Below are 72089 nucleotides of genomic sequence, written 5' to 3'. Positions count from 1 at the left end.
ATTAGAAGTGAGGAAACAGATGTAACAGAGCTAACAGAAATATAACAGCAAACAGGACAGAATTGGCAGTTAAATACTGCAAGCTATAATGTATTTAGAAATGATAGGGAAAGAAGAAGGGTTGATGGGTTAGTTGTGTTAATCAGAAATAACATAATAGCAGTAACAAGAAAGGACATGACTAACAAAGACATAGAAACAGAATCATATGGATTGGGATAAAGGTTAGGAAGGGATCGGTCACACTATTAGGGGTATACTGCCGACCATCAAGTAGTGGAGGGAGAAGTATGTAGACAAATATATGAAATGAGTAAAAAACAGAATCATAATCATGGAGATTTCAAGTATCCCAAAATAAACTGGCAGAGGGGCTGGAAAGGAAGAAGGGGGTAGAATTTTTACAGTGTGTAGAAGACTCCTCTCTAATCTAATCTACGAGGAGCCCAAAAGGGAGGAAGCACTAGTAATGGGAAATAAACCGTAGCAGATAACAGAAGTAAACTTGGGAGAACATCTACGGAGTAGTGATCACAATATAATAAGGTTTAAGATACAAAGACCAGGAATAGATTGGAAAAAAACTATGAGGGAATGAGGATGGAGCTAAAGGTGGTAAAGAGGTATAACAACAGTAGGCAATATTTAATGGAGAGAGCGATAGAGTTCAGGAGAAATATATTGTAGGATAACTTTACCCCTCTTGCCAATGATCTTCACAACATCAATATGGTACAGTGGAGTTTTATTAAGTTTCACACAAGGGTCAGAACTATGTGCACTTAAGCAGTAGTCAACAGTGCAGAACAAGAGTTATATCACCCGTCCCGCTGCAGGTAGAGGTCGTGCCCACTTTGTACAGGAGTCTTGACAGTCACCTCGCCTGGGGTCTCTTCCGTCAATACCGTTGTAGACTCGTGGCCTTACCCCGCCTGGGGTTTCCTCATACCCAGCCTGGGGTTTCCACTCGTCCTGCCCCTTCGGGACAAGATTCCCCTTTAGTTCTCTGACTCATAGGCCTCTGACCTTTTTGGATCTGGATTCGCTTCACCTCAGGGATGCATGGTTTTGCTCCAGGGCCAACCCTTACTCCCGTCCGTGTTCTCGACAACCTGAATCTCGTATGGGATCTCTCTTTTATGCCACTTTTGAGGATGGTTACAGGGGCTGTTATTGACACAGGTGATGGACCCTATGGAGATCTTGCCAAAAGGCCTGGTGGCTAATTGGTTGTCGAGTATCTTTCAGACAGAGTCGGCCTACTCCTTATCTCTTTGTTTGATGGGCAAGGGGTGATGGAATAGCCTCCCCAATGCCTTACCCCTTTGATTGACCAATCACCAGTTGCTACTATTCCCACGGGACTGGCCCCTTATCTTATCCGTTGTTTCTCTCAAGGCCAATTTTTGCAACTTCTATGTCTATTATCTTATACTCCTGTCTGGGTCCCAGGCTGGTAACTCCAAGACTTCATTATCTCATTTGGACAGTTAGGTTCTTATCTCGTGGGTATGACTGAGTGACTTGTTAATGTAGCTATGGTTACAGCTTGTGTGCTGTGCTGGCAATTTCATATTTTCATTAGTTTTACTAAGGGATTTTTTAAGGGTTTTTGTAAAGCCCGACAGATTCTAAATTATGTGGTTGATTACTATATACTTGCTTAATCAGTACCAAAGAGAGAAAGGCGCTCGTATAAGGATAGCAAAAGGTACGTAACACAAATACATGTAGTACACTGAGACAGGCTTTTTTACTGACTAAGAGTTACGTAACACATCTTCCATAGCTCCTTAGTGATGTAGCTCCTGCCCACAATGTGTAGATGTGGGACTTTGCATATGTACAACTGCATTTTTCTAGTCTTGAAAAATCTAAAGCTTTTTCAGGAGAACAGCTGCATTTGTATGGAATCGCATTTGTGTACAGTTATGGTTTTATTGCATGTTTTTAAAAAGGGTCAAACCAGAGCTAAACTGGCATAATCTAGAACTAGTTGTTTGATTACTGCCTTATCCCCAAAATTCAGATGAACATCAGAATCGCATTTACCTCAATTTTTAATGTGTTTTTTTTTATTTTCTACTAGTATTGTATGAACCCTTCAAGCGCTTTTAGAAACTATTTCTTGTTTTTACTGGATGGTCTTACTCCATAAGTATACTTGTATCTTTGTGGGTGCCCACTATATTTGGGCCTGTAGAAACAGAAAAGCCGCAAACACTGGAAATCTGAAATAAAAACTGATGAAGGTTTCCACAAAATATGGCTGCCTATCTTCTCTTTCTAGATACTAATAAACCTGCTATTCCATATTGAAGTCACTGTTTACTAATTTAGTGAAAAATAACCTGGTTTCTCTCTAGGTCTGAATGCAAAAATCTATCTCCTCAGTTTGACTTTTCTTTGATGTGGATATGCCGGTGATGGACTGGGGTTGACAAATGTAAGGAATCTTACAACACCAGGTTATAGTCCAACTGTTTTATTTGAAAATCACAAGCTTTCAGAGGCTTTCTCCTTCGTCAGGTGAGCGATGTAGTACACTGAGTACGCTCACCTGACGAAGGAGAAAGCCTCCGAAAGCTTGTGATTTTCAAATAAAACAGTTGGACTATAACCTGGTGTTGTAAGATTCCTTACATTTAACTTTTCTTTCACTCACCTCTTGTGACAATATAAATTTGACGTCTCCTGTTACCAGCGCTCCGAATTTTTTTTCCCTCCCGCCTCCTCGGCGCGCTGATTGGTCGGAATGGAGCCGCGTCCGACACACCTCCACTACTCGCCTTTAAACAGCCACCATCGTTCACAGCAAATTACCCAGCTTTCAGGAGAACAGCGTCCACGACACCACACAACCCTGCCACGGCAACCTCTGCAAGACATGCCAGATCATCGACACAGATACCACCATCACACGAGAGGACACCACCCACCAGGTACATGGTCCATACTCCTGTGACTCGGCCAATGTTGTCTACCTCATACGTTGCAGGAAAGGATGCCCTGGAGCATGGTACATTGGCGAGACCATGCAGACACTGCGACAACGGATGAACGGACACCGTGCAACAATCGCCAGACAGGAGGGTTCCCTCCCAGTCGGGGAACACTTCAGCAGTCAAGGACATTCAGCCACCGATCTTCGGGTAAGCATACTCCAAGGCGGCCTTCGAGACACACGACAACGCAAAATCGTCGAGCAGAAATTGATAGCCAAGTTCCGCACCCATGAGGACGGCCTCAACCGGGATCTTGGGTTCATGTCGCGCTACACGTAACCCCACCAGCGAATAAAAATTATCTGTTTTTAATTCAACGGGTCATTTTCAGTCTTTCTCTTCCTTTCGGATGTTTCTCCCTCTCTCTCTCTGTTTTGTGTTCTGGCCGTTTGTATGTTCGGTGGTCCTGTAGGTAACACCTCTCTGTCTGAACACTTTGATTGCCTTGACAACGGGCAGTTGGAATGATTATCTGTAATCACCAGGTATTGTTCTCTGAATATAAATGCGAAAGGTTCAAGGATTTCCTGACATTCACCTGACGAAGGAGGAAGCCTCCGAAAGCTTGTGATTTTCAAATAAAATTGTTGGACTATAACTTGGTGTTGTAAGACTGTTTACAAATATAAATTGGAAGCATAATCACAAAATGTTATAAACATAAGGAAATTTTGGGGCTGAAATTCCACAACGGGCACAATTGAAGTTTCTGTGCCACACTGCTGGTGTAAACCAGGCCTGTAGAGACGTTCATTGACTGCCTTGAAATTTCTGCTTCAGCTCATTTGAATAATTACACGGCACTGCCTATGCAATTTTGCCTGTGTGCAGGGAACAAGCCCAAAGGGCCAAGCAGAATTTCTGATCATTCGGTCCCTCTGGGCTGCCCAGATGGTAAACCCTGGGCAGCGCATCAGCAGCACTTTTGCAACACATATCCTCTGCCCTGAGTTGCCGCTCCGGCTGTGCCCAGTTTGTGCCTGCACTGCCAGTGCGCATGAGAGGAATTTCAGCCTCTTAAACTTCATTTGAATTTTAGTTGGATTATAATAATGTGGTTTCTGAATTGATTACATAGGTAAATGTTCCTTTATTAGAGAGGGATGTTTATCGCTACCTTTATGTCTGGTCTCAACGTAACCCAACAAGTGACCTGCTAAACGACATAACTCTTTGTTTCCTTTTTTTTGACACGGAGCTTTCTTTTTGCATGAGAAACCTGGGTGAAAGGAAAAAGTGTGGGTGAGCACCAAGATTGAAAAGAATAGGAAAAAATATGAGGCAAATTAAGAAGTAGTGATTAGGTGATGCCAAGCTTGGGTTTTAAAAGTCTGTGGATTGTAAACGGAAGGCAAAACTAAGGGAGGTACAGTGTTCCATAGAACTACATGTATTTATCATAGAATGTAGGTCTGTTTTCTGTCAAGACTGGGAACTTTGTAAAAAGAAAACTTTGCTCTGACTATTTCCAGCAGTTAACTTATTGGGATCCCACTTGTCCATATTCTGTCTGCATGGTGAACTGTCTGGTAGTTTGCCAGCAGAACATGTATAACTAATGTGTGTTTATTTCAACTGTCTGTCCTTGGAGCCCTTTAGCTTAGCTTACATTTAATAATTATGTTATTGGTTGCTTACAAAAGCTTGGATTTGATGAATACATCACTGACTCTAAGCACAAACCCAAGGGTTCCATCTCTAAGTTATTGTTATAAAACTTACAGAGGAATTTAACATGTGCATTCATGAAGCATTTAGTCATAAAATATACACAACTGTTCCACACAAATGCAGTCCCATTCACTCTACAATGTAAAGATAGAGTATGGATTGTGTAGACAGGGGCTGTTGAAGATATACAGAATGCACAACACTCTGGCAAATGTTCATGTGCTTTTCGAAAGCATATGGATGTCCAGGTCACCCTGTATTAGGGAATTAGGGGTTACGGGGAGCGGGCAGGAAATTGGACATGAATTTAGATTTGAGGTTAGGATCAGATCAGCCATGATCTTATTGAATGGCGGAGCAGGCTCGAGGGGCCGATTGGCCTACTCCTGCTCCTATTTCTTATGTTCTTATGTTCTTATGCTGCCATGGCGGTTTATTTGCCCCATGGCCCATTGGATGTGGCAAGCAACAAACACCAAGAGCACTGTTAATACAAGGTACATTCTGTATGTTCACAGACTCACATGACTCACATAAGGTGACTGCTGGGTTGACATAAATCTTCTCTCATACTCCTTGTTCCAACATATATCCCTATTCCATCTCCTTGCAGGAGAAGGCCACACATAACAGGCAGCAGCACATGCAAACCAGAGGAACGTGACCTCATCTAAGGTCTTTTACACTTTACAAGGAGAGGCTCCTGGAGATTCTAGGTCTGAAGGAAATAGAGCGAGTGGGAAAGCCTCCCCCAAGCTCATGTTTAGTATAATTCTTTGTTTTTCATTCTTTATCTCCTTACTCATTTGCTCACATACACACAGGTAAATACTGCAGAGCTGTAGCAGATCATACTATAATGTCTTGACATGTGAGCTGTTTCCAGGGCTGCCATACAGCCAGTATTCTAAAATATGCTTTTCTTATGTTACCCTAACAGAAGGTGACAAGGCCCAATGTCCGGCCTAATCCAAACGCTTCACAGAACACAATATCACCCAGTCCTACAGTGGCAAGCATCATACCCAGATGTTTCTTCACTAGGAGGGTCATTGAGTTGCAGGAGGGAGCATTTGGTGAAATACAAGCAGGAGCAGGTGGAATTGGAAGAGTCGTAATCTCCTGAAGAAGAACTAACTTAAGGGCTCCTTCAGTTGCTGAGCTTTGGGATTCAGACTTCACAGGATTGCCTAGAAAAGCAGTTTGCTAACTCAGCATTAGCACTTCATGCAGTCACACGAAAGTCCATCATGTAGCCTGCAAAGTATGAGGGCACATAACCTGCATCTGTGCATTGCTTCATAATCTGACCAAGCTGCAAACCATATGGACAGCATAACGATTCAAGGCCTCTCTACAGTGGAGCATCTTCGGCTGAGATCTTAAGCTTAGGCAAAGCTTCCCTAGAACGAATGATCTGACAGGGGTCAAGTGACTTTGGGCTCCAATCGACAGCATTGTCCTACATGGATTCAGAGTTGGCGAAGCAGATTGAGACAGTATCATGCAATGCTTCAACAACCTCACTGCTACCCACTGATCTACTCCCCACTTATCTGTGGCATGCCAAGGGAAAGCCCAGCAGTGGGGAATGACAGGAGCTGGCATAGATAATGAAGATTTCTCTGAGGACAAAGCCACATCTGTATTACCCAGCTTCCCACTCAAATAACTGCAGATATTGCAGGCAGTATACAAGCCCAGGCAGCTACCACATCACCACGTGGTGCATGTAGTGTAGGGCCATTTACTGTGCCAACACAAGGATGCATATGACTGCTTCCATTCACCTCAGTTTCTCCTCCCACTGGAGTAACATGCAAAAGGAGCACTCCATTAGGAAGCAGAATACACAGTATATTAGATCCAATTCCATAGAAATTACAACATGGAAATAGGCTGATCAGCTCAACCAGTTCATGTTGGTGTTTATCCTGCAGACAAGCAGTAATCCTAATCCCATACTTTCCATAGGGAAAATTAATGAAATGAGTTGTCCAGGTAAACAAGGTATCCAGCAGGTTCGAGGGGCCGGATGGCCTCTTCCTGCTCCTATTTCCTATATTCTTATGTCACCTATATGATGCCACTGTGGACTGCAAGTTGTGAGATTTGACAGCAATTACCTTGACCTGTACATATGGGTGACAGCATAAAAGCATCTCTCGCTTCAGCACCTAATGTGCAACTAAGCAGTCTTGCTTGCCTCCTCTGTTCCTCCTCTTCCTTCTTCAAAACTGCAGGTAGAGCAGAATGTCCAGGCAAATAACCATAGGAACTGTTTAGGCTGTGCACAATTCCCTTGACTGAAAACAAAAGAATTTGGCAAATAAGCAGTCCAATCACTGGGTAAGTGTACAGCTATTTGTCACAACTACCAAACAGAGACCCTTTTAAGAAAAATAACCCGACATTGCTGACAATGTGCAGCACCCATTTTATATAAAGCATCAAGAGTCTGCAGTGCCTTTCAGATGCTGTGAAGGGATTATACAACCATCAGGTCATTTATATAATTTTAGAGCCTCTAATGAGCCTAGTGTGTGCCTGGTACATGGGCCTTCGGCACCTCAGACCCACCCACTTTTCCTGTATTTGCTGCACCCAGGTGATCCAATATGCTCAGATACAGGATCAAGAAAATCCAGCTCACTTTTTTTTGCCTTTGAGCAATGTAATGGCAGATCAACAAGTGTGTCTAAAATATTCAGGTGATTTTAAAAGAAACTTCTTTTCCATGTAAAATTATCATTAACATGTATGAACTGTTTATCAAATTAATTTATACGTGACTTCCAATATTATTTATGGTTCACAGTTTTGAACCTTACCGTTGAAAGTTTCCGCTGGTTCCTATGTAAGATTTTGCTCAAAACAACATTCAGAGGAAATCTTCCCACTTTATTTACTTACGTATATCGATCAGTAAAAATCTTTCACCTGTAAAGAATCATCTGTAAAGAGTAATACTGAACAGTAACTACTTCCTCATTTGCTGACGATATTCGCTGTCACCATATTAACTTGGAAGTAATGTGATACAATTTTGCAATGCAGTGTGGACAATGAGTCATATAATGTTTCTGAGGGAAGTTAATTTGCTAACTGTAAAGCATTACTGTGAGAACAGAAAGAATAGCTTGTGCTGTTAAGTGGGATTCAATATGACATATTATTTGTCCAACGTTTTGGAACTTTCTGAAAGAGCTACATATCTATAAATCATGTGAGGGATTAAGAGGTTCTGTTGAAAGTAGTTCAGTCGGTTGTCCGAGCCGGCCTGCTGAGAGAGCAGATCTGTGCAGAATAGAGTTAGAGACAGGGGCCTGAAAATCCACAAGTCTTTGATCCTGGCATAAGTGCCAGGATATACCTGCCATTGACCCCACTGGAATATCCAGGGTGAGCGAGAGACTCCCTTATTTTAATTTCACTGGTGAGCACCTGTGCAACTATAGGCGCGTCCTGGGCACCCACCAGAACGGGGTGGGGAGGGGTGGAAGAAGTGGCACTGGCTAGCCACTCATGTTTACACCAGCAGCCCCCGCCAAATGAGAACATTTTAAAGTACCTATTGGCCTCCTTGTGAAAGGAGAAAATCAGACCAGAAACCTGCCAGAGTTCTTCAGGGGTCCAGGCCAAGGCCCAGGCCTGGAGCTCATGTGGGCTTCACTTCCTCCTTTTACCCAACCATTTTGGGCACAAGTCAAATTTCTCCCCCCATTACTCAATATAAAGAGAAGAAAATATAACTTTTAAAAATTATATATGCATAGCAGCTTAACTCCAATTTATAAAACTATTTTAGCTTTTTATATCAAGTTATGGAGGTAAAATCTCATTTTAGTTTCTTGACTCACTGCTCCAATATACATCAAGAGCAACATGTGAATTAATTCATCATTTCCCCTGAGAATGTTTTCGATGTGATGACATTCATTTCTGGAGTGGCGAGAGGCAATTCGCACAACTTAATGTGGTATAAAAATGCTTTAGATGCTTACAATGGGTATGAGTTTAGCTGCTATACATATATATTAGGCATTTGTCTTTACCAAGGAAGAAGATGCGGCCAGAATCTCAATAAAGTAAGATATAGTTGAGATACTGGATGGGCTAAAAATTGATGAAGAGGAGGTAATAGAATGGCTAGCTGTACTTAAAGTAGATGAGTCACCCGGTCCAGATGGGATGCATCCTAGGTTGCTGAAGGAAATAAGGGTGGAAATTGCGGAGGTACTGGCCATAATCTTCCAAACATCCATAGATACAGAGGTGTTGCCAGAGGACTGGAGAATTGCAAATGTTACACCCTTGTTCAAAAAAGGGTGTAAGGATAAACCCAGCAACTATAGGCCAGTCAGTTTAACCTCAGTGGTGGGGAAACTTATAGAAACGATAATCCGGGACAGAATTAACAATCACTTGGATGAGGGTGGATTAATTAGGGAAAGCCAGCACGGATTTGTTAAAGGCAAATTGTGTTTAACTAACTTGATAGAGTTTTTTGATGAGGTAACAGAGAGGATAGATGAGGGCAATGGAGTTGATATGGTGTATATGGACTTTCAAAAGGCGTTTGATAAAGTGACGCAAGGTTGCGGCCCATGGAATAAAGGGGGCAGTAGCAACATGGATACAGAATTGGCTAAGGGACAGGGAACAGAGAGTAATGGTGAATGGTTGTTTTTTAGACTGGAGGGAGGTGTACAGTGGTGTTCCCCAGGGGTCGGCGCTGGGACCACTGCTTTTCTTGATATATATTAATGACATGGGGCTCGATTTTGCCAGGCCTGCGGGTTTCCGGCGGGTTGGGTTTCAGGAGCGTGGTCAACACGCTCGGCGAAATGAGTGGGTTGCCCGCGCGATCGTAGCAGGCAACACACTAATAGGCATCAATTACCTGATCCTCCGGGGTCCGCGGCGCTGGCCTGCGCGTCGGGCGGGCTGCGCATGCGCAGTACGATCTGTTAGCTGGAGGCTCTCTAGTTAAAGGGGCAGTCCTCCACTGACAGATGCTGCAACCAAAGGAACAAATTGCAGCATGGAGCAGCCCAGGGGGAAGGCTGCTCCCAGTTTAATGATGCCTCACCCCAGGTATCATCAGATGGGGTGAGGAGGTGGGGGGAGGACACAGATCTTCCCCCCGGCGGGCGGGAGGAAGCGGCCTGCCTCTGCCACCAAGAAGGCCTGGCTCGAGGTGGCAGAGGGGGTCACCTGCGCCACCAACATATGGCCCACCTGCATACAGTGCAGGAGGCGCTGCAATGACCGCAATAGGTCAGCCACAGTGAGAACACGAAGTCTTTCCCCTACACTCCGTCTGCCACAACACTGCCCCCACCCCACATCTCCTTCGGCACCGCCAACACTACTGTGTCACATCACCCTTCATACCCACTCAAACCCCATCCTCATCTTATCTCCACCTACTCACCTCGCCAGTACTCATCCTGCCACTAACACGCAACCCAATCCTCATACAATCTCATTGCTCCATCCCATACTCACCCTCTCGTGCATCTCCCTCACGGCCAGCCTCACTCAACCTGCCACCACCTGTGCTGCAGCCACAGGGCATGCATCACATATGTGCGGTAGGCAGCGTAAGGCAAACGTGTCGTGAGCATGAAGGGGGTGCACAAGGGTGTTTGAGGGTTTGTCATGGGTGTTACCTCTATTGAATTTCAGAGCAACAAACAGCACACATTATATATATTTTTTTTTATTCGTTCACGGGATGTGGGCGTCGCTGGCGAGGCCAGCATTTATTGCCCATCCCTAATTGCCCTTGAGAAGGTGGTGGTGAGCCGCCTTCTTGAACCGCTGCAGTCCGTGTGGTGACGGTTCTCCCACACCACCACTGCCATGTCTCCGCGAATCCTGTCCGTTGTGTCCAATAATGCCCGCTCCTCGGTATCACTATGAGGACCCACCACTGATGCCACCCATCGTGTTACTGCAGAGTAGGTGCAGGTGTATTTGCAGGGCTCTTCCGCGCCGACGACTGAGAGACATCGGCGGTGTAGCCGGCTGCACCCTAGAAGGATGCGGAGGAGAAGTTGTGGAGGGCAGTGGTGACTTTGACAGCGACAGGTAAGCAGTTGGTGCTGGGGCCAGCCAGGAGCAGCTCGGCATGAAAGAGCCTGCAGATCTCCACGACTACATGTCAAGCGAATCTGCGCCTCCCTGTGCACTGCTGCTCGGAGAGGTCCGGGGAGCTGCGCCTCGGTCTGTGGACCCTGTGGCGAGGGTAGTGCCCTCTGCGATGCGTCTCTCTCTGCGGTAGCCCTCCCTCCTGCTGTGCAGGTGGGCGTGCAACAACACCGTGTTGGGGGGCTCCACGTCTCTGCGGCGGACGGCGTGGACTGCGAGGCTGCTGGGGTTGGTCATGCTGTTCGTCCTCCGAGGGTGTACACGCACCACCCATCTGGCAGGTGTTGGTCTGAGGGGTTGTGCAGGGTAGGTGGGTGGTTCCTCGGACTGGGGCAGCGGTTTCGTGTCGGTCTGTCCTCTGGCTTGGCGGGGGGTGGTGGGGGGCAGGGGTTGCCCTATGTGACGCGGTGGCCTCCTGCGTGGGTGAGGGCTCTCCCCCGTGGAGTGCACCTTGGCACCTGCCACAGGCTGCTGGCTGCAACACGCCTGGTTGGAGAGAGACTGTTTCCCCCAGTGTGTGAAACTCACTGCCTTGAACCTAAAATCCCACACTTCCTCTTTTGACAGCTGCTTCAGCTCATTAACTGACCTCAACAAGCAAGATAAGTACTCTCAAGTGGAACCCCGCTGGCTTTAATTGCCTGCGGGATTCCCACCAGCGGGGCTTGCGCACGCAGCCCCGCACGTCAGCGCGGTACCCGGAAGTGGCCGGGATTTCGTCGCGATCCGGTCACGTGACCGGATATCGGGATTTTCGGGGCCCCCCCGCTGGAAACCCGACGCGAAAATCGAGCCCATGGACTTTGGTGTCAGGGCACAATTTCAAAATTTGCAGATGACACAAAACGTAGAAGGGTAGTAAACAGTGAGGAGTTCTAAGGTTTGTATATATTTTATATTATATCAAATCTCCTCGCAACCGACTTCAAGAGAATATAGACAGGCTGGTGCCATGGGCGGACACGTGGCAGATGAAATTTAACCCAGAAAAATCTGAAGTGATACATTTCGGTAGGAAGAACGAGGCGAGCCAATATAAACTAGAGGGCACAACTCTAAAAGGGGTACAGGAACATAGAGATCTGGAGGTATATGCGTACAAATTGTTGAAGGTGGCAGGGCAGGTTGAGAAAGTGGTTTAAAAACCATACGGGATCCTGGGCTTTATAAATAGAGCCATAGAGTACAAAAGTATGGAAGTCACGATGAACCTTTATAAAACACTGGTTTGGCCACAACTGGAGTATTGTGTCCGATTCTGGGCACCTCACTTTAGGAAAGATATGAAGGCCTTAGAGAGGGTGCAGAAGGGATTTACTAGAATGATTCCAGGGATGAGGGACTTCAGTTATGTGGATAGACTGGAGAAGCTGGGGTTGTTCTTCTTGGAACGGAGACTGTTGCAAGGAGATTTGATAGTGGTATTCAAAATCATGAGTGGACTAGACAGAGTAGACAGAGAGATACTGTTCCCATTGGCAGAAGGGTCAAGAACCAGAGGACATCGATTTAAGGTGATTGGCAAAAGAACCAAAGGTGACATGAGGAAAAACTTCTTTACACATCGAGTGGTTAGGATCTGGAATGCACTGCCAGAGCGGGTGGTGGAAGCAGATTCAATCATGACTTTCAAAAGGGAACTGGATAAGTACTTGAAAGGAAAAAATTTACAGGGCTACAGGGATAGGGCGGGGGAGTGGGACTAGCTGGATTGCTCTTGCATAGAGCCGACGCAGACTCGATGGGCCAAATGGCCTCCTTCCGTGCTGTAACCTTTCTATAATTCTATGATTCTGTGAGTAATGTTCTCAGAATTAAAATATTGTGCGTGGTGTTCACCAGTCACAGAAGACATCCATGAGTCAGTATAGACTGCATGTTTGTACTCAAGGGTTACCTAAGCTCAAAACAAGCAGAGGAATTCATCCCAGCAATCTTACCCATCCTGGACCAATAAAAATCATAAGCTAAGAATTATTGGGACTGAAATTACTTAGACACATTCTACCATCATAAATGTGGCGCATTGGGAATCAGAAGGGAACTGCGGAAAGCAGACATTTTGCACCTGTGGAAAAATAGCTGCATTCTACATTGAGTATCATCGACCATCATCAGAAACAAAGAACAAGAGAATTTCCGCAACATCTTTGCTGACTCTTCCACCATCCCAACTTCCAGCTGTCTTTCTCTGGTACCTACTGTGCAAATGCAGGAGATGCCACACCTGCTCCTTCACCTCTAAGGGTCCCACACATTCCTGCCACGTTTCTGACAGTAACTTAATTGTACATCTTCCAAACTAGCCTACTGGCCAGAAGAGATCCAGGTACCTTTTGCAACTTTGCCTATTTTTAAGCTCCCTGTGGGCCAGGAGGAGCAGGAGTGCACTCCCCAGGTCTCACAAGGAAGCCTTTGGCCTCCGAAGGCCCGATCGTGGACCCATTCTTGCTGGCTCACCCAGCTGCTGATTGCGGCCCCGATCTTGCTGGCTCTTCCACTCAGTAAACACTCAGCCCGTCAGGCAGTGTCTGTGGAGAAGGGTCATCGACCTGAAAGCTTAGATTGCTCTAATACTGCCCATCACTGGATGTAGTTAATCTCCATGTTTTTAGCAACACGCTCTGTACCAATACTTTTAGTTTTAAATCTAAAAATACAACACCAAATCTAGTTTCATCCAATCTTCCAACATTTACCACACGGAATTAAGGAAACATAAAAATTCTCTCTGCTTTACTTTCAATGCCTTATAACAAAGTTATGGAAAGCAGACATCTGTGAGGATGATATAAGGCTACAACTCAATCTCGGGGTTCTGATGACATGGGACCAAAACTTAAAATAGTTTAAATTGTCAGATCTGACACTGAGTTAGAGTTTCATGCTCCTTTAAAGAATTTACCATATGTAATGTAAGGGATTACAGCGGATCTTTATTTACTCTGGAGTTTGCTTTCTATCTAACTCAGTGCTTTTCAAACTTTCCTCGTGGTGATTCTGTTCTGAAAGACTGGCTTGGATTTTAACTGCGAGAAACCACGCTGGAGAGTTAATTTTCCGCCTGTCCGTGGTGGAATGAGACTGGGCTGATTTTAACAGCCGTGCATCATTTAATTCCTACCGGCCGATTTACCACACACACTGGGAAATCGGTGAGTAATGGTGAAAAATCGCGTGGCCCACCGCTGACAGCAGGTAACTGACGGGCTCAGCGTTCGGTGAGATTGCAAGGGAGATCTATTCCTTCCTTGTGTGGCCCAGAGGAGCACGTCTGCACCTCCTGGCCCCACAAGAAAAGCTTTAAAAATTGTTGAACCTACCTTTTTGCACCTCTTCCGGCCCGGATCCTCTTCGCCGCTGGGTTGGTCTGACGGCAAACTTGTCGCTTCCTCCTGCTCAGGCTGCCTCGTTGAACTAGCAGTTGGTTCCTGATGACATCATCTGGACCCAACATGCATATTTTAAAAGAAGGCCTCGCTTTGGTGGGCATGTTTGCCACTTGCTGCACTGAACAGGTTAAAATTGCGATCGGTTGGTTCTCAGCGGCTTCAGGGCGGATAAGTAACTTGAGCGATTTTAACTGCCCACATGCCCAATTTCCGCCAGCTATATAGGGTTAAAATTGCCCTCACAGTGTCAGATAGCTAAAAGAAAACATTTTTATTAGAATGTAACAACAGACTAGTAAAAAAAAAATACAGAAAACTGATGACAAACAAATAGAAATTTGATGACCTCAGGGACTTGCCAGGATCCATGGACTCCAGGTTGAAACACATGTAGAACTCCACAGTATCTTATCTTTCACCTGGGTACTCTGCAGCCCGTTGGTCAGAAAGGTGACTTCATTAGCTCATGACATTAGCTATGTCATCCATTCCTTTACAGCAGGGGTAGCTAGTAATGTGGGGGTGGGTCTGTTAGTGTTTGGGGGGTGGGGGGTTGGGGGGGGGAATGGATTGGTGATTTGGGTTGGAAGAGACCCTTTGGCGGAGTGGGGTGGTGGGTGGACACTGTGCCCTGTTTACTTGGTCTTTCACTCTTCAGAGCATTTTCTGTTTAAATTTCAAACCTGTTTAAATTTCATACTTGATCCCCATGTTTTCTATCTCTCGCATTTTCCTGTATTTTCCTTAGGACTCCCACTATCATAGCTGTTCACAAGTCCTTTGTTTCTTTAATATCTTTTATTTCTTCAATGTTTCTTTCCATTACTTGACTGGGATGATCTGTTACATTACAAAATCATTCCTCTGATATTTCCTCTCTGTATTTGTTTGCCCTCCCTTCCCCCCTTTTCTGATTCGATTAATATGTCTGTCAACCTCTTATTTTTCAATTCTGAAGAAGGTTACAAATCCAGAATGTCCACTGTCTATTTTCTCCACAGTTGCTGATTGACCTGCTGGATGTATCCAGCTTTTTCTGTTTTGATTTTAGATCGCTAGTATTTGCTTTTTATTTCTGTCTCTAACTTCATTATGGCAAGACTATGGCGTTACACTTTAAAACTTTCACAATCCTGTGGCTGGGACGTATGATGAGGGCAGACTTCCTATTCTACATGTTTGAATATGTTTGTCACTCACAGAAGCAAGGAGTTTCTTGACACTGAAACAGAAAATGACTCCTGAACAATTAGCAAAGATGGGTGTTATTCAGCTCAATTGTAGATTGATAATCATCCCTAATAATGTTATCCTTGACACATGACATTATGCAGGTTGTGCAAAACATAATACAACATGAAGTTAATTCTGTTTGTATGCTAAATATATTTGCCTTTCTTTTATAGCAATAGGCATTTTCATTGCACAGTAGAAAGTTATTTCACATCACCAGAAATACATATAAGTGGCTACAATCTGTTTTGAATTACTATATTTATTTTGGAGGATTGGGTGGTGCAGGCTTAAACACAGGCTTTTATTTGGAATGTCTGGATGAACGTCTTCTACGTCTGCTGGCTATAAGATTCCAGTTCCCAGTTGGCATAGGCTGGTTTAGAAATGGAAAAATATTATACTGGTGGAATAGGGTAGGTACTTCTGATGTTAGCATTGAGGTTTTTGTTGAGGCGGTGTAAAGGCAACTTTACTCTGCATCTAACTGTTTTATATCTTATGTAGGAGTGCGTGATACTGACACTGGGTGCCCAATGAGGAAAGTGTTCCATTCCTCAGTACAAACATCCCTACATCCCTCAGCTTGACAAGGGCATAAATTACATAGGTCCCGATTTTAATGGAACTTAAGAGGTCGAGGCCCGGCCGATTTTCGGGCCTCATTTCCATACATTTTCTCCAGCTCCCGCCTGAACCCAGCCAGATCTATAACCTGGCTGGCGGACGGGACGGGAACGGACTCTGGCTGTCACGTAAGTGCTGAGGGGGGATCTAGATGCGATCAGAGGGAGCCCAGGTCAAGGGAGGCCCAAGGCTTCCTTCTGTGGCATGTAGGGGCAATGTTACTCCTCCTGGCCCACAGGGAAAACTAAAGTAAAATTTAAAAGCATACCTGCCTGGGCTTCTTTTGGCCCACGATCTACCTCCCAGCAGGCTTGGCCCAACGGGGATGCCGGCAATGCTTCCCCGCTCAGGCCTCCAACTAAAATGGCAGATCGGATTCCATTGCATTCCTGTGGGTGTCCTGCTCGACTGCTCAAAAGAGCATGTTAACATCGGGACTTGAAGGGAAGGCAGTGACATCAGATAATGTAACTATAAAAATAATTATCTGTATATTAAATAACCACTGCACCATTTTTGTCCAATCAGTAAGTCGCTACCCTCATTTTAACTGCCCCCTCCTGGTTTCTGCCAAGCGGCTGGATTTAAAATCAGGGCCATAAATTATTCTCTTCTGAGGTGTTTATTGTGAGTTAAGTGAGTCATGTACAAAGTTTGGCTCTTTTACAGGTTGTCCTATCGCATAATAAGGACAGACTTTCCACTTGGGCGCAGTGCGCCTGAAAATAGTGTAAGTGCATCGTGTGTCGTGGCTGCAGAAATCACTGTCTAAAGTTTCCAGACTCTTCCAGCTCACAAACTCCGTCCTTCCGGCTTGATCAGATGACCCTGGCAGCTGCTGCGCCTCATTTATCTCAGTCTAACATACCCAGAATGCAATAGCAGTGCGAACCCAGGAAACTTGGAGCTGTTAGACCACTAGCTCTCACTCTGACATATGCAAGTGAGAGTAGGGGCGAGCTCAAAAAGTGTGAAGAAACTTGGGGGAATCATTTTAAAGGTGCAGAAACAGCAGAAACAGTTTCCATCCAAATTTCCTCACTAAAAAAGTCTCCTGTGCTGTACCTGAACAGTAAGTATACTGATAACAGCAAGGAAATTCACCCCCCCCCCCCCCACCGCCCTCAATATCTGTAAGTCTGTCCTGTCTAGATTTACCATGCTGGGGAATTGTCTTGACAGTAACCTGAGGCGAGCAACTTATTGCAATCCTATGGTCTGCTCCCATGCAGATCACAGGACATGCTGAGGGAGTGCCCAGCAGCACAGATAGCAGTGGTAGACATGGAAGAGGGAGCTGTCCCTCAAAGTGAATCTACAACAACAACGTGCATTTATATAGCGCCTTTAACGTAGTAAAACATCCCGAGGCTTCACAGGAGCGTTATACATAAATTCAACCACTGCCCCACTAAAATGACCCATGCTGAAGCAGAAAGAGGGCAGGCCCAAACTCCACTTTCCCACCTATCCCCATATCCCTTGATTCCCCTGGAGTCCAAAAATCTATCTCAGCCTTGAATATACTCAATGACTGAACATCCACAGCACTCTGGGGTAGAGAATTCCAAAGATTCACAACCCTCTGAGTGAAGAGATTTTTCCTCATCTCGGTGCTAAATGGCCGACCCCTTATCCCGAGACTATGTCCCTAGCTCTAGACTCTCCAGCCAAAGGAAACAGCCTCTCAGCATCTACCCTGTCAAGCCCTCTAAGAACTTTATATGTTTCAATGAGATCACCTCTCATTCTTCTAAACTCCAGAGAGTATAGGCCTATTCTATTCAATCTCTCATCATAAGACAACCCTCTCATCCCAGGAATCAATCCAGTGAACCTTCATTGCACCCCACTCCACTCCACTCACCCCACGAACTTCAACACAGACAATGCTGGAGGGTATCAGCAGGCATGATTTCCATGTAACAGCTGGGATGGCAGACAACGGATTTTCAGGGTCAACATTTTTAGGGACCTATGATAGTTATAGGGACCATATTTCCTTGTCCCCTGTGCCCGGGTGCTGGACAGGCATATTGTGCCTGAACTGTGCTGTGCCTGTCCAGGCTTCAGTGCATGCAGATTTGGTGCGTCATTTCCATGGTCTAGTTGCAGCCCTTTGCTCTGTATTTATTAAATATAGCAAAAACTCAACGGATATTGGAAAAAAAATTCCAGTCAGTTGATGAATAGACTGAGTCAGTGTTTGCTGAATGACACAGAGGATATACTGGACTCTATGGAGAAGCTTTTGAAATGAAACTCATTTGAAACTCATTTCAAAAGGCCTGAGGGAACGGTCCCTGGCACTAAGATAAGTTGTTGGGAAGATGGATCAGGAGGCTATCGCCGTCTGGTGAGGGGAAAAATCCTAGCCAGGGAAGGCCCAAGGTTTTCTTGTGGATCCTGGAAGGACATTCTTGCACCTCCTGGCTCACAAAGAAATCCTACCCTGCTCTTCTGGCTCTGGATTCATTTAGCGACAGCTTTCCGCGGTGCATTTGACAGTGTGTGTGTGTGTGGCATTGGGGTTAAAATCGCATTGGGGTCGGAATAACATTATCGGACCCCAACTTTTGAATATTCCTTCCTTAGGTAAGGAGACCAAAACTGTACACAGTACTCCAGGTGTGGTCTCACCAGAGCCCTGTATAATTGCAGCAAGACCTCCTTCCTCTTATACTCCCTTGCAATAAAGACTAACATACCATTTGCCTTCCTAATTGCTTGCTGTACCTGCATGTTAACTTTCTGTGATTTGTGCAGAAAGACACCCAAATCCCTCTGAATACCAACATTTCTTAGTCCCTCACCTTTTAAAAAATATTCTGTTTTTCTGTTCTTCCTACCAAAGTGGATAATTTCACATTTCCCCACATAATACTCCATCTGCCACCTTCCCACCCACTCACTTAACCTGTCTATATCCCTTTGCAGCCACTTTGCATCCTCCTCACAGCTTATTTTCCCCACCTAGCTTTGTATCGTCAGCAAGTTTGGATACATTACACTCGGTCCCCTCCTCTAAGTCATTGATATATATTGTAAGCAGCTGAGGCCCGAGCACTGATCTTTGCGGCACCCCACCTGCCAACCCAAAATTGGCCCATTTATTCCTACTCTCTGTTTTCTGTCCGTTAACCAATCCTCAATCCACGCTAATGTATTACCCCAAACCTATAATCCCAAATCTTTTGTAACAACCTCTTGCATGGCACTTTATTGAATGCCTTTTGAAAATCCAAATATACTACATCGATTGGATGCCCTTTATCTACCCTACTTCATCACTTTTCTCATGGAGTTTTTATTCCTCAAGGGAATGTATATTTGTTGAGAATCATGAATTATTTCTTTAAATGTTCGCTGTGGCTTATCTATCTTCATATCTTTTAATCTAATTTCCCAACCTACCTTAGCCAACTTGCCCCTCATGCCTATATAATTGGTTTTATTTAAATGTAAGACCCTAGTTTCAGACATCACTCTCAAACTCAATATGAAAGTCTATCATATTATGATCACTCTGCCCCAGAGGATCCTTAACTGTAAGATTACTAATTAACCCTGTCTCATTACACAATACTAGATCTAAAATAGCCTGTTCTCTAGTTGGTTCCTCCACATATTGTTCTAGAAAACTGTCTCGAATGCATTCCATGAACTCATCCTCCAAACTACTTTTGTCAATTTGGTTTGCCCAGTCTATATGAAGATTAAAGTCCCCCACAATTATTGCATTACCCTTGTTACATGCTCCTCTAATTTCCTGATTTATACTCTGTCCAACACTATAACTACTGTTAGGGGCCTATAAACTACTCCCACCAGTGTTTTCTGCCCCTTGTTATTTCTTAGCTCCGCCATACTGATTCTACTTTCTGTTTCCTGAGCTAAGATCCTTTCTCACCACTGCCTTTATCTCATCCTTTATTATCAGGGCTACACCCCTCCTTTTCCATTTTGTCGGTCTTTTCTAAAAGTCAAGTACCCTGGAATATTTAGTTCCCAACCTTGGTTACCCTGCAACCACGTCTCAGTAATGGCATCTAGATCAAACCCACTTATCTCTATTTGTGCCATTAATTCACTTATCTTGTTATGAATGCTTTGTGTATTCAGATACAGCGCCTTTAATTTTAACTTTATACTATTTTTTCCTGCTGTGACCCTATTAGTTTTGTTAAATGCTTTGTCCCTTCCTGACAAACTCTGCTTGTTTTTACCCAAATTGCTATTCTGCTCTACAGCCTTGACTTTTCTCTTTAAACTTATAAATTCACCCTTATCTGAAACATCCCCCCCTCTTATTAGTTTAAAGCCCGATCTACCGCCCTAGTTATTCAACTCGCCAGGATACTGGTCTCAGCCCGGTTTAGGTGGAGCCCGTCCCAAAGTAACAGCTCCCCATTTTCCCAGTACTGGTGCCAGTGTCCCATGAATTGAAATCCCTGCTTCCCACACCACTCCTTCAGCCACGCATTTAACCATGTAATATGTTTGTCTGACTCCCCAAAGCCTTTCCACCATCTACAAGGCACAAGTCAGGAGTGTGTTGGAATACTCTCCACTTGCCTGGATGAGTGCAGCTGCAACAACACTCAAGAAGCTCAACACCATCCAGGACAAAGCAGCCCGCTTGATTGGCACTCCATCCACCACCTTAAACATTCACTCCCTTCACCACCGGCTCACCGTGGCTGCAGCATGTACCAGCTACAAGATGCACTGCAGCAACTCGCCAAGGCTTCTTCGACAGCACCTCCCAAACCCGCGACCTCTACTACCTAGAAGGACAAGGGCAGCAGGTGCATGGGAACACCACCACCTGCATGTCACACCTATCGTGACTTTGAAATATATCGCCATTCCTTCATCGTCGCTGGGTCAAAATCCTGGAACTTGCTACCTAATAGCACTGTGGGAGAACCTTCACCACATGGACTGCAGAGGTTCAAGAAGATGGCTCACCACCACCTTCTCAAGGGCAATTAGGGATGGGCAATAAATGCTGGCCTTGCCAACAACTCCCACATCCCGTGAATGAATAAAAAAATGAGAAAAACATGATTTTGATTAATGTCCCTTTGACTTTTCTCCTGGGTTGCTTGCAGCAGTGGCCTGGAGATTAATCTTCAATTCCTGGAAAATCCAGGGCAATCCTGGAGGATTGGCAACCCTACTTATGTAACTGGATTTAATTGGCTCTTTCCTGTAACTTTTAGTTTTTTTTAATCCTAAAATAAATACTTTCATCTGTGAAAACATGAGAATAGGCTGCTTTTGCAATATTGAGTGAGTCAGCTTCTTGGGAAAAATAATTGCTTTTCCAGCATGCTCATTTTATTTGGAATTTTGAAATGAAACATTCTGGACCAGTGCCAGTCTAATGATGTGTGACTGTTTTTTTTACAGCTTTCCCTGCTTTGCACAGTGTAAGCAAATATGCCATTGTGCCTGAAATTCCACAGGGGTTCCATAACTCCAGCAAAGTTTCCCAGGGAAACAGCAGAGATCCAGTTACACCAAGTCTCTGTCATTTTCAGGAGTTTCCTCATTGACTTGTAAGGGATGAAACTTCCATCCACACTTTTCAAGGCGAATGATTAGCTGGGGAGGGTCCAGGGCCAGGGAATCCATAAGCCAGGAGTTCCAATTCCTGCTGCACAAGTAGGACCTTGTATTTGTGTGGTGGCTGGTACATCACGTGAGTGAAGGCATACCAGCCTCCACAAGGACATGGGAGGGTCCCATCCATGGGTCCCAGGCCAAGTAAGTGGCTTGGACCCCCCATTTTTTTGTTGTTTTAAATGTTTGGAAGATCAGCCATCTGAATAAGGAGGCCAAATATATAAAGGCCAGGGTTGGGCATCACTGGAATTTCTGTGGGAATGGGGAAGATGCGTGCCATGGATGCTTGCCATGGATGCTTGCACCTGCCTGCCCCATGCTAATAAGGTGCTCTCCCACTGATCTTGCAAATCCTGATGGGATCAGTATTGGAGGGCACCATCAAGTGCAATCCCAGTGTATCCTCCGCGATGGAGCCCCGTGGAATTTCAGGGCCATTGTGATTTTTTTTAATCACAATGAATCAACCAAATAGGACAAAAATAAGTTACAAATCACAGTTCAAAAATTATGAAATCCTCAGACATTAACAGCATTAGCTGCCAGTGTTAGATTGTGGTTTAGAACAGCTGAGCCCAATTATGGAGCAATCAGTTAGTTTGTCAACCAACAGCAAAGAAAGATCTGACAAGAATCCATCCGATTATCAAGCACTGGAAGTTGGCTGTTGGTATTTTGAAGTAGTGCTGTCCCATACTGTAACCTGCAAAATGTGCCCAGAGGCATAACTTTGTATCACTTTTGTAATGGTTTGTGTCTGGGAATAAGATTTGTAGAATGCTGTTGATCAAACTAACCCGGTATTCATTTTTTTAAGTGAAAAAAAATAAACCTACGCAACAGTCTCACTTCAATAAAGGGCATAATGATGGAACTGATTATCAGGAGTAAACTTTAGGATTACCAATATAATAATAACCTAATAAATAGCAGGTTCAGAAGGGAAAATCCTGACTTGCTAACCTTTTCAACTTTTTTGTGGGAATGGCTTCTTGGGAAAAGTCTTATCCCTTCTTCCTGCGCAGTCATTCTGCTTGGAAAATTCTACGATGCACTTAGACTTCCAAAAGATTTTTGACGACACTCCACATGAAAGGCTGTACCGATGCTAAAGTTGTGGGGATTCAAGGTAAAACCTGGGAATGGACAAGGAATTGGCTGATGGGTAGATAGCAATAGGTACTTGATAGGAGAGTGATATCAAGATACAAGGAAATGCTGATTGGAGTGCTCCAGGGATTTCTGTTGGGATTTCTACTATTATTAATTTACATTAACAATGAAAACTAGTCAAACTCACAGACAATACCAAACCAGGAGAAGTGGTTACATGCAAGGAGGTGGCCAAAGACCCACAAAATGAATTGGATAAAATATGTAAGTGGACAGAACATTGGCAGATCAAATTCACAGACTAGGGCTAAGTATTGCACCTAGGAAGAAAACATAGGCAATATAAAGGGGTTACTTTACAATACTAGTGTTCACCCAAAGGTCAATTTCTATACTTAAGGCCACACTTTTTTATTTGTTTTCAGGACTTTACCAGATATCTCTCTCATGCTCAGAATCAAGGGCCATGCCTGGAAATCGGATCGCGACTGTCAATGGCCACCCAGGATGAGGGCATGCATTGCTCGTGTCAGTTAATGTCAATGCAGGCAACACATAATATTCATGCTGCCTGCTAATTATAATTATTCGTGCATGCAATCAACACTACCTGCACTATTCATTGACTACACACCTATAGGGGAGTCCATGATGCTACTTAAAGGCAGCCAGCGCCTCTTAAAGGGGAGGTACATTCTGGCTGCACAGAACAAGGAACAATTTGAGGAACAAATGGCTGAAGGAGGGAGCGAGTGGGCAACAAGGTTCTCCGATGTTGAGGCCTTAGTGGAGGGACACCCTTTTTCCTCCAGAGGGCAGGAAGCCCTCCATGAATCTACTCAGGAGGCAGGGTGAAGAGATTGCTGTGAGGAGCACTGCACCAAGAACATGGCTGCAATGCCAGAAACCTTAGAGCTGTCACGGAAATTAACTTTTTGACTTACAAATTAACCATATGTAAGGTTTTAAATATATTGGGCCGGAAATTGCTTTAAAAAGAACAGTGAGCTCAACAGCGCTCACCGTTGTTAGTGGCCAAATGAAAGAGCAAGTTCCGGCATTCGCACATACGTAGACAAACGCAGAAATCTGGAACTTGCTCTTCCTGGTTCACCGGCAATCCGTCAGCTTCGCCTTAAAGGGATATCACTGGCTGCAATCAATAGAATAAACGGACCAGCGCCAACTTGCTTTTCTGCCCAGCTGGAAAGTAACTAATATCACCACAAAACAGATATGCTTAAAAACACCAGGTCTAAGCTAAGTTTTAATAGTGCGGCCAAACAACGAAAAATTAACTTTTAAAAATGTGGAGTCTCATTACTCCTTATTTTAATAGTTTTTGGTCATTAATAACTTTTTTTTTAAATTAAAACTTTTATTAACTTTTTCCTTCTATCTCTTTTATTTAATCTGATTATTTCTTACCCTCTCTTTTTCTCGCTGTCTATAACTGTTTTTACAAAGATTTTATTGTTGTAGTTTTCACTTCCTGATTCTTTACGTTGCAGCTTGTACTTCAAGGTTTTGAGTCTTCGCGGCTTGTCAAGTTTGCTGCAATCTGATTGGTCGAGGGGAGAGAGTGATCCACTCGCTTCTCCCATGGGTCCTATCTTCGCTGGAGCCAATGCTGAGCTCGTCTCCGCTTCCTATAAGAGGAAGTGCACCTAGTAAAGACTGCGGTAAGTTAGTTGGTTAGTATAAATCTATGGAGCGGCGAGCGCCATTCGTTTGCTGCTCAGTGCAATTTCTGGGCCATTGAGTTACATAGAATCTACAGCACAGAAAAAGGCCATTTGGCCCAACTGGTCTATGCCAGCGTTTATGCTCCACACGAGCCTCCTCCCACCCCTCTTCATCTAACCCTATTAGTCTATCCTTCTATTCCTTTCTCCCTCATATGCTTATGTGGCATCCCCTTAAGTGCATCTATGCTATTCGACTCAACTACTCCTTGTTGTGGTAACGAGTTCCACATTCTAATCACTCTCTGGGTAAAGAGGTTTCTCCTGAATTCCCTATTGGATTTATTAGTGACTATCTTGTATTTATGACCTCTAGTTTTGGACTCCCCCACAAGTGGAAACATTTTCTCTACATCCAACCTATCAAACCCTTTCATAATCTTAAAGACCTCTATCAGGTCACCCCTCAGCCTTCTCTTTTCTAGAGAAAAGAGCCCCAGCCTGTTCAGCCTTTCAGTATATCCTCTTAGTTCTGGTATCGTCATTGTGAATCTTTTTTGCAACTTGTGAACAACAATAGTCCCAGCACCAATCCCTGTGGAACACCACTTCCCACCATATTTTTTTGATTTATATTAATGACTTGGACTTGGGAGTACAGGACACAATTTCCAAATTTGAGATGACGTAAAACTTGGAAGTGTAGTTAAGTGAGGAGGATAGTAATAGACTTCAAGAGGACGTAGACAGGCTGATGGAATGGGAGATGAAATTTAACGCAGAGAAGTGCAAAGTGATACATTTTGGCAGGAAGAATGAGGAGAGGCAATATAAATTAAATGTGATAATTCTAAATGAACAGAGTGACCTGGGGGTATATGTGCATAAATCTTTGAAGGTGGCAAGACAGGTTGAGAAAGCGGTTAAAAAAGCATACAGGATCCTGGGCTTTATAAATAGACGCATAGAGTACAAAAGCAAGGAAGTTATGTTGAGGTCTTTATAAAACACTGGTTTGGCCACAGCTGGAGTATTGTGTCCAATTCTGGACACTGCACTTTAGGAAGGATGTGAAGAACTTAGAGAGGGTGCAGAAAAGATTTACTAGAATGATTTCAGGGATGATGGACTCCAGTTACGTGGATAGACTGGAGAAGCTGGGGTTGTTCTCTTTAGAGCAGAGAAGTTTAAGAGGAGATATGATAGAAGTGTTCAAAATCATGAAGGGTTTAGATAAAGTAAATAAAGAGAACCTGTTCCCATTGGCGGAAGAGCCGGGAACCAGAGGACACAGATTTAAGGTGATTGGCAAAAGAACCAAAGGCGACATGTGGAAAAACTTTTTTATGCAGCGAGTGGTTATGATCTGGAATGCGCTGCCTGAAAGGGTGGTGGAAGTAGATTCAATCGTGGCTTTCAAAAAGGATTGGATAAATACTTGAAGGGAAATAATTTGCAGGGCTTTGAGGAAAGGGTGGGGTAATGGGACTAACTGGATTGTTCTTACAAAGAGCTGGCATGGGCACAATGGGTTGAATGGCCTCTTTTTTGCTGTAACCATTCTATGATTCTGTGATTCTTTTGCCAGTCTGATTAACTACCTTTAACCCCTACTCTCTGTTTTCTGTTTTATAACCAGCTTGCTATCCATTCTGCTGCTTGTCCGCTAACTCCACATGTTCAGACCTTAGTCATGAGTCTGCTATGTGGTACCTATCGAAAGCTTTTTGAAATCCAAATATATTACATCTACTACATTACCCTTGTCTATTTTTTCTGTTACTTCTTCAAAGAATCCAATAAAGTTGGTCAAGCATGACTTTCCCTTCTGAAATCCATGCTGACTATTCTTTATTGTATTTTTGGTTTCTAGATCTTTTTCAATTACATCTTTGCGTAAAGATTCCTTTATCTTTCCTACCACCCACATTAAGCTAACTGGTCTATAGTTCCCTGGACTTGTTCTATCTCCCTTTTTAAATGTAGGAATAACATTAGCTGTCTGCCAGTCCTCTGGCACTATTCCCTTTTCTGATGAATTTTTATATATATGTAATAGTGCCTCTTCCCTAACTTCTTTTAATACACGCAGATGTAATCCATCTGGACCAGAGGTTTTATCCTCTCTAAGTTTGATTAGTTTATCAATTATCTCCCCCCTTTCTATCTTAAATGTCTTCATATCTTTTTTGATCTCTTCTTCTAATGTCATGCCCACCACGTTAGTCTCCCTGGTAAATACTGAGGCAAAATAATTATTTAATATTTCTGCCATTTCACTGTCATTACCTGTGAGGTTAATGTTCTATTTTGTTTCGGAGTGTTTTTTTTTAAGGAAGTCAGATGTCAAAAACTAACTAAACTATCAGAATGGCCAGAGGGCTACTATTCCCACCTTATCTACTTGAGTGTAGGTTTAATTAATAACATGTTTGTCTGCTCTTGGGAAATGACTTCTTTAATTTTGTGTGTTGAAATCTTCCAGAGGAAGTATGGATTTCCCACTGTATCTCCAGTTCCCTGCCTGACTTCCTGTTCCCATGTCGAGGCGGAACATAAGAGGGCTCCGTGCCCTCCAGCTATGAACACATGCTACCAATGGGGAGCAGCTTGCGATTTCCCCATATTTGTAATACTGAAACAGAATGCAAGGTTACTACTTCAAATGTGCCTGTGGCACCTGTTTAGCATCCCCTAAAACCACAAAAATACCAGTCTGGCATATTCTAAAGAAAGGTGCTGCCAATAATTTGCTAATTTGCTTCTTAGCAGCTGTACAATAATCCATCCGAAAACACTCAGGTTCCACATGCAAGCTGACGACACCCAGCTCTACCTCACCACCACCTCTCTCGACCGCTCCACTGTCTCTGATTTGTCACAATGCTTGTCCGACATCCAGTATTGAACAAGCAGAAATTTCCTCCAATGAAATATTGGGAATACCAAAGCCATTGTCTTTGGTCCCCACCACAAACTCCGTTCCCTAGCCACCGACTTAATCCATTTCCCTGGGCACTGCCTGAGGCTGAACCAGACCATTCACAACCTTGCTGTCCTTTTTGACCCTGAGCTGAGCTTCCGACCCCATATCCTCTCCATCATCAAGACCGCCTACTTCCATCTCCATAACAGCGCCTGTCTCTGCCCCTACCTCAACTCATCCGCTGCTGAAACCCTCATCCATGCCTTTGTTACCTCTAGACTTGACTATTCCAATGCTCTCCTGGCCGGCCTCCCACCTTGCATCCTCCGTAAACTTGAGCTCATCCAAAACTATGCTGCCCATATCCTAACTCACACCAAGTTCCGTTCACCCATAACCCCTGTGCTCGCTGACCTACATTGGCTCCCGGTCTGGCGATGACTCGATTTTAAAATTTTCATTGTTGTTTTCAAATCCCTCCGTGGCCTCGCCCCTGCCTATCTCTGTAACCTCCTCCAGCCCTACAACCCTCCGAGATTTCTGCGCTCCTCCAACTCTGGCCTCTTGCGCATCCTTGATTTTCATCGCTCCACCATTGGTGGCTGTGCCTTCAGCTGCCTAGGCATAAAGCGCTGGAATTCCCTCCCTAAACCTCTCCGACTCTCTACCTCTTTCTCCTCCTTTAAAATGCTCTGTAAAACCTACCTCTTTGACCAAGCTTTTGGTCACCCATCCTAATATTTCCATATGTGGCTCAGTGTCAAATTTTGTTTGATAACACTCCTGTGAAGCGCCTTGAGATGTTTTACTATGTTAAAGGTGCTATATAAATGCAAGTTGTTGTTATAAAGTTAACTATGTGGAAAATGCATATTGCAAAAATTACCAAAATCGTTGCATTACTGTCAGTAATATGTGTGTATAAACATTACCACACATTGGGTGTGTTAGCGTTTCCAGAAGAGAGAAAAACAACCGTAAGTTGTCTGCGGAAGACTGAAAAAATATACTTAGAAAGACAAACTTAGGACTGATGTCAGGAAGTTTTCTTCACAGTGAGTGGAACAGACTTCTGAATAGATTAATGGAGGCTAAAACTCTGAATAATTTAAGAAAAAAAATAGATTCTGCAATTCGGTGAGCGTAGGGTCTGCCTGGATGGAAAAACTAAACTTTGTGAATATCCTTCCTCATTTGGATTTATCTTGTGATATGAAAGGTTTCCTCATTCTGTGCAGAACAAACACCCAACGAAATAAGGTGCAATTGGGTTAATCAAAAATTATATATGAGAAGAGAAACACCAGGAAACCAGTTATAAAGGAACAGAACTAAAGCTGACCTGTAATTAGAAACATAGAAACATAAACTTAGAACATTTACGGCACAGGAGGAGGCCATTCAGCCCATCATGTCTGTGCCAGATGAAATAGAGCTACCCAGCCTAATCCCACTTTCCAGCACTTAGTCCGTAGCCTTACAGGTAATGACACTTCAAGTGCATATCCAAGTACCTTTTAAATGCTATGAGGGTTTTTGCCTCTACCACCCTTTCAGGCAGTGAGTTCCAGACCCCACCACCCACTGGGTGAAAATTTTTTCCTCAGCTCCCCTCTAATCCTTCTACCAATTACTTTAAATCTATGCCCCTGGTTATTGACCTCTCTGCTAAGGGAAATAGGTCCTTTCTGACCACTCTATCTAGGCCCCTCATAATTTTATACACCTCAATTAAATCACCCCTCAGTCTCCTCTATTCCAAAGAAAACAACCCCAGCCTATCCAATCTTTCCTCATAGCTAAAATTCTCCAGTCCTGGCAACATCCTCGTAAATCTCCTCTGTACCCTCTCATGTGCAATCACATCTTTCCTGTAATGTGTGACCAGAACTGTACGCAGTACTCAAGCTGTGGCCTAACCAATGTTTTATACAGTTCTAGCATAAACTCCCTGCTCTTGTATTCTATGCCTTGGCTAATAAAGGAAAGTATCCCGCATGCCTTTTTAACCACCTTATCTACCTGTCCTGCTTTCTTCGGGGGGGGGGGGGGGGGGAGATTTGTGGACATGCACTCCACGTTCCCTCTGTTCCTCTACACCTCTCAGTATCCTCCCATTTATTGTGTACTCCCTTGCCTTGTTTGCCCTCCCCAAATGCATTACCTCACACTTCTCCAGATTGAATTCTATTTGCCAATTTCTGCCCACCTGACCAGTCCATTGATATCTTCCTGCAGTCTACAGCTTTCCTCCTCACTTTCAACCACACGGCCAATTTTTGTATCATCTGCAAACTTCTTTATCATGCCCCCTACATTTAGGTCTAAATCATTAATATATATCACAAGAAGCAAGGGACCTAATACTGAGCCCTGCGGAACCCCACTGGAAACAGCCTTCCAGTCACAAAAACACCCGTTGACCATTACCCTTTGCTTCCTGCCTCTGAGGCAATTTTGGATCCAATTTGCCACTTTCCCTTGGATCCCACAGGCTTGTACTTTTTTGACTAGTCTGCCATATGGGACCTTGTCAACAGCCTTGTTAAAATCCATGTAGACTACATCAAACACACTCCCCTCATCGACCCTCCTTGTTACCTCCTCAAAAAATTCAATCAAGTTAATCAGACACCACCTTCCCTTAACAAATCCATGTTGACTGTCCTTGATTAATTCGTGCCTTTCTAAATGACAGTTTATACTGTCCCTCAGAATTGATTCCAATAATTTGCCCAACACTGATCCTTTTCTATCCTTTTCTCCCTTTTTGTACAAGGTTAGCAGTCCTCCAAGCCTTCGGCACCACACCTGTAGCCAGGGAGGATCGGAAAATGATGGTCAGAGCCTCCGCCATTTCCTCCCTTGCTTCTTTTAACAGCCTGGGATACATTTCATCCGGGCCTGGCGATTTACCTACTTTCAAAGATGCTAAACCCCTTAATACTTCCTCTCTCACCATGTTTATTCCATCTATTATTTCACACCTCTCCTCCTTAACTACAGTCTCTGCATTGTCCCCCTCTTTTGTGAAGACAGATGCAAAGTTTTCGTTAAGAACCATACCACATCTTCTGCCTCCACACATAGTTTACCTTTTTGGTTTCTAATAGGCCCTACTCTTTCCTTAGTTATCCTCTTGCGTTATATGTATTTGTAAAACATTTTGGGGTTTTCCTTGATTTTACTTGGCAATATTTTTTCATGCCCTCCATTTCCTTTCCTAATTTCCTTTTTAATTTCACTCCTGCACTTTCTGTACTCCTCTAGGCTTTCTGCAGTATTGAGCTCTCGGTGTCTAACATAAGCTTCCCTTTTTGCCTTATCTTACTCTGTATGTTCCTTGACATCCAGGGGGCTCTAGATTTGGCAGTCCCAATCTTTTTTTTGTAGAAACATGTTTACTCTGAACCCCTTGAATCTCCCCCTTAAATGCCTCCCACTGCTCTGACACTAATTTACTTTCAAGTAGCTGTTTCCAGTCCACTTTTGCTAAATCACTTCTCAGTTTAGTAAAATTGGCTTTTCCCCAATTTAGAACTTTTATTCCTGGTCTATCTTTGTCCTTTTCCATAACTATGCTAAGACTAACTGAATTATGATCACTACCACCAAAATGCTCTCCCACTGATATTCCTTCCACTGGCACAGCTTCATTTCTTAAAACTAAATCCAGAACTGCCCCCTCTCTTGTTGCACTTGCTACATACTGGCTAAAAAAGTTCTCCTGAATGCAAATTTAAGAATTCTGCACCCTCTATACCTTTTACACTGATTGTATCCCAATTAACATTAGGGTAGTTGAAATCCCCTACTATTACTGCTCTATTGTTTTTGCACTTCTCAGAAAATTGCCTACATATTTGCTCTTCTATCTCCCTCTGACTGTTTGGGGTTCTATAGTACAGTTCCAGCAGTGTGATTGCCCCTTTTTTGTTCTTTAGCTCAACCCATATGGCCTCATTTCTAACATATCATCCCTCCTCACAGCTGTAATTGTTTTTTTAACCAATATTGCCACCCCCCTCCTTTTTTATCCCCCTCTCTATCTCAACTGAAACCCCTGTAACCAGGAATGTTGAGCTGCCATTCCGGCCCCTCATAAGCTATGTTTCAGTAATAGCTGAGATATCATACTTCCATGTGTCTATCTGTGTCCTCAGCTCATTTGCCTTATTCACTAGATTTCTTGCATTGATGTATATACCATTAAGCACTGCCAAGCTGCTTTGTTGCTTAGTTTCCAACCTTTGCTTCCTCTGCCTTCCAAACTCACTTACTAATTTTCTGCCTTCCATTTCCAGCTCTGCTTCTCTCCCTTCCGAATCTACACTCAGGTTCCCATCTCCCTGCCAATCTAGTTTAAACCCCCCCACAACACTAGTAAACCTCCCCGCGAGAACATTGGTCCCAGCTCCATTGAGGTGCAACCCATCCGGCTTGTACAGGTCCCACCTAGAACCATAGAACCATAGAAAAGATACAGCACAGAAGGGGACCATTCGGCCCATCGTGTCCGCGCCGGCTTAAAGAACAACCAGGTGCCCATTCTAATCCCACCTTCCAGGACTCGGTCCGTAGCCCTGCAGCTTACAGCACTTTAGGTGCAGGTACAGGTACTTTTTAAAAGAGTTCAGGGTCCCTGCCTCTACCACCAATTCAGGCAGCAAATTCCATACACCCACCACCCTCTGGGTAAAAACGTTTTTCCTCATGTCCCCTCTAATCCTTCCGCCAATCAGCTTAAATCTATGTCCTCTAGTTCTTGAACTCTCCGCTAGGGTAAACAGGTACTTCCTGTCTACTCTATCTAGGCCCCTCATAATTTTGTACACCTCAATCAAGTCTCCCCTCAGCCTCCTCTGCTCCAAGGAAAACAACCCCAGCCTATCCAATCTCTCCTCGTAGCTGCAATTTTCAGCTCAGAACCGGTCCCAATGCCCCAGGAATCTAAAGCTCTCCCTCCTGCACCATCTCTCCAGCCACACATATTTCATAACACTCAGCAAAGATACAATCCAGTGAAAAAGAAAGACTCTAGGGGAAGGACGTACCATCTGTGGCTAACTAAGGAAATTAAAGATAGTATCAAATTGAAAGAAAAAGCATACAATTCTGTGAAGATTAGTGGCAGGTCAGAAGATTGGACAGAATATAAAAAACAGCAAAGAAAGACTAAAAGAATAATAAGGAGGGAGAAATTAGAGTACGAGAGAAAGCTATCGAGAAATATAAACACATAGTAAGAGTTTCTACAGGTATTTAAAAAGGAAAAGAGCAAGTAAAGTGAGCTTTGGTCCTCTAGAGAATGAGTCTGGGGAATTAATAATGGAGAATAAAGAAATGGCGGATGAATTGAACAGATATTTTGCATCCATCTTCACAGTAGAGAATACAAATAACATGTCAGAAATAATTGTGAATCAAGAGGTGAAAGTGAGGGAGAAACTTAAAACATTTACAATCACCAGGGAAAGGGTTCTGAAAAAAATATTAGAACTAAAAGCTGACAAGTCCCCAGGTCCTGACAGACTTCATCCTAGGGTCTTAAAATAAGTGGCTGCAGAGATAATAGATGCATTGGTATTAATTTTCCAAAATTCCCTAGATTCTGGAAGGGTCCCATCAGATTGGAAAATAGCAAATGTAATTCCTTTATTCAAGAAAGGAGGGAGACTGAAAGCAGGAAACTACAGGCCAGTTAGCTTAACATCTGTCATAGGGAAAATGCTAGAATCTATTATTAAGGTGGTTATAGCAGGGCACTTAGAAAATCTCAATGCAATCAGGCAGAGTCAACACAGCTTTGTGAAAGGGAAATCGTGTTTGACTAATTTATTAGAGTTCTTTGAAGAAGTAACAAGCAATATGGATAAAGGGGATCCTGTGGATGTGGTGTACTTAGATTTCCAAAAGGCCTTTGACAAGGTGCCACATCAAAGGCTACTACACAAAATAAGAGCTCATGGTGTAGGGGGTAACATATTAGCATGGATAAAGGATTGGTTAGCTAACAGGAAACAGAGAGTAAGCATAAATGGGCCATTTTTAGGTTGGCAAAATGTAACGAGTGGAGTGCCACAGAGATCAGTGCTTGGGCCTCAACTATTTACAATCTGTATCAATGACTTGGGTGAAGGGACCAAATGTATGGTTGCTAAATTGACACAAAGGTAGGTAGGAAAGTAAGTTGTGAAGAGGATGTAAGGAGTCTGCAAAGGGATATAGATAGGTTAAGTGAGTGGGCAAAAATTTGGCAGATGGAGTATAATGTGGGAAAATGTGAACTTGTCCACTTTGGCAAGAGGAATAGAAAAGCATTATATTATTTAAATGGAGAGAGATTGCAGAATTCTGAGGTACAGAGGGATCTGGGTGTCCTAGTACATGAATCACAAAAAGTTAGTATGCAGGTACAACATGTGATCAGGAAGGCAAATGGAATGTTGTCATTTATTGCAAGGGGAATGGAATATAAAAGTAGAGATGTTTTGCTACAGTTGTACAGGACATTGGTGAGACCACATCTAGAATACTGTGTGCAGTTTTGGTCTCCTTATTTAAGAAAAGACATAATTGCTTTAGAGGCGGTTCAGAGAAGGTTCACTCGACTGATTCCTGAGATGAGGGGGGTTATCTTATGAGGAAAGGTTGAACAAGTTCGGCCTGTATACACTGGCGTTTAGAAGAATGAGAGGTGATCTTATTGAAACATACAAGATCCTGAGGGGACTAGAAGGGATAGATGCTGAGAGATTGTTTCCCCTTGTGGGAAAGACTAGAACTAGGGGCCACAGTTTTTAAATAAGAGGTTTCACATTTAAGACGGAGATGAGGAGAAATGTTTTCTCTGAGGGTCATGAGTCTGTGGAACTCCCTTCCCCAGAGAGCAGTGGAGGCAGGGTTATTGAATATTTTTAAGGCTGAGTTAGATAGATTCCTGATTAACAAGGGAGTCAGACAGTAGGTGGACGGGAAAGTAGGGTTGAGGTCACAATCAGATCAGCCATGATCTTATCAAATTGCAGAGCAGGCTCGAGGGGCCGAATGGCCTATTCCTGCTCTTAATTTGTATGTTCGTATGTACTCTCTTTCCTATCTCCTTAAAATCTGCCTGCAGGACCTCATCCCTCTTTCTGCCTATGTCATTGGTACCAATATGGACCACAACCTCTGGCTGTTTACCCTCCCCCTCCAGAATGTTCTGCAGCCGCTCGGTGACATCCTTGACCCTGGCACCAGGAAGGCAACATAGCATCCTGGAATCTCATCTGCCCGCGCAGAAATGCTTGTCTGTTCCCCTAACTATAGAATCCCCTATCGCTATCACTCTACTGACCTTTCTCCTCCCCCCTGTGCAACTGAGCCACCCATGGTGCTGTGGACTTGGATCTGACTGCACTCCTCAGAGGAACCCTCTGGTTAGAGAGCAAGGTGCCCTCAGGGGACTCCTGCACTACTTACTTGGTCCTCCTTGTCGGTCTGGCGGTCACCCATTAACCTTCTGCCTGCACCTTCTTAAGCTGCGGCTGTTTCTCTTCCAGAAATGCGCTATCCACGTAACTCTCAGTCTTGTGGATGCACTGCAGTGATGCCAACTGCTGCTCAAGCTCCAAAACCCGGAGCTCGAGCTCCTCCAGCTGGCGACACTTCTTGCACCTGTGGTTGTCCAGGACACTGGAAGGGTGCTGGAGTTCCCACATGGCACAGGCCGTGCATTCGACGGGTCTGAGCTGCCCTGCCATACCTCAATTTATTAGATTACTAACTAAACTTAACAGAAATAAACTAAAGACTTAAAAAAAACACTCACCAGCTGCTCACCAATCAGCTCTGTCCCTTGTGCTGGCGTCACTTTAGGTTTTTTCCTCACTCCCTAGGCCTCGATTTTTACCTGCTCCGATGCTCTGGCCCCGGTCTCTTGCAGGTTCACACTCGCTCTGGACTGTGGGTTCCCAATTGAGGCCTAGTCACTGGGCCTCACTTTTTACCTGCTCCGATGCTCTGGCCCCGGTCTCTTGCAGGTCTGCGTTCACTCTGGACTCCAGGCTCCCAATTGAACTACTTCTGCTATGATCCTCAACCAAAAGCCTGCAAATCACAAAGTTAGTTTTAATTTTTAAAAAGGAGTGATACCACAGTTTTTAAGTATTTTGTGTAGTTTTACAGTCTGTGATTGGTACAATACGGTGTTGTAATCAATGTTCCCTCTAATTTGTTTCAGCCATGTACGGAATGAATTTGGGTTTGTGCACAGATATAAAGGCTGTGTGCGTCACCATGAAAAAAAATCATAACTTTGAACAGAATATCTTTTTAGAAAACATTATTCAGGGTATATTAGGGATGGGCAATAAATGCTGGCCATGAACGAATTTTAAAAAAACAAACAGAACAAACTTACAAGATAATGGATAATTGTAACAATTTAATGTTATATTGGCTGATAAATTTTTATAATTTATGAAATGTGTTTCTTAAGTTGCACTAGGATTGAGCAGCCCAGTCTCGTTACATTTTATTAAAAATTATCCGATGGGAATGATTCCAATCAGTTTCTTGTTGAATCAGCTTAATGACTGATTCAAACAGAAATAAATCATGTGCAATCAGAATTTTTAAATTGAGTCAGAAATACAAAACAGCTGTCAAATCAGTCAGTGTGAATTTGGGGATAGGGAACAGTTTAATTAAAGCTCTCTCTCCCCCCACCTCCCCCCCCACCCCATTGAGTCCTCAGCGGGGTTTAAAAAATTATTGCATTACAGTTGTACATCTTGCAGGTCTCATTAGTTTTGGCTGCCTCTATGTAAGGCAGGGAGCAATTTGATCATGAAGAATCTGAATTGAGGGAGGCAACGGACAAAGATAAAAAGAGACAATCCTTGGGGCAACTGAGGGTTTTTGGAGAGCAGTTGTATAAAAGAATTTAAATCAACTTCATTGTTTTGATTACAATGTACCAATGTGATGGGAAAGTATATTTTAGCACAATTGTAGAAGGATTTTTAATAACAGTATTACACATGATCTGTGTCAGAATTACTTAATTTGTAAATGTGAAATATGAAAATTAATAAATAATTATTACAATATGCCAGGTAATTTGGGTTCACTTGTAGTTTATTCCAGAAGCTAACGTCGAATAGGATGGTGACAAAAACTGTTAATTGCACTAATCGTAGACTCCATCCGATGTTATTTGCTACCAATGCTTTAGATATGTTTGTCTTTAGACTAAAGTAACAGTTTTCCACAATTCGCACTAGTGGTGAAAAGCTTTCATTTAATTGAATGCATCTCCTCACTGAATCTTTACTGAATCTTCATGTGCTGAAGTTTTCTAATTGGAAACTCAAATCAGTTATATCGTGCAGGGATGGAAATGTATATGTGTGTATATATATATATATATATGTAAACTTTTACATTATTTGTCCAATGAATGAATATATAAAAAAATATAAACGTTTACACTATTTATCCAATATATATGAATAAATATATATAAACTTTTACACTTTTTGTCAACTTAGTATATATTTTTATATAATATATATAAATTTTACACTATTTCTTCTGTATGTATAAACTATTACACAATTTCTTTAATATATTTTATATATATATATACATTTACACTATTTGTCCAATGAATATATATATACCCATCCATCGGACAGTATACTATTTATAGAGACCGGTCTCTGAGCAGCTATACCACTGACCAGCGCTAGACACCGACATCTGCAGTACAACGCTCCCATCCAACTATTACACTATTTTCCCAACGCTCCCGTCCAACTATTACACTATTACATTATTTTCCCAATGAATATATATATATAAACTGTTACACTATCTATCTGTGGAGACCAGTCTCTGAGCAGCTGTACCACTGACCCACACTAGACGCCGATATCCACAGTACAACGCTCCCATCCAACCTAACTTTGACTCCCGCCCTTGCTGCAAAGTGATTGGTAGCTGACGTCACCTCAGCAGCATCTCCACCAGAGAGCACTGGTTTGGTGCACGGACAGAATGATGACGTGCACGGCACATAAACTGCTGCACAGCCACACACACGCACAGCTTAGAGGGAGCAGTGGTTGTAATGTTGATAAGTGAGTAGCCATCAATCCAGTAAATATTTAGATAAAAATGACCGGGTATGAATTTAAAGCTGGATTTTTTTTCACTGGTTCTTGTAAACATAGGAACAGGAGTAGACCATTCAGCCGTTCGAACCTCTTCCGCCATTCAATTAGATCATGGCTGATCTGTATCAACACCATTTACCTGCCTTTGCTCTATATCCCTTAATACCCTTACCTAATAAAAATCTATCTCAATGTAGAATTTTTCAATTGATCTAGCCTCAACAGCTTTTTGAGGGAGTGAGTTCCAAATTTCCAATACCCTTTTTGTGAAAAAATACTTTCTGATGGCCTCCTAAATGGCCTAGCCCTAATTTTAAGATTATGCCCACTTGTTCTGGATTTCCCCACCAGCGGAAATAGTTTCTCTGTATCTACCCCATATCATTTTAAACACCTCAATTAGATCACCCCTCAACCTTCTATACTCAAGGGAATGCAAACCAAGTTCATGCAACCTGTCCTTATAATTTAACCCTTTTGAGCCTGGCGTCATTCTGGTTAATCTGCACTCTACCCCCTCCAAAGCCAATATATCTTTCCTGAGGTGCGGTGCCCAAAACTGAACGGAGTATCCAGATGGGGCCTCACCAAGGCTCTGTACAACTGAAACATCACTTCCTCACTTTTGTATTCCTACCCCCTTGAGATAAAATTTATCCTTCTTAGATCCAAAGTGGATGATCTCATACTCCCCACACATCTGTCACAGTTTTGCTCAATCACTTATGTCCCTTTGGAACTTCCTGCTCCCACCTACACAACTTTCATACCCCAATCTCCTAGCTTGACCGTCTCTGGATCAGTATTATTTCAGCCTAATTTTAGTGTTGCAAATCAAAATCTTTTTAACAGATCAGGAGTTTAATTATTTGTTTAGCAATATATTTTTTGTTTTATCATACTTTGTTTAAGAGAGTATCTGCCAGTACTTGATTGAAGTCATTTTAATTAAGACAGGCTGCTCATTTAAGAAATCTGCCATGTATTAGAGTCAAGTACTGATAGTTTATTCAGGACTCAATAGATGTACTGTCTTCAACTAACTTCGCTTTCCAACTAAACCACTTCAATGGGACACATCCAAAGTCCAGACATCCTGAAATGTGTCCATTCATGAGGAAATATGAGTAAACTCCAACAGGAAAAAGTTTGTTTTCCATCTTGAACAAATAGAAAGCCACTTTTATACTGAAAATATTTTTATTTGCAACACAGGAGATTGGGGTATGAGGTCATCAGGGGGGCAGGAAATATATTGAAAGTAAATAATTACCAATAGTATGTTTTTCTTCTTTAATTTTGAGAAAATAATGAAACATCACAACTCGAATGCTAATTGCAATCTTTTTAGTATCTGTTTTTCCATTTTAATTATATTTTTCTACTTATCTCACCATTTTCTGTCCAAGAGGGCAGATGGGAAACATGCCCCACTTTTCTCCCAGTGCCAGGATGATTTGTTCTTTAATTTCTACTCTCCTAATGGACAAGACCAAATGACCACTCACTGCCTCTCCCTGACTGTATAGGCGAGAAACTCATCTTGTGGTAATAATACGCATGAACCAATATCCTAGCACTCCATGACCCAGCACAATGTCACACCAATGCACTACCAATTATACATATATATTAAACTGAGAAACTTCTATTGGTATTAAAGTGTTGAACAACCCATAACTCTCACAGCATGCTGTTAATATGGAAATATTTGTTGTCATGATTCCTGCTCAGCAGTTATGTACTTTGTATGAGATTGCAATATTCTTCAAGGCACCCTGTGATGCATTTGGTTATGTTTATTTGTTCATTTGAAATAATTGTAGCATGTATGTATGTTTATTAAATATGTCAAATGTAGAGTCTGTAATATTCTTAAAGTTTGCACGACAGAGCTACTTTCAGCATTCCAAACCCACATCTATTTTCTCTTTATTATTCATTCATATGATGTGACCATCGCTGGCAAGGCCAGCATTTATTGCCCATCCCTAATTGCCCTTGAGAAGGTGGTGGTGAGCCGCCACCTTGAACCGCTGCAGTCCGTGTGGTGAAGGTTCTCCCACAGTGCTGTTAGGAAGGAAGTTCCAGGATTTTGACCCAGCGACGATGAAGGAACGGCGATATATTTCCAAGTCGGGATGGTGTGTGACTTGGAGGGGAACGTGCAGGTGGTGTTGTTCCCATGTGCCTGCTGCTCATGTCCTTCTAGGTGGTGGAGGTCACGGGTTTGGGAGGTGCTGTCGAAGAAGCCTTGGCGAGTTGCTGCAGTGCATCCTGTGGATGGTACACACTGCAGCCACGGTGCACCGGTGGTGAAGAGAGTGAATGATTAGGGTGGTGGATGGGATGCCAATCAAGCGGGCTGCTTTGTCCTGGATGGTGTCGAGCTTCTTGAGTGTTGTTGGAGCTGCACTCATCCAGGCAAGTGGAGAGTATTCCATCAAACCTCTGACCTGTGCTTTGCAGATGGTGAAAAGGCTTTGGGGAGTCAGGAGGTGAGTCACTTGCCACAGAATACCCAGCCTCTGACCTGCTCTTGTAGCCACGGTATTTATGTGGCTGGTCCAGTTAAGTTTCTGGTCAATAGTGACACCAAGGATGTTGATGGTGGGGGATCTGGCAATGGTAATGCCGTTGAATGTCAAGAGGAGGTGGTTAGACTCTCTCTTGTTGGAGATGGTCATTGCCTGGCGCGAATGTTACTTGCCACTTATCAGCCCAAGCCTGGATGTTGCCCAGGTCTTGCTGCATGCGGGCATGGACTGTTTCATTATCTGAGGGGTTGCGAATGGAACTGAACAATGTGCAATCATCAACGAACATCCCCATTTCTGACCTTATGATGGAGGGAAGGTCATTGATGAAGCAGCTGAAGATGGTTGGGCCTGCGACACTGCTCTGAGGAACTACTGCAGCAATGTCCTGGGGCTGAGATGATTGGCCTCCAACAACCACTACCATCTTCCTCTGTGCTAGGTATGACTCCAGCCACTGGAGAGTTTTCCCCCTGATTCCCATTGATTTCAATTTTACTGGGGCTCCTTGGTGCCACACTCGGTCAAATGCTGCCTTGATGTCAAGAGCAGTCGCTCTCACCTCACCTCTGGAATTCAGCTCTTTTGTCCATGTTTGGACCAAGGCTGTGATGAGGTCTGGAGCCGAGTGGTCCTGGCGGAACCCAAACTGAGCATCGGTGAGCAGGTTATTGGTGAGTAAGTGCCGCTTGATAGCACTGTCGACGACACCTTCCATCACTTTGCTGATGGGGCTGCAATTGGCCGGATTGGATTTGTCCTGCTTTTTGTGGACAGGACATACCCGGGCAATTTTCCACATTGTCAGGTAGATGCCAGTGTTGTAGCTGTACTGGAACAGCTTGGCTAGAGGCGCGGCTAGTTCTGGAGTACAAATCTTCAGCACTACAGCCGGGATGTTGTCGGGGCCCATAGCCTTTGCTGTATCCAGTGCACTCGATACTCCAGTTTCTTGATATCACGTGGAGTGAATCAAATTGGCTGAAGACTAGCATCTGTGATGGTGGGGATAGCGGAAGAAGGCAGAGATGGATCATCCACTCGGCACTTCTGGCTGATGATGGTTGCAAACTATTCGGCCTTGTCTTTTGCACTCACGTGCTGGACTCCACCATCATTGAGGATGGGGATGTTTACAGAGCCTCCTCCTCCCGTTGGTTGTTTAATTGTCCACCACCATTCACGACTGGATGTGACAGGACTGCAGAACTTTGATCTGATCCGTTGGTTGTGGAATCGCTTAGGTCTGTCTATAGCATGTTGCTTCCGCTGTTTAGCGTGCATGTAGTCCTGTGTTGTAGCTTCACCAGGTTGGCACCTCATTTTTAGGTAAACCTGGTGCTGCTCGTGGCATGCTCTTCTACACTCCTCATTGAAGCAGGATTGATCCCCTGGCTTATTGATAATGGTAGAGTGAGGAATATGCCGGGCTATGAGGTTGCAGATTGTGCTGGAATACAATTCTGCTGTTGCTGATGGCCCACAGTGCCTCATGGATGCCCAGTTCTGAATCTATCCCATTTAGCACGGTGATAGTGCCACACAACACGTTGAATGGTATCCTCAGTGCGAAGACGGGATTTCGTCTCCGCGAGGACAGTGTGGTGGTCACTCCTACCAATACTGTCACGGACAGATGCATCTGCGACAGGTAGATTGGTGAGGACGAGGTCAAGTAGGTTTTTCCCTTGTGTTGGTTCGCTCACCACCTGCCGCAGGCTGAGACTAGCAGCTATGTCCTTCAGGACTCGGCCAGCTCAGTCAGTAGTGGTGCTGCCGAGCCACTCTTGGTGATGGACCTTGAAGTCCCCCACCTGGAGTACATTCTGAGCCCTTGCTACCCTCAATGCTTCCTCCAAGTGGTGTTCAACATGAAGGAGGACTGATTTATCAGCTGAGGAAGGGCGGTTGGTGGTAATCAGCAGGAGGTTTCCTTGCCCATGTTTGACCTGATGCCATGAGATTTCATGGGGTCCGGAGTCAATGTTCAGGACTCCAAGGGCCACTCCCTCCTGACTGTATATCACTGTACTGCCACATCTAGTGGGGCTGTCCTGCCGGTGGGACAGGACATACCCAGGGATGGTGATGGAAGAGTCTGGGATGTTGGCTGAAAGGTATGATTCTGTGAGTATGGCTATGTCAGGCTGTTGCTTGACTAGTCTGTCGGACAGCTCTCCCAATTTTGGCACAAGTCCCCAGATGTTAGTGAGGAGGACTTTGCAGGGTTGACTGGGCTTGGTTTACCTTTGTCATGTCCGGTGCCTGGTGGTCCGATGCCGGGTGGTCTGTCTGGTTTTAACACCGGATGGAATCTTTTACACAGACTCCATCAAAATAAAACTGTAACTTTCAAACATTAAATATATTTATTTCTCCTACTCCAATTCTCTTCCCTTAACTTTCCTGAAGGTTGATGAGGGAGATGGTCACTTAACTCAGCAGTTCTCAGGTAGCTAATGCAAATGGCTGATCTTCATATATGAGCTAAGCATAAGGTTGAGCACAGAGGTTGGTAAAGACAGAGAGTGAACTTCTAATGGAGTGAATTTCTTACAGGGTGAGGACTTTCAACTGGGAATTTGATGAGTGTGGGAATTAGGTGCAGAGGGGGGAGGAGGTGCTAAGTGATTTAAACCAAGGGACTATAAACTAATCTATCAACTTTTAAAACTTAAATAAAAATACATAAAATTGAAAAAAGATGAAGTAATTTCTAATTATTTTGAAATCAAACTAAATCCATTTACTAAATATAATCTAGATCTCAAGTGATTCTATTAGACCTAGAAATAAATTACTGATTAAATAAATAAAAACTAGAAATGGCAATGCAGACTGTGGTTTGGAACTGTAATATATGGGAGTTTGTGGACGGTGAGAGTGTCCCGGATTGCCACATCTGCAGGAAATGTCTCTGGCTTGAGACACTCCGGCTCAGAGTCTTTGAGCTGGAGTGTGAGATGGAGACACTCCAACACATAAGGGAGGGGAGGTAGAGAAGGACGTCCCACAAACAGTGGGCCTATCCAACAGGCACGAGGTACTTGGTACCTGTGAGGATAGGATGAAGGCTGCAGGGGGGATACCTAGAATGCTAACCACGGCATGTGGAGCATGAGGCAGTCGAAGGGAGAGTAGGACCAGAATAGAAAGGTTGTAGTCATAGGGGATTCTATATTCAGGGGGGATAGATAACGTCCTCTGCAGTCGCACCCACGAGTCCAGGAGGGTGTGTTGCCTTCCTGGTACAAGGGTAAAGGACATCTCAGAGCTACTGGAGATGAACTTGTAAAGGGAGGGATGAATCCAGTTGTCGTGGTCCATGTCGGCACCAATGACATGAGGAAGAACAAGGAGGAGGTCCTGCTAAGGGAATATCAGAAGTTAAGAATTAAATTAAAAAGCAGGACCGCAGGGGTGATAATCTCAGGTTTACTACCCAAGCCACGTGCTAATTGGCATAGGGATAGGCAGATCAGGAAGGTGAATGCATGGCTGAAAGACTCGTGTGGGAACAAGGGGCTCCATTTCACGGGGCACTGGCATCTGTACTGGGACAGGAAGGAGCTGTCCTGGGATGGGCTCTACCTGAACTGGAATGGGGCCAGAGTCTTAGCGGAAAGGATAAATAGGGCGGTGCATAAGGTTTTAAACAAGCAAGATGGGGGGAGGGATCTGGTAGCAATAACAAAAGATCAAAGATAAAAGAAACGGGAGATGAGAGTAAAGGTCAGACCAGGGTACGGAATAAAGATAACATAAACAATCAAGGAACAAACACAGTTATATAACAGAAGTATAAAAGGACTGTTAAAAATAAAGTAAAAGGAACAATTATTAAAGATGATTTAAACTGCCTTTACAGCAATGTACACAGCGTCCAAAATAAAATGGGAGGCAATAATCCATAGCGAGAAACCAGATGTAGTAGGAATAACTGACACATGGCTACATAAAGAACAGGACTGGCAACTAAATATTGCAGGCTATAACATAATCTTAAAGGATAGGGAAGGAAGAAGGGGGATGGAGTAGCTGCACTAATTAGAGATAACATAGTGGCAGTAGAAAAAAGGGACATAACTAAGGATAGAAACAGAATCCATATGGAATGAAATAAAAGATAGGAAGGGATCAATCACACTTATAGGGGTATACTACAGACCACCTAATAGTGGAAAAGAGGTCGAGGAAGAAATATGTAAGCAAATATGTGAAATAAATAAAGGGCATAGAATAATAATGGGAGATTTTAACTATCCCCAAATAATCTGGCAAGAAGAGGTAGGTAAAGGGGTAAAGGAATGGGTTTTTTACAATGTGTGCAGGACTCCTTTCTTACCCAGTATGTAAAAAGCCCAACAAGAGAGGAAGTACTGTTGGATCTAGTAATGGGAAATGAATCAGAACAGATAAGAAAAATAAGCATAGGAGAACATCTAGGCAATAGCGATCACAACATAACAAGGTTTAAGATAAAGATTGAGAAGGTCATTAGAAAGACAAAGACCAAAGTAATAAGTTGGGAAAAAAGCTGATTTTCAGGGGATGAGAATGGAACTGGGTAAATAAACTGGAAAAATTTACTGATAAACAAAGAAATAGAACAGCAGTGGGAATCATTTAAAACAGTGATCGATAGAGTCCAAGATAAATATATCCCACTAAAAAGCAAGAACAAACTAGCCAGTAATGATACACCATGGATGAATAAAGAAATAAGGGCAAAATTGAAACTAAAGAAAAAGGGCATACACTAAGAACATAGACAACAAAGGAGAGGATGAAAAAGGGACTACGAAAAGGTTAGGAAAGAAGTTAGAAAAAACAATTAGGAAGGAAAAGGAAAACTACGAAATTAAGTTATCACGGACTATAAAATGAAATAGTAAAGTATTCTACAGACACATAAATAACAAAAGAAAAATCAGGATAGGCATAGGGCCATTAAGGGATGCACAAGATAAACTCACAGGAAATGACAGCAAAATGGCAGAAATATTAAATAATTACTTTGCCTCAGTATTTACCAGGGAGACTTAACATAACAGGGTTGATACAGGGATTGAAGTTAAGGAGGAGGAGTGTGAAATATTGGATGGGATAAACATAGTGAGAGAGGAAGTATTAAGGGGATTAGCATCTTTGAAAGTGGATAAATCACCAGGGCCGGATGAAATGTATCCCAGGCTGTTAAAAGAAACCAGGGAGGAAATAGCGGAGACTTTAACAATCATTTTCCAAATTTCACTGGATGCAGGCGTAGTGCCAGAGAATTGGAGGATTGCTAACGTTGTACCTTTGTTTAAAAAGGGAGCGAGGGATAGACCGAGTAATTACAGGCCAGTCAGTCTAACCTCGATGGTGGGCAAATTATTGGAATCCATTCTGAGGGACAGGATAAACTGCCACTTAGAAAGGCACGGACTAATCAAGGTCAGTCAGCATGGATTTGTTAAGGGGAAGTTGTGTCTGACGAACTTGATTGAATTTTTCGAGGAGGTGACAAGGAGGATCGATGAGGGTAGCACAATTGATGTAGTCTACATGGATTTTAGCAAGGCTTTTGACAAGGTCCCACATGGCAGATTGGGATCCAAGTGAATACGGCAAATTGGATCCAAAAGTGGCTCAGTGGCAGGAAGCAATGGGTAATGGTTGACAGGTGTTTTTGCGACTGGAAGACTGTTTCCAATAGGGTGCCGTAGGGCTTGGTACTAGGTCCTTTGCTTTTTGTGGTATACATTAACAATTTGGACTTAACTGTAGGGGGCATGATTAAGAAATTTGCAGATGACACAAAGATGTGGTTGATAGTGAGGAGGAAAGCTGTAGGCTGCAGGAAGATATCAATGGACTGGTCAGGTGGACAGAAAAGTGGCAAATGGAGTTCAATCCGGATAAGTGTGAGGTTATGCATTTGGGGAGAGCAAACAAGGCAAGGGAATACATAATAAATGGGAGGATACTGAGAGGTGTAGAGGAAGTGAGGGACCTTGGAGTGCATGTCCACAGATCCCTGAAGGTAGCAGGACAGGTAGATAAGGTGGTTAAAAAGGCATATGGAATGCTTTCCTTTATTAGCCGAGGCATAGAATATAAAAGCAGGGATGTTATGCTGGAACTGTATAAAACACTAGTTAGGCCACAGCTTGAGTACTGCGCACAGTTCTGGTCACCACATTACAGGAAGGATGTAATTGCACTACAGAGGGTGCAGAGGAGAGTTACGAGGATGTTGCCAGGACTGGAGAATTTTAGCTATGATGACAGATTGGATTGGATTGGATTGGAACAGAGGAGGCTGAGCGGTGATTTGATTGAGGCGTACAAAATTATGAGGGGCCTAGATAGAGTGGATAGGAAGGACCTATTTCCATTAGTGGAAGGGTCAATTATCAGGGGGCATAGATGTAAAGTGATTGGTAGAAGGATTAGAGCGGAAATGAGGAAAAATGTTTTCACCCAGAGGGTGGTGGGGGGTCTGGAACTCACTGCCCGAGAGGGTGGTAGAGGCAGAAACCCTCAACTCATTTTTTAAAATACCTGGATGTGCATCTGAAGAGCCGTGACCTGCAGGGCTACAGACCAAATGCGGGCAAGTGGGTGGCTCGTTTCTCAGCCGGCGCGAACAGGATGGGCTGAATGGCCTCCTTCTGTGCCGTAAATTTTCTATGATTCTATGAACCCCTGGTCTGGATGGATTATATCCACACATATTAATAGAAGTTAAGGAAGAGATAACAGAGGCACTATTACATATATATAAAAATTCATCAGTAAAGGGAATAGTGCCAGAGGACTGACAGACAGCCAATGTCATTCCTATATTTAAAAAGGGAGATAGAACAAGTCCAGGGATCTATAGACCAATTAGCTTAAGGTGGGTGGTAGGAAAGATAATGGAATCCTTACTCAAAGATGTAATAGTAAAACATCTAGAAAACGAAAATATAATAAAGAATAATCAGCACAGATTTCAGAAGGGAAGGTTTGCTTGACCAACCTTATTGAATTCTTTGAAGAAATAACAGAAAGGGTAGACGAGAGTAATGCAGTAGATGTAATATATTTGGATTTTCAAAATGCCTTCGATAAGGTACCGCATTGTAGACTCATGACTAAGGTCAGAGCATGTGGAGTCGGGACAATTATCAGAATGGATAGCAAGCTGCCTACGAAACAGGAAACAGAGAGTAGGTGTTAAAGGTAGTTACTCAGACTGGCAAAAGATGGGAAGTGGTGTTCCACAAGGATTGGTGCTGGGACCACTGTTATTCACCATTTACATAAACGATTTGGACTCAGGAATTGGACGTTCAATTTCAAAATTTGTGGATGACACCAAATTGGGGGAGTATAGTTAATACTGAGGAGGACCGCAACAGATACAGGAAGACATTAATAAACTTGCAGAATGGGCGTGTAATTGGCAAATGATTGTCACTATAGGTAAGTGTGAAGTATTATATTTTGGTAGGAAGAATAGGGGGCAACAAATTGCTTGGATAATAAGCGTCTAAATGGGGTGGAGGAGCAGAGGGATACCAGAAGTGAGAGGTTATACCTATCAGGAAAGATGGAACAAGCTGGGGCTCTTTTCTCCAGAAAAGAGAAAACTGAGAGGTGACCTGATAAAGGTCTTTAAGATTATGAAAGGGTTTGATAGGGTAAACGTAGAGAAGATGGGCTCGATTTTCACCCCCCCCCCCCCGACCGGGTGCGATCGTGGCGGGGGGGCTGCGAAAATCGGGGATTCCCGGGGTGGGTCCGGAGCCCGGCTTCAACCCGCCCACTTCCGGGTTCCCCAGTGACGCGCTGACATGCGCGCCTGGCCCCCACATGCGGGACTCCCGCCGGCAATTAAAGCTGCGGGGTGCCACTTAAAGTACTTGAACAGGTACTTCAGGTCGTTTACAGACCTGATTGACCTGATATTTTAGGAGGGGTGGGATTTTGCAATGAACTGAGACTGTTTCCCGTACTGGGGGAAACACTCCAAGTTCAAATGGACGTGTTGCAGCCATCAGCCTGTGGCAGCTGCAAAGGTCCATTTGACAGGTGGGGGTGGGGAGGGGGGAGGGGGGGGTGGGGGAGACCCTCACTCATTGCAGGAGGCCACTCTGTCACTTTGGACAAAGTTTGGCCTCCACCACCCTCCTCCTAACAATAAAATTCACAATCTTGCACACTTACCCCGGTGTCCAGACACATTTACCTACCTTGCGGACCCCCTCAGATGTACATCTTCCGGATGGGGGCCGCCGTAGCCGCAGTCATGACCTCCTTGGAGAACGAACAGCATCACCAGCCTCGCCGACCACACCGTCCACCTCTGACACGTGGAGCTGCACAACACAGTGCTGTGACACATCCAACTGCACAGCAGGAGGGAGGGCAACCGCAGAGAGAGATGCGTCGCAGAGGGCACTACCCTCGCCACAGGATCCACAGACCGAGGCTCAGCTTCCTGGACCTCTCTGAACAGCAGTGCACACGGAGGCTCGGAGTCACTCGACATGTCGTCGTGGACATCTGCAGCCTCCTCATACCGAGCTGCTCCCGGCTGGCCCGAGCACCATCTTCTTACCTGTCGCTGTCAAAGTCACCACTGCCCTCAACAACTTCTCCTCTGCATCCTTCCAGGGTGCCACCGGGGACATCGTCGACGTCTCTCAGTCATCTGCACAAAAGAGCCCTGCAAATACACCTACACCCACTCTGCAGTGACCCAATGGGTGGCATCAAGTGTGCGTGTTCATGGTGAACCCCATGAAAGGGACCTATTCCACAAGCCAGTCAAGAATGGGCAAGACGTGGCAGTAGTGGTGATAATAATAGGATTTATTGTGTATGTGGCAGAAAACAAATATAAATAAAAAACATGACAAATCATCAAACACCCTTGTGCATTCCCTTTGCGCTCACAAAACCTTGGCCTTATGTTTACGGGAACCCCTACGTGGTGCTACCCCTGTGGCTTCAGCAGAGGTAGTGGCAGGTTGCTCTTGTCCATGCTCTGACAGATGAGATGCTTTGTGCGGACGCCCTCTGGGTTTCGGTGCCTGTGAGGACCCCTCCAAAGACTGCTCCACCTGCACCTGTGCAGGAGCAGACTCGGCCACCTGGAGAGGGGGCAGCATTGCGGGTACTGGTTGAGAGGGGGGCAACGGGTGAGACATGGGAGCGCTTTGAGTGGCATCCCCACTTCCATGTTCCCTTTCACCATCATCCCTCTCGTGGCCCAGGTCCACATCACTCCTACCACCCTGCTGGATGGCAGTTTGGAGGACTTGTGTGAAGCCTTGGATGGCCACCTGTAAAGTATCTGTCAGCCTGTTCAAGGCGGCAGAATGTTGCTCACCCTGAATCTGAACGGCCGTTGTCAGGGCCTGAATGGACTCATTGTTGAGTCGTGCTTGACGCTCGAGGGAGGCTAGCCTTTCCTCCACTGCGGACATTCTCGCATCTACCCGCGACACTATCTCAGAGATGCCTTCACGTCCCTGTGACACTATCTCAGAGATACCGTCCTGTACCTGTGCCACCATTCCCCTCATGCAGCAGTTGGACTCCTCCATCCTCTGCGCGATTGTGGAGAGTGCGTGTGGCACCTGTTCCAGTACCTCGGCAATGTGCTGCTGCCCCTCGATGACTCTCCTTTTCATGGCTGGCCCCCAGGGTTCAGCATCTGGGTCCAGCTGAGCAGAGCCTGGAGAAGAGTGCTCCCACCGACGCGGACTCTCCACGGCTGCCCCTGCTACCAGGGTCTGCTCGTGCTCACATGTGCGTGGTGACTCACCATGTGCAAGCCCAACTAAGTGAGGACGGGGACCCACCGAGGTGTGTGTATCTGCGCTGGTGGATGCATGGCTCAGATGTGACGATGGACCCTCAGAGACTGGCAGGTCCGCTGAGGAATCGCCCTCCACGGTCACGGCGCTCACAGATGGCCCTGCAAGAGAACAGAAAGCAATAGTAGGCGTGTGAACAGATGTTGAGGTGCTGCAGATGCCAAATGATGCTAAGATCATTCGCTATCATGAGTGCTGAGTGTTAGCTTTCTTTCACCGGCCGCTTGTGCAGCCCCAGCCTCGGCATCCGCCACGGACAGGCACTCCAGCGTGTGGCTGATGTCCAATGCCTGCTGCTCCGCGTCCATTAGGACCACCTGGTGTGGCGGGCCCCCTCCGGTCCATGCCCTCTCCCGGGCGCTCTGGCATCTCTTCTCCTATCAAGGCAAAACACAGAGGCGTGATTGAGTGATGATTGCATGGTGAGCCGCTGCATGCATTGGTGTGGGTGGGGGTGAGTGTGAGGGAGATGCATGGGAGGGTGCGTGTGCAACATAGCCATGATATTGTATAAGGATTGGGTTGTGTGGTAGTGTTCGAATGGAGACACGGGCGGTGAGTACGTGCAGGCAAAGTGAGGATGATAGTTGAGTGGATGTGAGGAGTGATGCGAGAGCGTTGTGGTGGCAGTGCAGAAGGGGTTGTGTGGTGGTGGAGGTGATGTGGAAGATGGAGTGTGGGAGAATGCGTAAGTATTCTCACTTTGGCTGACCTGGTTAGGTCATTAAATCTCTTCCTACACTGGACCCAGGTTCGTGGCACATTGCTGCTGCTGGTGACCTCCTCGGCCACCTCCAGCCAGGCCTTCTTCGTGGTGGAGGGAGGGCACTTCCTCCCATCGGATGGGAAAAGGATTTCCCTCCTCCTCCTCAACCCATCCAGCAGCACCTGGAGTGAGGAGTCCGAAAATCTTGGGGCAGCCTTTCCTCTGGCCTGCCACAGGTTCAGAATTGGTTGTTTGCTGCAGGAGGAGCATTGGTGGACTGCCCCTTTAAATAGGGCTCCTCCAGCTGACAGACCTTGCTGCGCATGCGCAGTCCGCCCACCGTGCAGCTTACCAGCGGGAAACCCGGAAGCACAGGTAAGTGGCTCCAATTAGCCTGCGATTCCGTGCAGAGCACAGTGATTTCACCGGGCGCGTTACCCATGCGCCCAGTCGACCCCCCGCTGAGAACCCGCCGCCCTCCGATATTTCCACTTGTGGGGGAGAACAGAACTAGGGGCCATAAATACAAGATAGTCACTAATAAATCCAATTGGGAATTCAGGAGAAACTTCTTTACCCAGGGAGTTGTTAGAATGTGGAACTCGCTATCACAAGGAGTAGTTGGGGTGACTAGCATAGATGCATTTAAGGGGAAGTTAGATAAACACATGAGGGAGAAAGAAATAGAAAGATATGCTGATAGGGAGGGAGGAGGCTCGTGTGGAGCATAAACACAGGCATGAACCTATTAGGCATCTAACCCCGCAACTCAGCAGAAATCTTGGCCGTGAGTTCCAATCCCATCATGGCAGTTTGAGAATTTGAATTCAGTTGAAAAAAATTGGGAAATAAAAAGCTGGTATCAGTAAAAGTGACCGTGAAGCTGTCGGATCGTCATATAATCCCAACTGGTTCACTAATGTCCTTTAGGGAAGGAAACCTGCTGTCCTTACCTGGTCTGGCCTTTATGTGACTCCAGTCCTACACCAATATGGTTCACTCTTGTCTGCTCTCTGAAATGGCACAGCAAGCTATTCAGTCACCACCACCAGGGCAACTAGAGTTGGGCAATAAATGTCGGCCTTGCCTGAGACACCCACGTCGCAAGAATGAGTACAGACTGGTTTACAGCTATAATTCAATACAATTATTGTTAGGTCTTGTGTTATGAGTCAGCAGCTGCACTGTAAATTCTTAGGATCTTGTTGCTATAGTTAGTCATGGCTGAATCATCAGGATTGGAAAAGAATCATCACGATTCTCTCTCCTCCCCACCCCCACCCCCACCACTGAGATTTTCTTTTTACAAAACTTGAAGTCCAGGAAAAATCTTATTTGTGATCTTATTGTTTTATTTGCAGAAAACATATTGAAAGCACATATCCACTGATTCCTGTGGTTAGAACTTAACTTACACAGGAAACTGGAAAGAGGCTTTTAACCACACGGTGGAGAACAAATATCCAACTAAAACATGACATGGGTTGTAAAGCAACATTCTTCCAACTTGAGAGTGGAATGGAGGAAGAGTTAGAAAAGTTTCGTTTCTCCCAGAATAAAGATTTTCCTCTGCGTAACCAGTTACACGGGGTAAGTGTTTGGAAATAATGCCACTTTGTTACTGTATTTTTGTCATTGGTGCCTAATCCCATTGGGTGCTAACCCAGAACCAAAACTCTGGCACAACTGGGCAAATAGCAAGGCAGGAAAAAACATTCTGGCCTATCAGATCACACATTCACCTTAAACTCTCGTCCAGGTCAAACACAGGCCGTTTTCATTTCCCATCGCCGTGGCACCGAGCCTGCACCTCTCCACTCATTAATATTCAGATTATGAAAATAAATTAATGTAAATAGATCTTTCTGACCTGTTTCCAACTTCTCTAAATGGCCCTTGACTGTAAAGACACATAAACCCAAAATAAGACTTATTAAAGACAGTTTTTTATTACTTTTAACTGATAAACTGGCTTTTCATAAAGATTTTGTATAAAGGGATTACATTTGTATTTTGTGATCAGAAAGACTGAGTCACTGAAGCCTTGGGGATATCCCCTCTTCAAGGGGATATAGACAGGCTAAGTGATTGAGCAAGAACATGGCAGATGGAATATAAGGTGGAAAAATGTGAAGTTATCCACTTTGGTAGGAAAAACAGAAATGCTGAGTATTTTTTAAATGCTAAGATATTGGGAAATGTTGATGTTCAAAGGGACCTGGGTATCCTTGTACATGAGTCACTGAAAGCTAACATGCAGGTGCAGTAAGCAATTAGGAAGGCATAGGAACATAGGAACAGGAGTAGGCCATTCAGCCCCTCGAGCCTGCTCCACCATTTGATAAGATCATGGCTGATCTGTGATCTAACTCCATATACCTGCCTTTGGCCCATATCCCTTAATACCTTTGGTTGCCAAAAAGTTATCTATGTCACATTTAAAATTAGCAATTGAGCGAGCATCAATTGCCGTTTGCAGAAGAGAGTTCCAAACTTCTACCACCCTTTGTGTTTAGAAATGTTTTCTAATCTCACTCCTGAAAGGTCTGGCTCTAATTTTTAGACTGTGCCCCCTACTCCTAGAATCCCCAACCAGTGGAAATAGTTTCTCTCTATCCACCTTATCCGTTCCCCTTAATATCTTATAAACTTCGATCTGATCTTCTAAACTCTAGAGAATACATCCCCAATTTGTGTAATCTCTCCTCGTAACTTAACCCTTGAAGTCTAGTAAACCTACGCTGCACTCCCTCCAAGGCCAATATGTCCTTCTGAAGGTGCGGTGCCCAGAACTGCTCACAGTACTCCAGGTGCGGTCTAACCAGGGTTTTGTATAGCTGCAGCACAATTTCTGCCCCCTTGTACTCTAGACCTCTAGATATAAAGGCTAGCATTCCATTAGCCTTATTGATTATTTTCTGCACTTGTTCATGACACTCCAATGATCTATGTACCTGAACCCTTGAGTCCCTTTGGACATCCATTGTTTTTAACTTTTTACCATTTAGAAAGTACCCTGTTCTATCCTTTTTTTGTCCACAGTGGATGACCTCACATTTGCCTACATTGAATTCCATTTGCCGCAGTTTTGCCCATTCACCAAATCTATCAAATGGTATGTTCGCCTTTATTACAATAGGATTTGAGTACAGGAGTAAAGATGCCTTACTGCAATTACATGGGGCCTTGGTGAGACCGCACCTGGAATATTGTGTACAATTTTGGTCTTCATACCTAAGAAAAGATATACTTGCCATAGAAGGAGTACAACGAAGGTTCACCAGACTGATTCCTGGGATGGCGGGATTGTCATATGAGGGGTGATTGAGTAGACTAGGCCTGTATTCTCTAGAGTTTAGAAGAATGAGAGGTGATCTCATTGAAACATACAAAATTCTTACAGGGCTCGACAGGGTAGATACAAGGAGGATGTTTCCCCTGGTTGGGGAATCTAGAACCAGAGGTCACAGTCTCAGAATAAAGAGTAGGCCATTTAGGACTGAGATGAGGAGAAATTTCTTCACTCAAAAGGTGGTGAATCTTTGGGATTCTCTACTCCAGAGGGCTGTGGAGGCTCAGTCCTTGAGTACATTCAAAACAGAGATCGATAGATTTCTAGATATTAAAGGCATCAAGGGATATGGGGATGGTGCAGTAGAATGGCGTTGAGGTAGAAGATCAGCCATGATCTTGATGAATGGCGGAGCAGGCTCGAGGGGCCGGATGGCCTACTCCTGCTCCTATTTCTTATATTTTTATGTTGCTACCTTGTTATGGAAAGTTTCCAATGGATTTGATACATCAAAACTAAGAACAACTATTCATCTTAATCGCTATTCAAGAAGGGAGGGAGAGAAAAAACAGGGAATTACAGGCCAGTTAGCCTGACATCGGTTGTCGAGAAAATGCTGGAATCCATTATTAAGGAAGTGGTAACGGGGCACTTAGAAAATCATAATATGATTAGGCAGAGTCAACATGGTTTTATGAAAGGGAAATCGTATTTGACAAATTTATTAGAGTTTTTTGGGGATGTAACTAGCAGGGTAGATAAAGGGGAACCTGTGGATGTAGTATATTTGGATTTTCAAAAGGCATTTGATAAGGTGCTACATAAAAGGTTGTTACACAAGGTGAGGGCTCATCGGGTTGGGGGTGATACATTAGCATGGATAGAGGATTGGTTAAAGGACAGAAAACAGAGAGTAGGAATAAACGGGTCATTTTCAGGTTGGCAGGCTGTAACTAGTGGGGTACCACAAGGATCAGTGATTGGGCCTCAACTATTTAGAATCTGTATTAATGACTTAGATGAAGGGACCGAGTGTAATGTATCCAAATTTGCTGATGAAACAAAGCTAGGGGGAAATTAAGTTGTGAGGAGGACACAAAGGACTCGATTTTACAATGGTGGCGGGTTGGCAGCAGGGGAGTGAAGGTGCGCGTGGCAAACCCGCATGAACCAAACTTACCGTTTCTGACGCGATCGTATGTTGATTGATAGTGATTAACGTCCTCTCTGGGTTTCGCGCCCGGCAGCTAGTCTGATTGACAGGCTGGCTGCCATCAGGAGCTGGAACACGAGCGGGGTGGGGGGTGGTGAGAAAGAGAGAGAGCACAACTTCATCCGGCGCTGGAACGGAAGATCGGGGGGGGCAGGGGAAGATCGGGGAGGGGGAGAGGGGAAGATCGGGGGGCATCAGGGGTCATCGGAAGGGTGAAGAGGGGACATCGGGAGGGTGAAGAGGGGGACATCGGGAGGGTGAAGAGGGGGACACCGGGAGGGTGAAGAGGGGACATCGGGAGGGTGAAGAGGGGGACATCGGGAGGGTGAAGAGGGGGACATCGGGAGGGTGAAGAGGGGGACACCGGAAGGGTGAAGAGGGGGACACCGGAAGGGTGAAGAGGGGGACACCGGAAGGGTGAAGAGGGGGACACCGGAAGGGTGAAGAGGGGGACATCGGAAGGGTGAAGAGGGGGACATCGGAAGGGTGAAGAGGGGGACATCGGAAGGGTGAAGAGGGGGACATCGGAAGGGTGAAGAGGGGGACATCGGGAGGGTGAAGAGGGGGACATCGGGAGGGTGAAGAGGGGGACATCGGGAGGGTGAAGAGGGGGACACCGGAAGGGTGAAGAGGGGGACATCGGAAGGGTGAAGAGGGGGACATCGGAAGGGTGAAGAGGGGGACATCGGAAGGGTGAAGAGGGGGACATCGGAGTGGAAGACATATGTCATCTGAGCTGGTTTCAAAGGTAGGTGCCTTTAGCGTTTTCTTTTCCTTGTTTTTTATTTAATTTATTTAGTTTCTTTTTCCCTGATCCAGCCCTTCAGAAGCTGTGGGCAAGCTGCCCAAGTAAGTTAAAAATCTTTCTAAGTATTTAGTCTGTCATAGGTAAAGTGCCTCAAGTACCAGGTACATTTGGTTCTTTAAAGCCGGCGGGACTTCCGTTTTCGGGTCGCCCGCAAGCACACAGGTCTCTGGGAAAATCGGAAGTCGGCGGATTGGAGCCGGCTTCTGAACCCGAACGGGATTTGCGCGATTTTCGGAGCCCCCCCCACGCACCCGCATTTGCCTCCTAAAATCACCCCCAAAGAGTCTGCAAAGGGATATAGACAGATTAAGTGAGTGGGCAAGATGGTGGCAGATGGAGTATAATTTGGAGAAATGTAAGGTTATTCACTTTGGTAGGAAGAATAGAAAAACAGAATATTTTTCAAATGGTGAGAAACTATTAAGTGTTGGTGTTCAGAGAAACTTGGGTGTCCTCGTACAAGAAACACAAAAAGTTAGTATGCTGGTACAGAAAGCAATTAAGAAAGCAAATGGCATGTTGGTCTTTATTGCAAGGCAGTTGGAGTATAAGAGTAGGGAAGTCTTACTACAGTTGTACAGGGCTTTAATGAGACCTCACCTGGAGTACTGCGTACAGTTTTGATCTCCTTATCTAAGGAAGGATATACTTGCCTTAGAGGCAGTACAACGAAGGTTCACTAGATTAATTCCTGGGATGAGAGGGTTGTCCTATGAGGAGACGTTGACTAGAATGGGCCTATACTCTCTGGAGTTTAGAAGAATGAGAGGTGATCTCATTGAAATATATCAGATTCTGAGGGGGCTTGACAGGGTACAGGTTGAGAGCTTGTTTCCTCTGGCTGAAGTGTCTCGATCTAGAGGGCATAGTCGGAGAATAAGGGGTTGGCCATTCAAGGGAGGAATTTCTTCACTCAGAGGGTTGTGAATCTTTGGAATTCTCTACCCCAGAGGGCTATGGATGTTGAGTCATTGAGTATATTCAAGGCTGAGATCGATAGATTTTTGGACTTTGGGGGAATCAAGGGATATGGAGATCGGGCGGGAAAATGGAGTTGAGGTCGAAGATCAGTCATGATCTGATTGAATGGCGGAGCTGGCTCAAGGGGCCGTATGGCCTAATACTGCTCCTATTTCTTATGTTCTTATGTTAACAACCCAACAACTAAAGGCTATTTATGCTGGTGTACCACATATGTTCAACAACTAGCTCTGGAATGACCCAGCAAAACCACAGCTTATTTACGGAAATATTCTGAAGGCTTTCATTTGCAACCATTCATGGTCGATGGGGTGAAAACCTAGCCTGTCGCCTGATTTGTTGAATGAGTTTTAATCCATTTTCTAATGGTAAATAAGTAGAAAAATTCCAGAAGGAAGTCTGCAAGAGAAAGCCAACAATTTTCTGAACTGTCAGTATTGGACTGAACTTAGCAAAAATGGGAAATTCACACTACACTACAAGATATACGTAAGTAATGGATAAAGACATTAGGGCAGATTTTCCTCTTTGTTCCAGCTGGGCAACACTGAGTTCCCAGATACAGTGAAGAGGAAATGAGTGAGGCGATCTGTTGTGTCAGGTCTCTCTCCACAATGCTGCTCAGGATTTCCTGAGCTTTCCCAATCGAAGTAACTGAGCCTGTGTCTGCAGCGAGTGCAGGCCTAATGTGAGCTTTCTAATGACGTAGCAGCCAGAAGGCCCCCAGTACAAGCGACCAGGAAGCATTGTCTGTTTAGCTAAGCTCTTTCCCCTTCTTGCGAAGCATGTTGAATGAAACCATTTGAGCAGTAAGGGTGCTAACAGCTCTGGAATATCCTCAATCACTGCTATTGTCTGAAAATTAATGTGGCATGTGAGAATGCACAATTTTTGATAGCTGCTTTACTTGATATTTTAATGAATGGTCCTAATCAACATTTTGGATGGCGCGTGCATCTCTAGGAGTTAACCCTTTATGCGCTGTACATGCCTTTATATCAGTAACATAATATAATTTAAACTGAAGTCCCTTCCAGATCAAAGAGGTAAAGATCTTGAAATGTTACAGGGTCTACCACCTTGTTGTTGCTGTATTTCGGTGTGCTGGGAGACTGTCCAGTTTACACAAATAACTCCTGCATTAAACACTCTAATAAACAATATCCAGAAACTCTCCTCTGTCAGGAGATCAATAAATAGTATTTAGTGTCAGCCTTAGCTCTGTGGTAGCACACTTGCCTCTAAGTCAGAAGGTTATGGTTTGAAGCCGCACTCCAGGACTTTGAGTACATACGTGAGGCTGATAATTCAGTGCAGTACTGTCAGAGTTGCTGGCTTTTGGATGATGTGTTAAACTGAGGCACCATTTGGCTGTCTAGGTGGATGTCAAAGGTCCCATGGCAATATTTGAAGAAGAGCAGGGGAGTTCTCCCAGGGTGCTGGCCAACATTTATCTCTCAATCAAAACAGACCAGCTAGTCATTCATCTCTTTGCTGTTTGTGAGACAAAAAGCAAATTGGCTGCCACGTTTTCCTACATAACAACATTTACTACTCTTCAAAAGTAATTAATTGGTTGTAAAGTGCTTTGGGATGTCCTGAGGACATGAAAGATGTAATACAAATTCTTGTTTTCTTATTCACACCAAGATGACAATCACACACAGGTCATAACAGTGGTGTGGGACATGGAACTGCTACACTGGTGCAGCAGAGATTCCTCTGGGATTGGATTTAAAGGCACATTGTTCGAGCAAAGTAATGCAAACGCCTGGCACATGCCATACTTCACCTGGCCCATGGGAGTAATTTTCCAAGTACAAGCTGGAAGTCGGGACCCTCAACTGCCGCCAATGTATATATTGGAAAATTACCTCCCATGTGCCAGTCTCCAGCTGTAACTCTGGCAGGAGACTGGAAAATGCCCCAGGAAAAAGCATAAAACCGGTGTCATTTCCCTAGGGGTTAGGTCGGTCTCCCATCAAAGATATGGCAGGGACAATGACATTTCACGGCAGTGGTCTTTAGAAAGTTTACTCTTTGATAACACAGCAAGTTTTAAGGTGATTGGCAAAAGAACCAAAAGTGACAGGAGGAAAAACTTTTTTACGCAGCGAGTGGTTAGGATCTAGAATGCACTGCCAGGGTGGGGGGTGGGGGGTGGAGGCAGAATAAATCGTGGCTTTCAAAAGGGAACTGGATAAGTACTTGAAAGGAAAAAATTTGCAGGGCTACGGGGATTGATCAGGGGAGTGAAACTAGCTGGATTTCTTTTGCATAGAGCCGGCACGGACTCGATGGGCTGAATGGCCTCCTTCCATGCTGTAACCTTTCTATGATTCTAAGTTAACAAAACCTTTCATTCTAATTCCACATAGTACGGTTATTTAGCATTTCATACTACATGTCTTATGTGTCTATTTTAGCATGTAGTTACTTACATCTGTTGTAACAAGAATTCTGTCTAAACATGTTGGACAGCAAGAAAATCTGCAAGCTACACCACAACCAGATAACTTTCATTGAACAGCAAACAGTATGAATCTAATTGCAATAGTCCTTTTAGATCAACCATGATTAATTAATGCTGAACAAAAAGCTTGCAATTAATTCTTAATTTCATCAAATGAACACAAAATTGCACAGAAATATGGCAAATCTGGAGCATAACTCGCCAGTAACATGAGTGAGAAAGATCTGCATGTCCATTGTGAAGACTTAACCAATGAGTGAAAGGAAATCAAGAACACTGAAAGTCATTATGACTTGTAGGATGTAGCAGATAATGGGATGATATGCTACTTATAACACAAAGAAACTGCTAGAAACTGATGAATACCATATATGAGTGAGTATAGGAATCTTTCTCACATGCAGCTAGCACTGTGGTGTCCCTGATCACATTGAATATAATGTTTGTAACTGGCCACTTCCACTTGTTGAGAGTCGGTTTTCATTTTGTTGGCCTAATTTAGTCTTTGAAGAAGTTTTTGCTCATGGTACCCAATCAATTTCCACTTTAGTACGGGAACACAGTGCAGCTGGCGGATGAAATTATATGTTGTGTCGAGTGTTTACCAAGGATTTCAACAAAGAATTATGATGCCTGCATTTTTGAAGTGACGTGGTTAGCCAGATATTATGCTTTGAAATAAAATATTTTTTAGTGTATATTTATAGGCCTTAATCTCTGGTGCTGAAATCTGAAATCAATTAATTAATTACACTTCACTCAGTGTTGTATGTGTTCCCGTTGTGATTTATTTCACTGGCAGAATGATTAATTATTCAATATTAGCCGAAGCATCGAATATAAGAGCAGGGAGATTATGCTAGAAACTGTATAAAACACAAGTTAGGCCACAGCTAGATTATTGCGCACAGTTCTCACAAACGTGACTCCAGGATGGTATGTTGCCTCCCTGGTGCTAGGGTCAAGGATGTCACGGAGCGGCTGCAGGACATTCTGGAGGGGGAGGGTGAACAGCCAGTAGTCGTGGTCCATATTGGTACCAACGACATAGGTAAAAAAAGGGATGAGGTCCTGCAAGGTGAATTTAAGGATTTAGGAGATAAATTAAAAAGCAGGACTTCAAAGGTAGTGATCTCAGGATTACTACCAGTGCCACGTGCTAGTGAGTATAGGAACAGGAGAATAGACAGGATGAATGCGTGGCTGCAGGGATGGTGTAGGAGGGAGGGATTTAGATTCCTGGGACATTGGGACCGGTTCTGGGGAAGGTGGGACCTGTACAAGCGGGACAGGTTACACCCGAGTAAGACCGGGACCAATGTCCTCGCGGGGGTGTTTGCTAGTGCTGTTGGGGAAGGTTTAAACGAGAGTTGCAGGGGGATGGGAACCTGAGCGGGGAGTCAGAGGGAGTAAAGTTGAGAGCAGCAAGAGAGGAGAAGACCCAGGGGGAATTTACAATACAAATAGTACAAACAGTTGTTCAAGAACAAGTGAAAAGGAAAAGCGTAGAGCAGCAGAAAGAAAGTGTACTTTAGACACTACAGATAAAGTTAAAACTAGAAGGCGTAAGGCGATTAACCGAGCATCAAAGCTGAAGGTCAGGCTAGGGTGTGTGGCTCAACTAAGAGTTCTATATACAAATGCACGGAGTATAAGGAATAAATTAAATGAACTACAGGTTCAAATTCAAATTGGAGGGTATGACATGACAGCTATTACTGAGACATGGCTGCAGGATGGTCAGGATTGTGAACTAAATATACCGGGTTATAAGGTCTACAGGAGAGATGGAAGAGGGGGAGGAGTAGCCTTAATGATTAGAGATGAAATCACTTCAATGATAAAGGAGGATATAACGAGAGGTAAGCAGCCAACAGAGACCTTATGGGTTGAAATGAGAAATAGGAAAGGATCTAAGACTATAGTGGGAATTGTGTATAGGACCCCTGGCAGCAGCTCTGAAGTGCTAGATTGTATAAATGCAGAGATTAGACAAGCGTGTAAGAAAGTCATAGTGCTCTTAATGGGGGACTTTAACCTTCACATAGATTTGGAAAAGCAGACTAGCAACTGTCAGAAAGGTAGCAAATTTCTTGAGCGTGTCCGGGATAGTTTTCTACAGCAGTATGTCCTGGTGGCAACAAGGGGGCAAGCCATACTAGATTTAGTAATGAGTAATGAACCAGATTTAGTTAACGGCTTAACTGTACACGAACATCTATCCAACAGCGATCATAACATGATCGAGTTCAATGTAGTGTTTGAAAGGGAAAAAAGTGAATCAGCTGCCAAGATTCTAGACTTGGGCAAGGCCGACTTCAATGGGATGAGACAGAGACTGTCCACAGTAAACTGGGCAAATCTGTTAATGGGTAAAATGATTGATGATCAGTGGGAAATGTTTAAAGAAACATTTAACGTGATACAGAATCGGTTTATACCCCTGAGGGGCAAGAACTCTACTTGCCAAAAAAACAGCCTTGGACAACTAAAGAGATAAGGGACAGTATAAAACATAAGGAAAGGGCATACAAAAAAGGCAAAAAATGGTACAGATCCTGGCGAATGGGAAAGATACAAAGATCAACAAAGGGTCACAAAACAGATAGTAAGAGCTACAAAAAGAGAGTATGAAAAGAAACTTGCAAGGGATATCAAAACCAATACGAAGAACTTTTATAGTTACATTAAGAAAAAGAGGGTGGTCAGGAGCAGTGTTGGCCCCTTAAAAACTGAAAGTGGGGATATTGTCATTGACAATGGGGAAATGGCGGACATGTTGAACGATTACTTTGCGTCAGTATTTACAGTAGAAAAAGAGGATAGCATGCCGGAAAACCCAAGAAAACTAATATTGAAATCGGGGACAGGGACTCGATAAAATTAAAATAAGTGAAGCAACAGAAATGAAGAAAATAATAGCACTAAAGAGTGACAAATCCCCAGGACCAGATGGTTTCCATCCCAGGGTTTTAAAGGAAGTAGGTGAGCACATTGCGGATGCCCTAACTATAATCTTTCAAAGTTCTCTAGATTCAGGAACTGTCCCTCTAGATTGGAAAATTGCACATGTCACTCCGCTTTTTAAGAAAGGAGAGAGAGGGAAACCGGGGAATTATAGACCAGTTAGCCTAACATCTGTTGTGGGGAAAATGCTGGAGTCTATAATTAAGGATAGGGGGACTGAACACCTCGAGAATTTTCAGTTAATCAGAGAGAGCCAGCATGGATTTGTGAAAGGTAGGTCATGCCTGACAAACCTGATTGAATTTTTTGAAGAGGTGACTAAAGTAGTGGACAGGGGAATGTCAATGGATGTTATTTATATGGACTTCCAGAAGCCATTTGATAAGGTCCCACATAAGAGACCCATGGAATCGAGGGAAAAGTACGGACTTGGTTAGGAAGTTGGCTGAGCGAAAGGCGACAGAGAGTAGGGATAAAGGGTAGCTACTCACATTGGCAGGATGTGACTACTAGAGTCCCGCAGGGGCCTCAATTATTCACAATATTTATTAACGACTTAGATGAAGGCACAGAAAGTCTCATATCTAAGTTTGCTGATGACACAAAGATTGGTGGCATTGTAAGCAGTGTAGATGAAAACATAAAATTACAAAGCGATATTGATAGATTATGTGAATGGGCAAAACTGTGGCAAATGGAATTCAATGTAGACAAATGAGGTCATCAACTTTGGATGAAAAAAGGATCGAATAGGGTACTTTCTAAATGATAAAAAGTTAAAAACAGTGGATGTCCAAAGGGACTTAGGGGTTCAGGTACATAAATCATTGAAGTGTCATGAACAGGTGCAGAAAATAATCAAGAAGGCAAATGGAATGCTGGCCTTTATATCTAGAGGACGAGAGTACAAGGGGGCAGAAGTTATGCTGCAGCTATACAAAACCCTGGTTAGACCGCACCTGGAGTACTGTGAGCAGTTCTGGGCACCGCACCTTCGGAAGGACATATTGGCCTTGGAGGGAGTGCAGCGTAGGTTTACTAGAATGATACCCGGACTTCAAGGATTAAGTTACGAGGAGAGATTACACAAATTGGGATTGTATTCTCTGGAGTTTAGAAGGTTAAGGGGTGATCTGATCGAAGTTTATAAGATATTAAGGGGAACGGATAGGGTGGATAGAGAGAAACTATTTCTGCTGGTTGGGGATTCTAGGAGTAGGGGGCACAGTCTAAAAATTAGAGCCAGACCTTTCAGGAGCGAGATTAGAAAACATTTCTACACACAAAGGGTGGTAGAAGTTCGGAACTCTCTTCTGCAAACGGCTATCGATACTAGCTCAATTGCTAAATTTAAATGTGAGATTGGTAGCTTTTTGGCAATCAAAGGTATTAAGGGATATGGGCCAAAGGCAGGTATATGGAGTTAGATCACAGATCAGCCATGATCTTATCAAATGGCGGAGCAGGCACGAGGGGCTGAATGGCCTACTCCTGTTCCTATGTTCCTATGTTCTGGTCACCACATTACAGGAAAGATGTGATTGCATTAGAGAGGGTACAGAGGCGATTTATGAGGATGTTGCCAGGATTGGAGAATTGTAGCTATGAGGAAAGATTGGATAGGCTGGGGTTCTTTTCTTTGGAACAGAGGAGGCTGAGGATTGATTTAATTGAGTTGTATAAAATTATAAGTGGCCTAGATAAAGTGGATAGGAAGGACCTATTTTCCTTAGCAGAGAGGTTAGTTAATTTAAAGTAATTGGTGGAAGGATTAGAGGGGAGCTGAGGAGAAATGTTTTCACCCAGAGGGTGGTGGGAGTCTGGAACTCACTGCCTGAAAGGGTGGTAGAGGCAGAAACCCTCATCGCATTTAAAAAGTACTTGGATATACACTTGAAGTGCCGTAACCTACAAGGCTACGGACCAAGAGCTGGAAAGTGGGATTAGGCTGGATAGCTCTTTTTCAGTCGGCACAGATATGATGGGCCAAATGGCCTTCTTCTGTGCTGTAAATTTCTATGATTCTATGATTAATATAAGATGGCCTGGTTCATGTGAGGCAGGCCAAAAGCAATTGAATTCAGATCTCCTATAAAGTTTCAATATGAATGTTGAATTCTAGTCTAATTTTCTGATGTGTATGTGTTGGAAAAGGTTGGGGGAGGGGGGATTGATGTTATATTCTTTGTCTAATATCAATTATCTTTTGGGATTTCAGATACAATATTTCTTACATACTAAATGAGATTTAACATTCATCAATCTTACAGTCGTATTGTTAAATTTGAATTGCTTGTTTTATTTACTTAAAGTTCAGTCTGTGTCTTTTGATCAAACGATCAAATTAATTTATTTCTCTGTTGTAATTAACAGTAATGTATTTTTAATATGGGAAAAAACAATTTGTTCAATAAGGAATGTTCATGCAGAGCTATCATTTTAAAAATCATGTAACTCCTAGAAAATTTAGCAGGTTACTTTTAGTGAGTACTTTTACAAATTTCAGCTTTCCCTCCAAAGTGTTTGAAAAATATTCTACTCTGGCTTAAACAAAGTCTCACTAACGAAATTCTGATCTGTATAAATAAACAAGATCTTGAGTTGCATCCTCTTAAAAATAGTTTCAATGACTGGTAAAACAGTACAGTTTTAATTAATGGTAGTCACAGCACAATTTTAAGGGCAAAACCAAAACAAAAACTATTACTGTGATGAGATTGTTAGATTCTGATAACCACGTAACTTTACAGTTCAATTTTATGTGTGTGACCTTTCAGTAACTGTACATGACCTCATCTAATTACAGTAAATGCAAATACATGGTTTTTCTAGTTTCAAGAATATACTTGTTTGCAAATTGCTTAGAATTACATTTTGTATCAATTGATTTTTGTTGATGAACTTCAAGAAACTGCTGCCACTAAGCTGCAAACAAATCCAAACTGACAGCTATGATTTTTAATCTCAAATGTTCTTCCCCTCTTCTAAAGGGCTTACTGCTAGAGGCATATGACTGCCTTCTGCAGCTACTCTGCACTCTCGGTGCTAAGATATCTGGGTTACCATGTAATTTTCCACCTTCTGTTTGGGGGGGTGAGGAGGGTGGGGAGGGGAGAGCAATTCTTCTTAGTTGGGAACAGTTCTCTTGGAATATTCATGAGGGAAAGAGGCAAGGAGGAATGGGAGTTTGGGGGTGGGGGGCTAAAGCAAGCAAATTACACCAGCAGAGAGGGGGGAGCTCCCTTTCCGTCCACTCTTCATCTCAACGGGAGGGGCTGGGTTGGATTTCAGGGAGTTCAGGTCACTGGTGCTCAGTAGAAATGGGAGAATTGGAGCTGACAATGCTCCTCAACAAGGGGGAAATGGAGCTGGACATTGGTGGGCAGGTGTTGGAGACGGCATTGCTGCTCATGGGTGGGGGGAGGCTTGAGGCCAGTGGGAAGGGAGGCTTCTGGAAAGCATAGGATACCCCAACATTACAACAGCAAGGGCCTGTTAATGTTAGGGCCCACAGATTGAAAGGTCATCCTTAAAAATCAGATTACTGATCTAGAAGTTGGGGGAGGAATGTTATGCAAAATTCTAAATTTAGATTTATTTCAATGGCCCAGAAATTGTTTAAAAAACAATGGTAAGCTCAACAGCACTCTCCGTTGTTAGTGCCGAAATCGAAGAGCAAGTTCCGGCGTTCGCACAAGCACAGTGAAACGTGGAAATATGGAACTTGCTCTTCCTGGTTCACTGGCGATATGACAGCTTCGAGTTAAAGGGATATTGTCACCTGGAAATCAATGGAAACAATGGACCAGCGCCAACTTGCTCTTCTGCCCAGCTGGAAAGTAACTAATATCGCCACAAGACAGGTACGCTTAAAAATACCAGGTCTAAGCTAAGTTTTAATAGCCCAGTAAGTCTTAATGACTACCAAACAACTAAAAATTAACTTTTGAAAATGTGGAGTCTCATTACTTCTTAGAAGGGAAGAGTAAAAAAAAGTTTTAATTTTTTTTAAAATTTTTAAACTTTCTTAAAATTTAGTTTTGTTTTAATGACCAAAAATTATTAAAATAAGAAGTAAGTACTCTTACCTTCTGTATCTTTTATTTCATTCAATTATTTCTTACCCTCTCTTTTTTCGCTGTTTATAACTGTTTTTACAAATGATTTTAGCGTACCTTTCACTTCCTGATTTTTATGTTCCAGCTTGCAGTGACTCTTCGCAGCTTGTCAAAAATGCTGTAATCTGATTGGTCGAGGGGAGAGAGTGCTCCTCGCACTTTTCCCAATGTCCTAGCTTCACTGGAGCAAACGCTGGGCTCTTCTCCGCTTCCTATTGGAGAAAGCGCACCCAGTGAGTTAGTGGGTTAGTATTAATCTATGGAGCAGTGAGCACTGTTGGTTCACCACTCCGAGCAATTTCTGGGCCATTATTACCTTCATTGTTTTATTTTGAGTTCGGCTGGATTTCAGCTGTAACTTTGGCAGAAACCCTAAGGAAATTCACCCCCACAAGTTCCGAGACATACAGCTGCAGGGAAGATACTGCTGGAGAGGGATCCAGTGGCCACAGTGTGCTACTGCATGTAGACTCAGAACAGCCAGTATACAAATATCAACTCTTTGTTTATCACCTAACGTTATGTGACATTTTTAACATTGATACGACCTATCACAGCACCACCTGCAGACATATCTGGCACTGCTGACATTGTTGACATTTTGAAATAGGGATGTTCTATTGACAGAGCCTAATTTTCTGAAATGGAATGTTGTGGCACACTCAGCATTTTTCAGGTATAACGAGTCAATCTCCTGTGGCATTACACTGAGGAGTCGTCAACAAGTGCAGTATTCAGGACCAGCATGGTTAGAGGGCAGGGGAATAACTGAGCCCAGATTGAGGAACGGTAGGCAGAAGTGGTGGAGGCAAATGGAAGAGGGAGGAGGGAGGGAGGAGCGGTAGAGAGGAAGTGAGGAGAGAGGGGTGAAGGTAGATGAGGGAGGAGGAGAGAGGGGAAGAGGTGGCGAGAGGCAGGAAGGGGAGAGGAGAAGGATGAGGATGGGGAAGTTGGACAAAGAGAAGAGACAAAGAGAGGGGAGAGAAAGGGGTAGGAGAAGAGGCAGGTGGGAGGAGGAGCAGATAGGGAGAGTGAGGGAAAAGAGAATTGAAGAGGGAGATGGGGAAGGAAGAGGAGAAGAATGGATGAAGGTGAATGCGGAGTGGAGATGGAGAGGCAAGAAAGCGAAAGAGGGAGGGTGTCACCATTTCTTTGCCAGCCCCAATTTCGCTGTTACTTGGTGGGTAAATTCACAAATGTTTCCTCTAGCTCCAATTTGGTTCTCTGGGATGGCAGTCCTTTTGCTCTCCCAAGGAGGGCTGTCATTCCATCCAGGACCCTGCTTTTTGCTCTGAGTTAGGGAGGTGGTTGAATTTACCATCCCTTTCTTCCCTGGCCCAATATTTGCTCTCATTGTGGTTTGACAGGATTGAGAATTCACCATCCTTTTATACCCAGTCCCAATTTTGAGTGGCTGCGAGTTCAACGTCTTTTCCTACTCTGACCAAATTTAGCTCTAAGTTCGGGGGAGGAGCTTAACTTTCTCTACTGTCACTGCTTTTCTGTTTCATGGTGGGAAATTGCAGTAATGGTAAATTTACAGCAGTTTCACATCAGATTGGAAGTGTCAAAAGGTAGCAAGTTGCAGCTGATTGGCTTGAAATGTGATGGGGGGAATTGGCCTATTACACATCATGGCCAGTTGCTCCAGTCAGCAGGGACGGGAGGGCTGGAAGTTAAACGGAAAATGCAGTGTGCAGGTGGGTAAAGGTTGGAGACATTCCACACTCACAAGCACCATGTGGAGCAACTTAGATCATGCAGCATGGGTTAAGTCAGGAGGACATGATTTCTTCGGGGAGGAGTGTGTAGGGAACCCTTGGTATCAATTGTACCAGAAGGCTCAGGGCTGGATTACAGTCCAAAAGCGGAGTATTACCTTTCTTTCAGGTCACATGAGGCTTCCATAGGCTGCATTCCATCTACCTTCACTACATAAAGATTTATTCTACACTATCACCCCATGAATTACTCATGCAGCTGTATGGTTAGACATGTGCTGACTTTAAGGGCAAAAATACTATTCAAGTAGTGGATTTGGAGCTAATGTTATGTGACAGATCTTTTAACATTATAAATGCCAAACACAGTGCCACCTACAGACATAAAAGGTACTGCAGATAAATATTGACACTTTAAAATGGGTTTTCTAACTGACAAAGCCTGACTTTGGAGTTTTCAATGTACTTTGAGACAGAAGATTGCAACCCACTCAGCATTTTAATATATAACAGATACAGTACTAATTGTTTTGTATGGCTGTTTTTATATTAAGAAACAGGGGGAAGGAGTTGTAGAAATAAATTCCAAACATGAATGTTGGAAGAGAATATGACAATAAATTTAGCAGATTAAGGACCTGTCACATGCCTGAAAATCCTGTACCCTACAGATTTTGTTATGACTTGAATATGTATCTTCAAAACTTCTATTGCAGTTTTCAAGTAAGCATATTAAGATTATAAAGAGGTTTCAATGTAAAATATTAATGTATTGAAAGGGTTTGAGGGCAGTTATGGCTGATGCATTCCAGGCTGATGCATTACGAACATGCAAACTATGGTGGACAGGAAAAGACCACTGGGCCATCCAGCCTGTCCCACACAACTACATTGCTTTGTGCATCACAATATATGGACTCCCACCCCACTTGAAAGCCATGTGATCTCCTGGGAGAGGTGAAAAACCAGATAAAAACCCAGGCCAATTAGGGGGAAAAAAATCTGAAATATTCCTCTCCAAACTCCTTGGGCGATCGAATTTAGTCCAGGAGACAGATCAGCCATGATCTCACTGAATGGCGGAACTGGCTCGAGGGGCTAAATGGCCTACTCCTGTTCCTATGTTCCCATCATAAAGTTTCAATATTCTACAGGGAGTGGGCTGGCTCGCTGACAGACAACAGCAAGGGCACTGGTGGAGTGGCAGGGATGCTGTCATCCTGAGAGAGGACAGCAGGTTCATGTTCCATGGAGCCACTGCTACTTGCTGCCTCCTGTTATGCGTCACCTTCTCCTTCAAAAAAGCTGGAAGTGTGTTGGTGAGTTTCCTGCAAGATGTTTGGGTGATGTGGCTATCATGGTCGAATAGCTGCCAGCGTGTGTGACCTGTGAGTTGTCGATGTGCAGCTTGCAAGCGTGGTAATGTGTGAGGGTGAGATGAAGCATCTGATTGGAAGAGTTGAGTACCGATTAAAAGAGTGTGTTGGTAGTTGGGTGATGGGTGTAGTGCGTGGAGCAGCGAATTCAACTAGAGGCGCAGTTAATACGATATGCCACTTGACAGTTGAACTCACTCACCTTGACCACTCATGTCAAATCATTGCACTTCTTCCTGCGCTGCATCCATGTTCATTGTACTAAGCTCCTGGCATTGACCTCATCCCCTATTGCCTCCGACTGCCTCGGGAGCACATGTCTAGAGGGCCTCTTGCCTCCCTGCGGACATCGGATGTCGCTCCTTCTGTCCACCTCTTGCACCAAGGCCTCTAGTGCATCATAAGAGAACCTTGGTGCATGCACTCTCTCAGACCTTGTACAAATTCAGATCGGCAGATTGGTGGGGTCTGGCATGCAGATTGGAGGATGTGGGATGTAGTTTTGAGTAACCTTTATTCAATATTTTAAAATACAACAACAATTTTGAAACATAAGTACAAGACCTGCATCTGTGCTTTACATGTGCGATTTCTAATTTCCCTTCAAACTCCGTTCAGACCGGTATCTTATATTTTGAAAATATAACAGTCCCGCAAACTTTGAGCAGCCAAGTTGTTGCTCATTAAAAATTCCAGAGTTCCCATCATCAACGTGCTTCACTATATTGCAGCACAGATTCACTTTACAATGGACTTCCACCACTTCCTGCAGTCACAGTGCACCTTCCCTTTAAGAGGTGCAGGCTCTCTTTTCGTGCTGCTAGCCACTCCCGATATCAGGGCCCCCTGCTGGTGCATGTTACGTGCTGCCTGCATCACAACGACCGGGCGCAGGCTAATCGCGCACCCAGTGCCCGTTTTAAATTGGTTAACCCCCACTGTGTCTAAAAAAAGATAACTTTACAAAGAAGTAAAAGTCTGTTTAGCCTACATATGATGGAACAAGCTCAGAAATCATGATGGCAGGAATTTAGCTGTGACTGATGGGGTTACAAGGTTGAATTTTTTAGCATGTAATGTGATTATCAGGCCAGGCTATGGAAGAATCCGATTATATTGGTACTTGATAGATACTAACAATACTGTGTAGATCTGTTTTTGATTATTTTATACATAGAGCCTGAACAAGGACAGAAGGTACATTTAAAACTAGGCCCCAAAGACAAGAGAATAGCTTTTGTACACACTATCCCCTCCAGGGACCCCCCTCTTTTGGCTAGTTTCATCTCACATGTCATATCGCTCTTGGTCATATGAAAATTGAATTAACTAATTTTCTCATATTATTTGTTATTCATAACAGAGCTGTACTACCATCAGCAATTACTAAAGATTAGACCAGTGAATGATGAATATTTTACTTACTGACTTATTTGTCTTCCTGTGTGTCATTCAGTGTTGTAATATGTCTGTCTAAGACTCAGTAATCTGTAGACTGAGTGATTCGGCACTAGTACACGTTAATGTAAGTGCATGAATCACATGCCTGTTGACTTGTAAACATAGTGTTACCGCACAGTTTCACAGTACTGATTATAGATTAGTTAAGAGTCATGGAAAATTTTCTTTCTGCTTGAAATACATTCGATGAAAACTGCAGTGTGAAATAAAAAAAGCCCTTGATAACCATTCACTGAATTTACCTCTGAACTACATTATTCGAAAAAGGAAACCTTAAAGAAGTGTCAATTTTGTTTCAATGTCATCAGGCCAGTTAGTTTAATAGTAGCATGTTTTCATTTTAATGTGCCTTCGGCTGAATCTCTTTTTCAATATATCTTCTGCAGATTAGAAATTGTTTAAGAACTTTAAAGTATTGCAAGTTAGTTTGGATTTTTTTTAATATTACACTGAATGAAACAGTGCTTGTTCTGCATCAGTTTTCTTGTAAGACACAATACTAAGATTAATCTTAATACATTAAAACTGTAAATTGTAATTAGTTCCATTATTTTCCCACAATAAAAATGCTGAGATAGAAAATTTAATTTAATCTAATTTATACATGTGCAAGAGCTCAGTCACTGGCCCTAATAGGCCAAAATATAAATAGGATATCTAAATCTCAGGGTTGTAGTGGAAATGCAACAAGCTTTTTCACTTTAATGCAGATGAATTTCAGCCTTGTTTATACCTTATAAAGTAAATTACCATCTCAGTGTAACAGCCTCAGTAAAACCAAGTATGCAAAATGTTAAAATTCTGAGGTAATATTCTGATCTCTATTGTTGATCAGCAAAGTTCTCACCATCAGCACGTACTGGAAAAATAACCATCTCTGAATCAACATGTACATTTTAATGATAGAACAAGATTACATTCTTTTCTCCAGATGAACTATTTTGCATAAAACATCACAAAGAGATGCAAACCATGAC

The 72089-nt window shown here is 43.8% G+C and overlaps 1 protein-coding gene and 1 long non-coding RNA gene across 4 annotated transcripts in view; both read right to left on the bottom strand.

The window, feature by feature from the left end:
• LOC137326487 (prostaglandin E2 receptor EP2 subtype-like) overlaps positions 1–6941 on the bottom strand; it is a 19705-nt gene extending 12764 nt beyond the window's left edge. The window contains exon 1 of one of the 2 annotated variants that reach the window (XM_067991624.1): positions 6803–6941. The gene's annotated coding sequence lies outside the window, so the exon portion shown is untranslated. Of the gene's footprint in view, positions 1–2665; positions 3127–6802 lie in introns of those variants that run through there. The other variant, XM_067991623.1, reaches the window with a different exon arrangement.
• Positions 6942–23956: 17015 nt separating this feature from the next.
• On the bottom strand, positions 23957–71141 carry LOC137326141 (uncharacterized). 2 transcript variants are annotated; one of them, XR_010964120.1, is made up of 3 exons: positions 71077–71141; positions 35253–35530; positions 23957–24495 (listed from the first exon to the last, which is right to left on the bottom strand). It is a non-coding gene; the product is annotated as an uncharacterized lncRNA (long non-coding RNA). The 2 variants fall into 2 exon arrangements; XR_010964119.1 differs by lacking the exon at positions 71077–71141 and adding an exon at positions 66612–66760.
• Between the last annotated feature and the right edge of the window lie 948 nt (positions 71142–72089).

Source organism: Heptranchias perlo, chromosome 10 (genome assembly GCF_035084215.1).
Source record: "Heptranchias perlo isolate sHepPer1 chromosome 10, sHepPer1.hap1, whole genome shotgun sequence".
Classification (NCBI taxonomy): domain Eukaryota; kingdom Metazoa; phylum Chordata; class Chondrichthyes; order Hexanchiformes; family Hexanchidae; genus Heptranchias; species Heptranchias perlo.
Note: the sequence above shows the minus strand (reverse complement) of the source record. Positions and strands in the feature narration are given on the sequence as shown.